This window comes from Odocoileus virginianus, chromosome 20 (assembly GCF_023699985.2).
Source record: "Odocoileus virginianus isolate 20LAN1187 ecotype Illinois chromosome 20, Ovbor_1.2, whole genome shotgun sequence".
NCBI lineage: Eukaryota > Metazoa > Chordata > Mammalia > Artiodactyla > Cervidae > Odocoileus > Odocoileus virginianus.
Genome location: NC_069693.1, coordinates 501,837 through 573,925, shown reverse-complemented (window position 1 = coordinate 573,925; position 72,089 = coordinate 501,837). Strand labels below are relative to the sequence as shown.

At 41.3% G+C, this 72,089-nt stretch overlaps 3 protein-coding genes across 5 annotated transcripts in view; all 3 read right to left on the bottom strand.

Moving 5' to 3' along the window:
- LOC110148514 (zinc finger protein 350-like) overlaps positions 1-18,043 on the bottom strand; it is a 20,243-nt gene extending 2,200 nt beyond the window's left edge. The window contains exons 1-8 of the mRNA XM_070451553.1: positions 17,773-18,043; positions 14,416-14,608; positions 13,896-14,022; positions 13,539-13,631; positions 9,062-10,399; positions 2,221-2,258; positions 1,733-1,859; positions 1,379-1,471 (exon numbers count right to left, since the gene is read on the bottom strand). Of these exons, the coding sequence (XP_070307654.1) occupies positions 1,379-1,471; positions 1,733-1,859; positions 2,221-2,258; positions 9,062-10,399; positions 13,539-13,631; positions 13,896-14,022; positions 14,416-14,430 (1,831 nt within the window). The 5' untranslated portion in view covers positions 14,431-14,608; positions 17,773-18,043. The remainder of the gene's footprint in view (positions 1-1,378; positions 1,472-1,732; positions 1,860-2,220; positions 2,259-9,061; positions 10,400-13,538; positions 13,632-13,895; positions 14,023-14,415; positions 14,609-17,772) is intronic.
- Positions 18,044-36,111: 18,068 nt separating this feature from the next.
- Positions 36,112-52,824, bottom strand: ZNF614 (zinc finger protein 614). Of its 3 annotated transcripts, none has more exons than XM_070451608.1 (5): positions 52,661-52,824; positions 43,855-44,070; positions 40,956-41,098; positions 40,371-40,466; positions 36,112-40,033 (listed from the first exon to the last, which is right to left on the bottom strand). In XM_070451608.1, the coding sequence occupies exons 3-5, from the start codon at positions 40,987-40,989 to the stop codon at positions 38,511-38,513; spliced, it is 1,653 nt and encodes a 550-aa protein (XP_070307709.1). In that variant the 5' UTR covers positions 40,990-41,098; positions 43,855-44,070; positions 52,661-52,824; the 3' UTR covers positions 36,112-38,510. The 3 variants fall into 3 exon arrangements, with proteins under 3 accessions (XP_070307709.1, XP_020766173.2, XP_070307708.1); XM_020910514.2 differs by having other exon boundaries at positions 40,956-41,082; positions 52,661-52,823; XM_070451607.1 differs by lacking the exon at positions 40,371-40,466 and having other exon boundaries at positions 40,956-41,082; positions 52,661-52,821.
- A 3,625-nt stretch (positions 52,825-56,449) lies between these two features.
- Positions 56,450-67,574, bottom strand: LOC139029984 (zinc finger protein 432-like). Its single transcript, XM_070451596.1, has 5 exons — positions 67,333-67,574; positions 64,573-64,761; positions 62,736-62,862; positions 60,739-60,834; positions 56,450-60,143 (listed from the first exon to the last, which is right to left on the bottom strand). The coding sequence occupies exons 2-5, from the start codon at positions 64,585-64,587 to the stop codon at positions 58,423-58,425; spliced, it is 1,959 nt and encodes a 652-aa protein (XP_070307697.1). The 5' UTR covers positions 64,588-64,761; positions 67,333-67,574; the 3' UTR covers positions 56,450-58,422.
- Between the last annotated feature and the right edge of the window lie 4,515 nt (positions 67,575-72,089).

Sequence of the window (72,089 nt, the reverse complement as noted above, 5' to 3'; positions counted from 1 at the left end):
GACCAGGAATGGTGCTAGTGTTGGGGAGTCACAAACGTACTCCTCAGGTGCACAGAGCCTATGCTGTAGTGGGGTCAAACCACTTCACAGGGCAGAGACAGAACACAAGGAAAGCAGCTATAAGCTGTGAGAACTGGTGGGAAGGAGCGATGAAGAGGGAGAGGGTGGAGGAAATCCAGGCTCAACTTGGAGGAAGAAAGGCCTCCCCGTGGATCCAGCATTGGGGTTGCCAAGAGGGGGAATGAAGAAAATGATACAGCGACTTCCCTGGTGGTTTAGCAGTTAAGACACTGTACCTCCAGTACAGGGGGCTCTGGTTCAATCCACAGTGTGTTAGTTGCTCAGTCGTGTCCATGACTCTTTGCGACCCCATGGACTGTAGCCCACCAGGCTTCTCTGTCCATAGAATTCTCCAGGCAAGAAAACAGGAGTGGGTAGCCATTTCCTTCTCCAGGGGATCATTCCTACCCAGGGATCGAACCTCGGTCTCCAGCATCACAAGCAGATTCCTTACCATCTGAGTAAGATCCCATGTGTCACATGACAGAAAAAAAAAATTTTTAAGGAAAAAAAGAAACAGAAAGAAAATGACACAGCAGAGAACTGCAACCACATCTAAGTTACATCTTACATTCCAGAGAGCTGCTCCCATTCCTAAGAGGAGCCCCAGCTCGCACTGGTCCATGACGCAATTTAACTCCATCACAGCCCTTTTCACCCCATGGTCATATTATTTATTTTAAATTTTGATTAAATTGATGTCTCATCCTCTTAGAACGAAAGCTCTCAGGCTATTTGTTTTCTCAGCTACTGTAACATTCCAGTTTACAATAGATTATCAAAAAAATTCAGAGGAAGGAATCAAGGCAGCAGTCCCACATATGAAACAGACTGGGAGGTTTAGGAATAAGACAGAAATCTCTGGGAATAAGATGATCTGTCATGACAATCAGAAAAAGGAGAATTTTTATGTCATAACAGGGAACATGGTTACCTGGGACTTAATGTTATCAGGATATGAGGGGAAAGAAATGAAAGCCTTCAGGAATACAATGTAAAGGTCTACAACAAATGAGAAGAAAGTTCAAAACTAGTACATACACAAAGGAATTAACTGGAAGTAGCCAACAGTTAGGGCTTCCCAGGTGGCTTTAGTGGTAAAGAATCTGCCTGCCAATTCAGAAGATACAAGTGACGCAGGTTCAATCCTTGGGTCAGGGAGAACGCTAGAGAAGTGAATGGCTAACTCCATCCAATATCTTGCCTGCGGGAACATAACATCAGGAGAGAGATGCACAGAGCCTCCAACCCCCTCGCAGCTGTGGCTCTTCTCTGACAGTGTCATCTCCATGGCCTGTTCCCCTGGTCTCTCACTCACCTAAACAGGTTCGACAGTGGACTTCATCATCCATCGTCCATGGTTCTCCTTGATCCAATTTGGAGAGTACCTCTGGTATGCTTGCTTGAAAACCTGTTCATGGGAAATGACAGACTATTTAGGCCCAGTGAGTTCGCCTTGGGGTCTGTGAACACGACAGAACGCTACATGTGAGGCCAAAACAATTTCACAACCTACAGAGTCAAGGCTTTTCTCACAGAAAGGAGAATACACCCACTTCTTTTGGGCCAGAGTGGACACCGAGCATCACAGACACTCCAGAGCTTTCAGAAGCTGAGAAAGGAAAGGCCACTGACTAGGAACCTGGTCAGTGACCCAGGCGGCCGTCCTCACCCGCAGACAGCAGGTTGCTGTGGTTCTCCAGCATCACGTCCCGGTACAGGGCCTTCTGAGCAGGAGCCAGGAGCTGCCACTCTTCCCACGTGAAGGCCACGGCCACGTCGTCAAATGTGAGGGTTTCCTGTAATAAGAGAGGTGTCTCATGACGATGTCACCTTGATGATATGGAAGAAAAGTTAAAGGTGTTCTGCTCATTTCCACTTTACAGGCTGCACTGAGATACCCAGTAAGGCTTTTATTTTAATGTATCATTAAAAAAGCAAATGCCGAATACAACATTCTCTAATTGTGCAGTCAGCCATCCATTCATTTATCCAATTGGAACTTTACATAGTATGTAGAACTAAATCTTCTTGTTAAGCTAGAAACACTACAACCTCATATACAAATTTATATTTATGGAATAATGGAAGTGATTTTTCACAGGCCTCTAAAAATCCATTAAGGAACAAAGGAAAGAATAAAACAAATCAAAAAGTCACCTGGGCCTGGATCATTTTCTTCTGTTCTCTGAAAACATCTGGCAACCGAAGGCTCTGTTGATGTGTCTCGTGGATCTGCTCTCAATTTCTGTTCTGAAACTTGTGTTCAATCAAGCATATCCCAAGAAAATGCTGCTACCAAATCCTGTAACTTCTTCCTCCTTCGACTGATTCTTTTGCTTCTGGGGACTCAGGACCTTGGGTGGAGGAGAAAATCCAAGCTGAGGGTACATTTCCTCTGGGCTTGGATGCTATCGCTGCTCCTGGGTGCTCATCTTAGCCCAAGACCCACAGCACTGCTGAGTGTCCCTTCACTTGCTGGCCCAGAAGAGTTAATACCTCTGGCCAAGAAGTCTAAGCTTCTCACTGTGCTGGTGATATATTCTTTTATTCTGTGAACTTAAAGTGGTATGACTGTCAAAGGAGAAGAGGGAATCGAGATCCATCCCAGGAGCAGGCCTCAGGGGAGCAAGAATCACAAGTGGCTCTGTTATACAAGAGACCACATGGGAGGAGAGGTGCTGGGCACTGTTTCCTTTAAATCATGGGCACTCAGAGACCTCGTCAAATGTTCTTATACGCCCTGTGAGTACACGCACTCATTTTGAAAACCAATGCACTGGTCAAACCAGAAACACTTTCTTATAAGTGATAATGCTAATATCTTAGGAGGTTTCAAATACATAAAAATTAAAATACAAAATAATCATACATAATTAAAGTTGAAGTGCTCTAAAACTACTATACTTTGGCCACCTGATGAGAAGAGCTGACTCATTTGAAAAGATCCTAATGCTGAGAAAGATTGAGGGCAGGAGGAGAAGGGGATGACAGAGGATAAGATGGTTGGATGGCATCATCGACTCAACGGACATGGGTTTGGGTGGACTCCCGGAGTTGGTGATGGACAGGGAGGCCTGGTGTGCTGCGGTTCATGGGGTCACAAAGAGGCAGACACGACTGAGCAACTGAACTGAACTGAACTGAACTGAAAACTACTATATTGTCAGAAGAAAGCACAAAAGTACAAATTAACATAAGAATTTGACAAACAAAAATTACATATGGTATGTACTCTTCAGTGTCATAATGCACACTAATAATTCTCTTTAAGCACATAGATCGTGGCACTATCAGAAGAGGGAAATGTAATAACAAGAAACTCATACACAACAAGGTGTGATTCTGATACCAATTTGATACATAGTTCTTTTCTAACACATCATGAAGCAATTCTATAACACCAGCTGGATGTCCTACACTTCAGCTCAATTCTGCCGCTATGAACCTGAAGATAATACAAACTGCATGAGTTACAGATTCAGTCCTATGAGACTGGCCTCTACCCTCTGCTTCATGTGCAAACACAAGTCCAGGTTGTCACCTGTGCTTCTGAGCAACTGGCCACCGATCCCAGGTTCCAATGACCCCCTCCTTGGGCAGATTAATTTGCTAGAGCAGGGAATTCTCTGGTGGTCCAGTGATTATGGCTCCATGCTTCTACTGCAGGGGGCACGGGTTTGATCCCTGGTCGGGGAACTAAGATCCCACATGCTGTGTGACACGGCCAAACACAAAACAAACAGAAATAAAACCGAGACCAAAAACAAAACAGACAAAAATATGCTAGAACACCTCACAAAACTCGGAGAAACATTTTAGGTTCTATATTTATTTATAAAAAGATGTAACTCAGGAACAGGCCGATGGAAGAGATGCCCAGGATAGGGTATGTGTGGAAGGGCAAGGAGTGTCCCCTACAGGAGGGTCACTCTCCCTGCATCTCCACATGTTCAAGCCAGAAGTAACTTCACTCTGAAGAATACATCTAAGAAATAACATCCCTCCAAAAATCTGGGTAGAACCAGAGGACACTGTCATGAATTTCCATAGTAACATTATTCATAATAAACCGAAATGTAAACAACACACATTTCATAAATTGTCAGAAAATCATATATTCAAACAATAGAATAATATTGGAAAAGTACAGTCTTTGCTCAGCTTGAAGCTAAAAATACCTTTTACATTTCTCAAGGACTATAAAAGAAAAAGAAGTATACATGAGAGAATGGTGGCATGAAAACCCCAAAATATTTACTATGTGGATATTTAATATTTGCCTGACCCTGTTACACAGGGGGAGTAAAAATACACCTATGTGCAAAAACATGATTCTCACAAATATTGAATCTGACATTCAAAAAAAACACATGATGTGAAGAAAACTCTAATTTGAAAAGATACAGGCATCCCAATGTTCACAGCAGAACAAACTTACAATAGCCAAGACACAGAGACAACCCAAGTCTCCTTCAACAGATAAGCGGATAAGGAAGATGTGCTGTATACACATATACAGTTGAAAATAGGCAAAACTAAATAAACTATAATGATGAGGAATGAATAACTATAACACCATGAAGAAAAACACGAAAGAATAAGTTAACATTAGAAAATCGGGCCAATATTTTTCAGCAATATCATTATCAACATGAAATGATACTTATTTGAAAGAAAAAATGCTCCCATAAAAACCCCAAAGCACATCTACATACATAGCTGGTTAGAAATGCTCAAGTCATTTCTTAGTAATAACTCAGTCATTAGCAATGGGAACTTGAAATACATGATTGATTAAGACCAGCCAGGAGTTCCCAATAAACTGGGATATGGGTGGCCTTGCCAGATGTCACCTTGCCAGATGATTAAACAAAAAAAGATTCTGTTAGCAAATAACAGTGTTCATGTATGTCAGGGAGGTAAGTAACGGTGCTGTTGCAATATACCAGTATTAGGAGGTGAGTGCAGGTGTTGACAAATATTTTCTGCAAAAAAGAACAGACATTTTCAAATTTGCAGGCCAAAATGTCTGTCACAACTATATTCTGCCTCTCCTATGTGAAAGCAACACAGACTATACAAAACAGATTGGCACTGCTGGCTCAGTCTCATTCTGTAGTCAACTCCTCGATTAAAAGCTAAACAAGGTCCTACAGTATAGCACAGGGAACTATATTCAACGTCCTGTCATAAATCGTAATGGAAATTAATATCAAGGAGAATGTATATATACATATTTATATATATGTAACTGAATCACCTTGCTGTACAGTAGAAATTAACATACCACTGTAAATCAACTATACTTCAGCAAATTTAAAAAGAAAAACACACACAAAAAAAGCTAAAATACAGATGGTTTGGAACTACTGCCCTGGGATGTACAGTCTTCTGTTGCACCAGCAGAAACTGGAACCTAAACGCAACTACCAACGCAACCACTCTTGGCATCCAAATCTTCAGCCATCACACACCTCTCTGGACCAGACAGACTACACTACACACTTCCTTATTAACCCAAAACCTGGGCCAGACACCCTCATGTGATGATCCAGGCCCCGCCACCACTGAGCCCCGAATTAAATGCCCAACCTGAATCTGACACTGAAATCGTTGTCAATGCCACTGAAGAGGAAAAGTTAAAATTTTACATAACCTCCCGCTTGTTCTGCCTCTGCTTGCTCCTTGCAAAGTCTGGATCACAGGTCATGTACTCTCAGAAAGTGGGGACTTACAATACTAGGAACTGGAGCTTATCTCACTCACCCTTGTCCTGCCCTTTGCAATTGCCTGGCCCCTGCAATCCTGCTTAATCATGCCTGTCCCTGCAAAGGTCAGGCATCCCCCTCCCCGTCTTGACCGCTGTTCCCTCGCACGCAAAACCCCTTAGTTTAAACCACCCTATTAGCAGCTAGTGTTGCCCACTGTCTGTCTATAAAAACTCCATAAACCCTTTGTTTATGGCTCAGAGCTTGGAATGTGAACTCCTCTGGGCCCACCTGCTTAATAAACCCGAATTCTCCAACTCTCAGAGTGCGATGCTTGGTTTCTCTATTACTGGTTTCTGCAACACATGTACACTCTGCAAGCCGAGTGACCTACAGAACCCCAAGGCCTGACAACTAGAAGAACAGTATTGATCTCTACAGAATCTAATTACACTGATTCACAGGACACGCCCCTAATCCAACCCACAAACTCCACGTATCAGTTCAGTTCAGTTCAGTCGCTCAGTCGTGTCCGACTCTTTGCGACCCCATGAATCGCAGCACGCCGGTTCTCCACAAGTCCGGTACCCACCTGGTTCCCCTTACACATAACCACCTCGGCATTTCTACCCTCCCCTTCCGCCCTCTGGCAATAATCTCAGGGGTCCAGACGGCACCAAGTCCACGTATCACCCTGGGCGAAACAATGCCACCGCTGTGACGACAACAACAACAAATTCCAGGGTCAAAACTTCGTACTAACTTGATTTTCCTCAGATTGACCAACCGCCTAAACAGCGTCATGCTTCCGTGAACTGCTTTGACCTCCAGAACTGTCTACGGAAGCCGAGGTGGATCTGGGATGCGCAGGAGCTGAGGACCCGACTTCCGGTACGTCCTAGAGAAGCAATATGTCTGCGCCCAGCTCACCGCGGCCCCTTGGGAGCAGCCATGTTGGCACACCTGACGTACAAAATACCCAGGGATGTGTCTTTGCCCCAGAAGCTGGCCATCTTGACCTGGTGAGAAGCCACTGAAATTCTCTCATTTCCTGGCACTTTGATTCTTGTAGAAAATGGGTACATTTTCAGTCTCAGGCTTCACGAGACAAAACTGATGTAGACTAAGGTGCTTTCAAGCCTGCTAGGCAGGTAAGTAAAAGGCAACGGTATATATTATCCACTTGGTATTAAAAAAAAAAAAAAAAGAATTCCAAACAGGTAGGAGTTCAGTCGTCCTATTGGCAGCAGAGATGCACTCCCAGAAAGGGAAAACAATACATCTGGTAAACAGACACCACGGGAAGCTTCTGGAGGGAAAATAGTTTGCAGGAAGCTGTTTTTTTTTAGAACAGAAATCGATTTCCAGGAGTTGTACAGTATGGGGCTAGCCATTAACAGGGAAAAGAGCAGCAGGGACTACCCAAGTTGTGACTGGGGGTTGGGGCTGGGAAAAAGGCCGCCAGAAGTGAGGCCATTGATGGTGTGGAATCGATGGGAAAAGCTCAACTTGAATCCATCCCACCATAATGTGAGGGTGGTGATGGGGACAGTAACTCAAAATTTAGGACAAAGAACGTCAAAACTAAGTGTGCATCAGGCCATTGTTAAAAATGCAGGGTCCTCAATTGTAGCCCCAGAGGTTCTGGTTTCAGAGCTGGGGGACATGGCTAGGATATTTGCATTAAGTTTCTCAGAGAATCTGAGACAGGAAGACTGTCATATACAATCACTAGAAACAGTCCTGGAATATTCTCTAGTTACCTATATTATGATGCAGGACTCCCATTAGTACTTAAGTCTTAGCTCAAATTATATCCAGAAAAGCTTGGGATGGGGAACCTCCCTCATTGTTACCAAAGCATCCATGCGTGTGTGCTATCTCGCTTCAGTTGTGTCTGAGTCTGTGCCACCCCGTCGACTATAATGTAGCCCACCAGGCTCCTCTATCCATGGGATACGCCAGGCAAGAATACTAGAGCGGGTTGCTGCTCTCCTCCAAGGGAAATTCCCAACTCAGGGATTGAACCTGGGCCTCCTGCAAAGCAGTAGATTTTTTACTGGTTGAGCCATCAGGGAATCATATATATGTATAACTGAATCCTTTGCTGTACACTTGAAACTAACACAGCATTGTAAATCAGCCATATTCCAATAAAATTAAAATATTAAAAACAAAATAGAATGGTATTAAGAAGTGGGGCATTTAAGAGGTGACTGGGTCCAAAGGGTGGAGCCCTCATGACTGGGAATAGTGCCTTTATAGAAGAGAACCCACCCCCGCTTTTCCCTTTCCCCAACATGAGGATACAGTGGGATGACTGTCTTCTATGAACCAGGAGTCCTCATTAGATACCAAGTCTGTCTATGGCTGTAATACCCTGAATGTGCTGATCTCATCTGAGCTGAAAAGCTCAGAGGGTCAGGCCTGCTTAGTACTTGGATGTGAGATACTAAATCTTCATGCACCTTAATCTGGGACTTTGTAGCTTACAGAACTGTGAGAAATAAATTTCTATTTCTATAATCTACAAACATGATGGTCTTCTCTCATAGTAACCGGAAGGGACTAAGAAAATATCTATTTCATTTAGTGTATGTATTTACATCCTCTTACTATTAACAGATTAGCTGATGTACTACTTAAAAATAATACAGTTACCCCAAAGCTCTCTCTGGGAGACCATGGGTTTTTTCAAGGGCTTAATCACCACTGTATCCTCAGCTCCTAAGACAGGATCCAGTAAAAAGGGAAGTATTCAACAAATACTCAGTAAATTAACAAAATGACTCAATCTAAGACTGAAGCAAACTGGCTCAATCTAAATCCCTCTGCATAATATAAAATTTCTTAGAGTTTAAGATAGACGTCCCAGTTTTCAGTCAGTCCTTCACCTTGCCCTGGAGAAACAGAATTGATATATATATATACACGTCCCGTAGCCCACCAAACCAGTATTAGCCCTGTTTGTTCACAAGAACCTTCCAAATACAAATTGTATGGTTAAAAACTTCACCTACATATTTCTTCCACTTAGTTGGACTCAGGCTTCCTTCATTCATTCATTCAACTGACACAACACAGCAGTTGATGTGTTTGTGCTTGGGTTAACATCAGATTATGCCTCAGTATCAATGCATATATTTAACTGGATGAGCATATCATGGGTTCCTGGTCTCAGCATTTATACAGTTGCTCTCAGTATAAACTTTTCAGCCACCATCTGACCTAGATATTTTTGCTCAACGATTTCTAACTTTTACACATAGTATGTCTCGAGTTTTCTTCCTAGGGGTTTTCTGTGACACAAAATAAAACATAATTGACCACCGCAGGCACAACCATGCTCACTGCGTTCTTAAGGGTTCTGTCCTCTGCAGACCCTCTGTCATCTCCTGCGGGTGCACACCTGCCCACAGGTGGTCCCGTTATGATGATGTTCCTATTTGCTAGTTCACTGATGTTGACTGACGGCTGAAGGGCCATGGAAGGCACCTGCACAGCCACCAAGTTAACGAGGTTCTGCTGCTGCATGGCATCACTTGTCTGTGAGGCAGCTTTCTCCCCCTTCATTGCATCTCCATGTTTCTCTCTTGTGTGTATTTTCCTATGTTTACCAAGGCAAGACATGTAGGCAAAAGCTTTCCCACACTCATTGCAGGTGTAAGGTCTCTCTCCTGTGTGAGTCCTTTGATGGACAATGAGCTTTTGCTTTGTAGTGAAGGCTTTCCCACAGTCACTGCATTCAAAGGGTTTCTCTCCTGTGTGAATTCTTTGATGTTTAATGAGACCTGACTTCTGGGAACAGGATTTTCCACACTCACTACACACAAAAGGAGTCTTTCCCGTGTGAAATCTCTGATGGGCGATGAGGCAGGTCTTCTGGATGAAGCCTTTTCCACATTCATTGCATGTGTAAGGTTTCTCACCTGTGTGAATTCGCTGATGTACAATGAGATTTCCCTTTTGGATGAAGCCCTTTCCACAGTCACTGCAGATATACCGTTTCTCTCCGGTGTGGGTTTTCTGATGTATGTTGAGCCGTGATTTCTTGAGGAAGGCTTTGCCACAATCAGTGCACTGGTAAGGTTTCTCTCCTGTGTGTGTTCTCTGATGTTCAGTGAGCATGAATTTTCTAGAGAATGCTTTGTCACAAAGATTACATCGATGAGGCTTCTCTCCTGTGTGAATTATCTGATGATCAGTGAGCCAAGACTTTTTGATGAAAGCTTTCCCACATTCACCACATACATGAGGCTTCTCTGTTTTTTTAGTTTTCTGATGCTCGTTGAATGGGGATTTGGAGCTGATGGGTTTTTGGCTTTGGGGGAATTTAATTTCAGGATGAAACTGTTCACTGTCAGCATGGCGACAGGATTTCTCATCTCCAGTAAGCTCATTGGAGCTCTTTATTTCATAGCTGAGGTTTTGAGAAAGTAAAGTTAAATTTGATTTCATACATTTTCCATGCAAGTCAAACACATCATGATGCTGCCTGTGCAGAAAATGAGTTATGCTCTGATGAACAGCATTTTCTAGTCGGTTCTGTTCATGCCATTGTTCTAGTCTCTTCTCCATACTCTCATTTTGTAAGTACTCCAGCAGGTGGCCATCAAATTTCCAGACTTCTAGTAAAGAGAAGAAAAATGAATTTCCTAAAAATACCCTGATGTGAGAAATCTTTCTAGGGATGTTTTTATAAGTATAAAATAAAATTCTATGTTTAATGTTCCCTGCACATTGGAAGAGTGCTGCAAACCAGTCAAAAGGAAAAAGTAGTGTAAAACAGGGTTGGATAATTCACAATGATTAAATACAGATTTGAATACCTTCTAACACTAGCCTTGCAGACATGCAGAGCCTGTAAAATACAAGCAGTGTTCTGTGAGAAGGAGCCCGGAGGTTGCAGGTCACCTTATCCACATTGTGATATGGACTCATCCAGTTCACAGATCCTGACTGCTGACCGTGGTGGACCAGGAACGGCGCTAGTGCTGCGGAGTCACAAACACTTCCCACAGGTGCAGAGAGCCTACGCTGTAGACGGGTAAAACCACTTCACGGAGCAGAGGCAGAACATGAGGAAAGCAGCTACACGCTGGGAAAACTGGTGGGAAGGAGCGATGGACAGGGAGAGGGGTGGAGGAAATCTGGCTCAATTTGGAGGAAGACAGGCCTCCCCATGGATCCAGTGTTGTTGTTGGTATGAGGAGAATGAAGAGGATAACACAGGGACTTCGCTGGCAGTTTAGCCATTAAGACTCTTCGCTTCCAGTACAGAGCACTTGGGTTCAATCCCCGGTGTGTTAGTCGCCCAGCCGTGTTCGACTCTTTTGCGACCCCATAGACTGGAGCCTGCCAGGTTCCTCTGACCATGGAATTCTCCAGGCCAGAATTCTGGTGTGGGTTGCCATTCCCCTCTCCAGGGGGTTTTCCCAACCCAGGGATTGAACCCAGGTCTCCCACATCGCAGGTGAATTCTCTACCATCTGAGTAAGATTTCACATGTCTTGCGGCAAAAAATTGTTTAAAAGAAGGGGAAAAAGAAGGAAAATGACACAGCAGAGAACTGCAAGCACATCTAAGTTATAATCTGCACCTTGGAGAGCTGCTCCTTTCCTAAAAGAGGAGCCCTGGCTCACACTGGTCCATTACGCAACTTAATTTCCTCATAGCACTTTTCACCACCTAGACATATTATTTATTATAAATTTTGATAAATTCATTTCTCATTCTCTTAGAACAAAAGCTCTCGGTCTGTTTTTTCAACTGCTGTGTTTGTGTGTGTGTTAGTTGCCCAGTCGTATCCAACTCTTGGCAACAGAAGCCCAGCAAGCTCCTCTGTCCATGGAATTTCCCAGTGATTTGGAGTGGGTTGCCATTTCCGTCTCCAGGGGTCTTTCCAACCCAGGGATTGAACCTGGATCTACTGCCTTGCAGGTGAATTCTTTCCTGTCTGAGTGGCTCAGACTGCTCTAACATTTCACTTGACACTTCATTATCAAAAAAATTCATAGAGGAAGGAATCAAGGAAGCTATTGCATGTATGGAGCAGACTGGGAGGTTTAGGAAGATGTAAATCTCTGCGTGAATAAGATGATCTGTCATGATGATCACAGAAAGGAGAATTTTTTTGTCCTGAAAGGGAATGTGGTTACCTGGTACTTAATGTTATCAGGACACCAGGGAAAAGAAATGAAAGCTTTTGGGAAGTAAATGTGATGATAAGGTCTACAAAAATGAGAAGAAGTTTCAAAACTACTAAATACGCAAAGGAATTAACTGGAAGTAGGCAAGAATTATGATCGAGTTGAGGCTGGAACTAAGAATGCAGGATGTTAAAATAATTTTCTAGTTAAAAATTGATCCTGAACAGCTGAGCCCTTTAGAGAAGAGAGCTCTGCAGGTGGGGACAGTGGAGGTAATGTCTGAACAGCCAGGGTGGAGGCTGCACAGGAGTAAGGGAGAAGCTAACTTGTAGGGTTTCCTAGGAGGGAAGATGATCCACAACCAGGTCGTTACTAGGAACTAAGGCGAGCTGCCCATCGAGATGAGGAAATCATACAGAACCAAGTCTCTGCTGGATCACACTGGGGAGGTTTCAACTTGGGAGTTTTCTCCAGTGAGCCAAAGGAATTTGTTAGCTTATTAGAAAGAAGGAAACTTGGAAAGTCAAGAGATCATTGAGTAAGAGGGAAAGCAACATTAGTAAAACCTCAGAGTGGAGAGAAGGCCCAGTGAAGACCAGTTTACTTTGGGGCTGGCATCCGATGGGATGGTTGTGAGAAAGGAAATCAATATGAGCAGTAGAGCAGGAAGGGGCAGTAGACGGCAGCAGACAGGGATTCAGTTTTCTCTGTGGAGGGCTTCATTGGTAGCTCAGTGGTAAAGAAACCCCCTGCCAATGCAGGAGACACAAGTTGGATCCCTGATCCAGGAAAATCTGACACGCTGGGGAGCACAAGCCCGTATGCCACAGCTGTCGAGCCTGTCCTCTAGCACCTGGGAGCTGCAACAACTGAAGCTCTTGAGCTCTAGAGCCCATGCTCCAAAACAAGAGAAGCCACTGCAATGAGAAGCCTGTGCACCCAAACTAGGGAGTAGCCCCCCTTCGCCACAACTAGAGAAAAGCCAGCATGCAGCAATGAAGACAAAGCACAGCCAAAAATAAAAATTTTTTAAAAAGTCTTCTTTGTGGTGAGAGTTCCTGGAAGGGGGAATTTCATAGAAAATGAGGTGGAAGAGGATGGAGAAGGAAAAGATATGAAAATGATAGGGAAAAGAACACTAGGCAAACAAAAATCAAGATGGCAGTAAAATAAAGAAACAGATCCTAGAAGACACAGAATATTTCCTCAAAAGGGATATATTCTTCTCTAAACTCCTACAATACTTTGGCCACCTGATGCAAAGAACTGACTCATTTTAAAAGACTCTGATGCTGGGAAAGATTGAAGGCGGGAGGAGAAGGGGACAAAAGAGGATAAGATGGTTGGATGGCATCACTGACTCGATGGACAGGAGTTGGAGTAAACGCTGGGAGTTGGTGATGGACAGGGAGGCCTGGCATGCTGCAGTCCCTGGGGTCGCAAAGTCGGACATGACTGAGCAACTGAACTGAACTGAAACTCCTAGAAAGAAAAGTTCTCTGATACCAGGAGAGAAATGCAGAGAGGCACTGTTCACCCATCCTTCAACCCCCTCACAGCTGTGGCTCTTCTCTGACAGTGTCATCTCCACGGCCTGTTCCCCTGGTCTCTCACTCACCTGAACGGGTTCGACAGTGGACTTCATCATCCATCGTCCATGGTTCTCCTTGATCCAATTTGGAGAGTACCTCTGGTGTGCTTGCTTGAAAACCTGTTCATGGGAAATGACAGACTATTTAGGCCCAGTGAGTTCGCCTTGGGGTCTGTGAACACGGCAGAACGCTACATGTGAGGCCAAAACAATTTCACAACCTACAGAGTCAAGGCTTTTCTCACAGGAGAAGGGAGAATACACCCACTTCTTTTGGGCCAGAGTGGACACCGAGCATCACAGACACTCCAGAGCTTTCAGAAGCTGAGAAAGGGAAGGCCACTGACTGGGAACCTGGTCAGTGACCCAGGCGGCCGTCCTCACCCGCAGACAGCAGGTTGCTGTGGTTCTCCAGCATCACGTCCCGGTACAGGGCCTTCTGAGCAGGAGCCAGGAGCTGCCACTCTTCCCACGTGAAGGCCACGGCCACGTCGTCAAATGTGAGGGTTTCCTGTAATAAGAGAGGTGTCTCATGACGATGTCACCTTGATGATATGGAAGAAAAGTTAAAGGTGTTCTGCTCATTTCCACTTTAAAGGCTGCACTGAGATACCCAGTAAGGCTTTTATTTTAATGTATCATTAAAAAAGCAATGCCTAATGCAACATTCTCTAATTGTGCAGTCAGCCATCCATTCATTTATCCAACTGGAACTTTCCACAGTATGTAGAACTAAATCTTATTAAGTGAGAAACACTACATTCTCACATATATATGTGTGTATATATAAAACAGGAAAAGATATACAAATTTATACTTTATAGAATAATTAAAGTGATTTTTTTACAGGTTTCTACAAGCCCACCTTGGAACAAAGGAAAGAATAAAACAAACCAGAAGTCACCTGGGCCTTGATCATTTTCTTCTGTTCTCTGAAAACACCTGGCAACCGGAAGGCTCTGTGATATGTCTCCTGGATCTGTTCCCAATTTCTGTTCTGAAATTTGTCTTCAAGCAAGCATATCCCAAGAAAATGCTGCTACCAAATCCTGTTTGTCCTCCTTCGACTGATTCTTTTGCTCCTGGGGACTCAGGACCTTGGGTGGAGGAGAAAATTCAAGCTGAGGGTGCATTTCCTCTGGTCCCAGAGGCTATCACTGCTCCTGGGTGCTCGTCTTAACCCAATGCCCACGGCATTGCCAAGTGTCCCTTTATTGGTAGCCCCAGAAAATTTTATACTTCTGGCCAAAAAAACCTACGCTTCTGAATGTGATGGAGGTAATGTTCCTTTGTTCCATGAACTCGAAGTGGGTGACTGTCAAATGAGATGAGGGACAAGAGATTCATCCAGCAGCAGGCCTCAGGAGCAGGAGAATCGCAGGCAGTTCAGTTATACAAAAGGGACCACATGGAAGGAGAGGCGCTGGACACCATTTCCTTTAAACCATGTGCGGTCAGGAACCTACTCAAAAATTTTTATACATCCTGTGACTACACATACTTCATTTTGAAAACCATCATACTACTCAAACCAGAGACACTTTGTTATAAAAAATACTGGTAATATCTTAGAAGGTTTTAAATACATAAGAAGTTAAAATACAAAATAATCATATATAAATGAAATTGAAGTGCTCTAAGACTACTATGTTGTCAGAAGAAAGTATAAAAGTACTAATTAACAAGAATTTGACAAACAAAAATTATATGTTGTATATACTCTCCAGTGTCATAATGAACACTAACAACTCTCTTAAAACACAGTTTGTGGCCCTATCAGAAGAGGGAAATGTAATAACAAGAAACTCATACACAAGAAGGTGCAATTCTGACACCAATTTGATACATAGTTCTTTATTAATACATCACGAAACAATTCTACAACACCGGCTGGATGTCCTACACTTCAACTCAATTCCGCCACTATGTACCTGCAGATAATATCATATTTCATGAGTTACAGATTCAGTCCTATGAGACTGGCCTCTACCCTCTGCTTCATGTGCAAACACAAGTCCAGATTGTCACCTGTGCTTCCAAGCAACTGGCCACAGATCGCAGGGTCCAATGACCCCCTCCTTGGGTTGATTCATTTGCTAGAGGAGGGAATTCTGTGGAGGTCCAGTGGCTAGGACTCTGTGCTTCTACTGCAGGGGGCATGGGTTCCATCCCTGGTCAGGGAACTAAGATCCCACATGCTGTGTGATATGGCCAAAAACAAAACCAAGACCAAAAACAAACCAAACAAAAATATGCTAGAATGGATCCCAGAACTCAGAGAAACATTTTAGGTATTATATTTACTTACAAAAATATGTAACTCAGGAACAGACACATGGAAGAGGTGCCCAGGACCGGATATGTGTGGAAGGGCGAGGAGAGCCCCCTACAGAAGGGTTGCTCTCCCTGCATCTCCACATGTTCAGCAAGCCAGAAGAATACATCTAAAAAATACATCCCTCCCAAAATCTGGGGCATCCCTCCAAAAGTATGGGTTGAACCAGAGGACACTGTCATGAATTTCCATAGTAACATTATTCATAATAAACCTAAATGCAAGCAACACAAATTTCATAAACAGTCGGAAAATCATATATTCAAACAACAGAATGCTATGGAAAAACAACAGTCTTTGCTCAGCTTTCAAGCTAAGAATGCCTTTTACATCTTTCAAGGACTATAAAACAAAAATAAAGACTTATACGTGAGGGAATGGTGGCATGCAAACCACAAAATATTTACTATGTGGATGTTTATATATTTGCACAGTCCTGTTACACAGAGGGGGGGAAAGTACATCCATGTGCAAGAACATAAATGAGTCTCAAAAATATTGAGCCTGACATAAAAAAAAAAGTGCATGATGTGGAGAAAACTCTAATTTGAAAAGATACAGGCATCCCAATGTTCATAGCAGAACTACCTACAATAGCCAAGACACAGATGCAACCCAAGTGCCCATCAATAGATGAACAGATAAGGAAGATGTGGTATATACATATATATAGTTGGAAACAGGCAAAACTAAATAAACTATAATGATGAGGAATGAATAATTACAACACCATAAAGAAACCCTGAAAGAGTAAGTTAACATTAGAAAATTGGGCCAAAAATTTTCAACAATATCATTATCGACATGAAAAAAAGAGATCCAAGGCCTTACTTCTTTAAAAGAAAAAAAATGCTCCTCTAGAAACTCCAAAGCACATTTCTACAAACATAGCTGGTTAGAACCGCCCCATATACATAAGCTCTTTTCTTAGTACAAACTCAATCACTAGCAATGGGAACTCAAACCACATGATTGACTAAGACCAGTCATGACTTCCCAATAAATTGGGATATGGGTGACCTTGCCAGAAGGCACCTTGCCAGATAATTAAACAAAATGAAGATTCTGTTAGCAAAGAACAAAGTTTTCACGTTTGTCAGGGAGGTAAGTAACGGTGTGTGTTAGTTGCTCAGTCGTGTCCTACTTTTTGCATCCCATGGACTGTATCCTGCCAGGCTCCTCTGTCCATGGAATTCTCCAGGCAAGAATACTGGAGCGTGTAGCCATTTCCTTCTCCAAAGTAACGGTGCTGTTGCAATATATCGTTATTAGGAGGTGAGTGCAAGTGTTGACAAATATTTTCTGCTAAAAGTACAGACGGATTTTCAAATTTGCAGGCCAAAATGTCTCTGTCACGATATACTCTGCCTTTGCTGTGCGAAAGCTGCACAGACAACATAAGACATATTGGCATTGCTAGTTCAGTCTCTCGTTCTATAGTCAACTTCTCAAATAAAAGCTAAACACCAGGATAACCAAGGTCCTACAGTATAGCACAGGGAGCTACATTCAGTGTCCTGTCATAAATCATAATGGAAAAGAATATTAAAGAGATGAAATTCACAATGTTGTAAACCAATTATAAAAGAGAAAATACAGATGGTTTGGAACTATTACCCTGGGATGTACGGTCTTCTGTCGCTTCCTTATTAACCCGAAACCTGGTACAGACACCCTCATGTGATGACCCAGGCACCCCCTCGCCATCACTGAGCGCCAAATTAAATCCCCAATCTAAATCCGACACTGCGATCGTCGTCAATGCCACCTGTACACCCTGCACGCGGAGTGATCCACAGAACCCCAAGTCCTGAAAACTGAAGAAAAGCATTGATCTCTACAAAATCTAATCATACTGACCCCCAGGACACCCCTAATGCAAACCACAGACAAACTCCGCGTCTGGTTCCCAAATCCAGTACCCACCTGGTTCCCCTTAAATATAACCACCTCGGCACTTCTGCCGTATGCCTCTGCCCTCTGGAGATAATCCCAGGGGTCCAGACGGCAGCAAGTCCACGTATCACCCTGGGCGAAACAATACCACTACTGTGACGACAAAAAAGAAGAAGAAGAAGAAGAAAGAAAATCCAGGGACAAAAATCACATACTAAACAGATTTTCCCCAGACCGACGGCAAACCTAAGCGCCCTCCTACTTCGGTGAACTGCTTGGACGTCTAGACCTGTCTACGGATGCCGAGGTGGATCTGGGCTGTCACTGGAGCTGACGAACCAACTTCCGTTACGTCCTAGACAGGCAATATGTCTGCGCCCAGTTCACAACATGGGGCGGCCATGTTGGCAAACCTGACGTACGGAAAGTCCAGGGATGGATTTGGAGGCCAGGAGCTGGGAATGGCCTGCAGGGTGAGGAGCCCCTGAAATTCTCTGATTTCCTCACATTTCGACTCTTGCAGAAAATAGGTACGTTTTCAGTCTCAAGCTTCGTGAGGCAAAAATAATGCTGGCTAAGGTGCATAAGGCCACCTCATGCGAAGAGTTGACTCATTGGAAAAGACCCTAATGCTGGGAAGGATTGGGGGCAGGAGAAGGGGACGACAGAGGATGAGATGGCTGGATGGCATCGCCGACTCGATGGACATGGGTTTGAGTAGACTCAGGGAGGCCTGGCGTGCTGCGATTCATGGTGTCGCAGAGTAGGACACGACTGAGCCACTGAACTGAACTGAACCGAAGGTGCTTTCAGAAGGCTAGTCATGGAAGTAAATACGGCCTCGGCATATATTATCTGTATTCTGTATAAAATTTTGTATAAATTATATACATTATATATATATATATGATATCTACAATTATATACAAATTTGTATAAGTTATATATGTAAATGGTATAAATTTTTTTATAAATCCGTATTTTTATACTTTATATTAAAAGAAAAAATTCCAGAGAGGTAGGCGTTCACTGGTCTACTTGGCAGTGAAGAACACACTCCCAGAAAGGGAAAAGATAATACATCTGGTAAACGGACTCCAAGGAGAGCTTCCGAAGGAAAAAGAGCTTGCAGAAAGCTGACTTTAAGAAGAGAAAAAGATTTCCGCAAACTGCTACAGTTTGGGGCTGGCCATTAACGAGGGAAAAGATCGGCAGGGGCTACCCATGTTGTGACTGGGCGTGGGGGCTCAGGGAAAGGCCACCATAAGTGAGGCCATTAATGGTGTGCAGTCAATGGGAAAAGCTCGACCTGACTCCATCCCGCCACAATATAAGGGTGGTGATGGGGACAGTAACCCAAGATTTAGGGCAAAGAACGTCAAAATTAGGTGTGCGTCAGGCTGTTGTGAAATTAGGCTGTGGTTAAAGAAACAGTCCAGGAATATTCTCTAGTTACCAGTGATGGGGGACTTCCTTTAGTACTTCGGTTCTGGCTCAAATTTTATCCAGAAAAGCTTGGGGTGGAGGGCCTTCCCCATTATTACTAAAGCATGTGTATGTGTGCTAAGTCACTTCCATGGAGTCCCACTCCTTGCGATCCTATGGACTGTAGCTCGCCAGGCTCCTGTGTCCATGGGATTCTCCAGGTAAGAATACTGGAGTGAGTTGCTTTCTCTCCTCCAGGAGATTTGCCCCACCCAGGGATTTAACCGGAGTCTCCTGTCTCCTGTATTGGCAGGTGGGTTCTTTACCACTAGCTCCACCTGGAGCTTCCCTGATAGCTCAGTTGGTTAAGCATCCGCCTGCAATGCAAGAGACCCTGGTTCCGTTCCTGGGTCAGGAAGATCTCCTGGAGAAGGGATAGGCTACCCACTCCAGTATTCTCTGCATTCCCTTGTGGCTCAGCTGGTAAAGAATCCACCTGAAATGCAGGAGACCTGGTTTCGTTCCCTGGGTCTGGAAAATCCCCTGGAGGAGGGCATGGCAACCAACTCCAGTATTCTTGCCTGGAGAATTCCATGCACAGAGGAGCCTGGCAGGCTATAGTCCATAGGATCACAAAGAGTCATACACAACTGAATTGACTTAGCATGCATGCACTCAGGATAGTGAGAGGCCAAGAGCCCCACTCTCAGAAGAGGGAGGAAGAAGAGAAAGCACATCTCAATTCAGTAGTTTAAAACTGAAGCTGGAATTTTTGAAATGGCAGTAGCTCTCAAGAGTTTTGAGAGCTTTGCCCTGAGAACAAAGTTTCTTCACTACATCCTTTAAGAACGTCACCTCCCATCTCCTATATTTTCCTCCATTCTTAGACATGAAACCAGTCAATTCTGAAGGAAATCAACCCTGAAAATTCATTGGAAGGACTGATGCTGACACTCCAATACTTTGACCACCCAATGCAGAAAGATGACTCATTGGAAAAGACCTTGATGCTGGGAAAGATTGAGGGTAAGAGAAGGGGGAGGCAGAGGATGAGATAGTTAGATAGCATCACCAATTTGAGATGAATTTGAGCAAACTCTGGGAGATACTGAAGGACAGGGAAGTCTGGCATGCTGCAATCCATGGGGTCACAAAGAGTTGGACATAACTCAATGACTGAACAGCTTGAAACTGCAATTCTTGTCCTTTCTGAGGACCCTCTTTCATTTTGCTTTGCCCAGTTTATATTGAGTATCTAATCACACACAATATAGAAGACAGCTATGTTCTTTAGAACTGTCTTCCAGTGGCTCCCTCCATTCAATGACAAAAAAATTGATTAGTACATTAGCTTGTTCATTCGTCCCAAATAATTGGTTTTTATTTTTCTGCACTGGGAAATACAACTTTCTCGGATGATGGAAATGATGACAGATTTCTCTCAGTATGTACTTTTCAGCCATATCACTCAGTCAGTTCTGTTGCCCCTTGAAACCCCATGGACTGCAGCACACCAGGCTTCCCTGTCCATCACCAACTCCTGGAGCTTGCTCAAAGTCACATCCATAAAGTCAGGGATGCCATCCAACCATCTCATACTCTGTTGTCCCCTTCTCCTCCTGCCTTCAATCTTTCTGAGCCTCAGGGTCTTTTCTAATGAATCAGCTCTTCGAATCAGAGGTGGCCAAAGTATTGGAGTTTCAGCTTCAGCATCAAAGGACAGTCAATCATGTCCTTCCAATGAATATTCAGGATTGATTTCCTTTAGGATTGACTGGTTTGATCTCCTTGAAGTCCAAGGGACTCTCTAGAGTCTTCTCCAGCACCACAACATCAATTCTTCAGCACTCAGCTTTCTTTATCATCCAGTTCTCACATCTGTACATGACTACTGGAAAAACCATAGTTTTGACTAGATGGACCTTTGTTGGCAAGATAACATCTCTGCTTTTTAATACACTGTCTATGTTTGTCATAGGTTTTCTTCCAAGGAGCAAGCATCTTTTAATTTCATGGCTGCAGTCACCATCTGCAATAATTCTGGAGCCCCAGAAAATAAAGTCTCTCACTGTTTCCATTGTTTCCCCATCTATTTGCCATGAAGTGATGGGACTGGATGCCGTGATCTTAGTTTTCTGAATGTTGAGTTTTAAGCCAGCTTTTTCACTCCTTTCACCCTCATCAAGAGGCTGTTTAGTTCCTCTTTGCTTTCTGCCATAAGGGTGGTGTCATCTGCATATCTGAAGTTATTGATATTTCTTCCAGCAATCTTGATTCCAGCTTGTGCTTCATGCAGCCCAGCATTTTGCATTATGTACTCTGCATATAAGTTAAATAAGCAGGGTGACAATATACAACCTTGACTGTGTGGATCACAACAAACTGTGGAAAATTCTTAAAGAGATGGGAATACCAAAGCACTTTACCTGCCTCCTGCAAAACCTATATGCTTGTCAAGAAGCAGCAGTTAGAACTGGACATGGAACAATGGACTGATTCAAAAATTGGGGAAGAAATATGTCAAGCCTCGGTATTGGGAAAGATTGAAGGCAGGAGAAGGGGAAGACAGAGGACAAGATGGTTGGATGGCATCGGTAACTCAATGGACATGAGTTTGAGCAAGCTCCGGAAGATGGTGAAGGACAGGTGAAGGACTGGAGGCATGCTGCAGTTCATGGGGTTGCAAAGAGTCGGACACAACTGAGTGACTGAAGAACAATATATTGGAACACCTGATGTACAGAAGGCCAAGGGGACGGGTTTGGGGACCAGGAACCAGGGATGAATGGGATGTGACAAGCCAGTGAAGTTATTTCATTTGCTGGCACTTAAGCTCTTCAGAAAATTAGATTTTCAGAGACTCAGGTTTGCAAAGCAAATAAGGAGCTACCTAAATTGGGTTCGACAGACTAGGCAGAAAAGTAATGGTGCCATGGCCTTTATTTTACACTTTGTAATTTAAAAGGAGATCCAAGTTCAATCCCTGAGTTGGGAAGGTCCCTGGAAAAGGGAATGGCTACCCACTCCAGTATTCTTGCCTGGAGTACTCCACGGACAGAGGAGCCTGGTGGGCTACAGTTCATATGGAGAAGACTTGTCAGAGTCCCTTGAACTGCAAGGAGATCAAACCAGTCAATCCTAAAGGAAATCAACCCTGAATATTCATTGGAAGTACTGATGTTGAAGCTGAAGCTCCAATACTTTGGCCACCTGAGGCAAACAGCTGTCTCATTGGAAAAGCCCCTGATGTTGGTGAAGACTGAAGGCAAAAGAAGAGGGCAACAGAGGATGAGATGCGTAGATAGTATCACTGATGAAAGGGACATGCATTTGAGCAAACTCTGGGAGACAGTAAAGGACAGGGAAGCCTGGCATGCTACCCTCTATGGGGTCACAAGAATCAGACATGACTTATTGACTGAACAACAACAATTAAAGAGAAGAGGGACGAGTTTCAACAGGGACTAAGACTTCCAGTGTTGGTACCCCAGCAGGGAACGAACTCCTGGAAACAGAAATGGCAATACATCCAGTAAAGAGACATCCCCAAAAAGCTTTGTAGGAAAATTTCTTTCAAGAAGTATCTTTTAGGTCAGAATAAGATTTCAAGGAACCGACACAGTGTACAATAAGTCATCACGTTCCAAAAGAAAAGAATAGCTGGGATGAAGCTTAAATTTTGATTGGGAAAGGCCACTAGTTAGGCCAGTGAAGGTCTGGAGACAATGAGAATGGCACAACCAGAATTGAGAGTCCAAAAGTATTAAGGTCAATAGCTATTTGGCCAAGACACTAAGATAATTCCATGGGTTTAGTCTTTTCAACAAAGGATGCTGGGATACTTGTATACTTATTTGCAGAAAAATCACTTCAGACCCTTAACCCTAATGATATACAAAATTTAACTAGAAATAGATCTCAGTCCTAAATATAAGAAGTAAAAGTATAAACTTAAAGAAGCAAACAGGAGACAAACTTCATGAACCTGAGGGAGCCAAAGGGATCTGCAGCAAGACAATAAAGGCTGATCTGTAAAATAAATGAGTAGAGTGAGAGATTGGGAGAAAATATCGACACATTTAACATCTGATAAAGGATATTCAGAATATATAAAGAGTACTCAAAATTCATCAAGTGTCGAGTTATTTTGGGGGGTTATGAAAATTTCTACATACTAGATCATGGTGATGGACCCACAATCCTACTGTTAAATGTTAAATATTAACACAAATGTTAATGTTGTGTTAAATGTTATTAACCTATTGTTAAATGTTAACACAAATGTTAATGTGTCAAATTGTAACACAACTTATTAAATGTCTTTGAATTATACTACTGGCAAATGTTACATATAAATTATGCCCATAAAACTGTTAAAATCAATTGCTGTTCTGTACTACAAAATTTATAAGAAATGAACATTTTAAAATATACCAGCTACAACCACAAAATTATAAGGCTATTTAGGATTTATAAAAATGGAGCTATCTGGGATATACAAGAAAAACTGTACAACAAATCTTGAAGTGATAATGTAAGAATATGGATAATGAGAGGGTCATAATATAAACTGAACATAACTGGATGCCTTATGTTTTTCAAGGATAACCCATTTAATGCACATCTTTTATATATAGCTCGAGTTATTACCCTACTACTTCACCAATGATATTATTACAGACACATATAGATACACAAGAACATTTTATAATATGGAAATGCATTTATAATAAGAAAATAAATGATGAAACTAGATCAAACCTATTTTTTACAGCTTTGGGATATAATTGATATAGATTATACCTATTTTAGATGTGAGAGTTGAACTGTGAAGAAAGCTGAGCACCAAGAAATTGATGCTTTTGAACTGTGGTGTTGGAGAAGACTCTTGAGAGTCCCTTGGACTGCAAGGATATCCAACCAGTTTATCCTAAAGGAAATCAGTCCTGGGTGTTCATTGGAAGGATTGATGCTGAAGCTGAAACTCCAGTACTTTGGCCACCTGATGTGAAAAGTTGACTCATTGGAAAAGACCCTGATGCTGGGAGGGATAGGGAGGAGGAGGAGAAGGGGATGACAGAAGATGAAATGGCTGGATGGCATCACCGACTCGATGGACATGAGTTTGAGTAAACTCTGGGAGTTGGTGTTGGACAGGGAGGCCTGGCATGCTGCGATTCATAGGTTCACAAAGAGTCGGACATGACTGAGTGACTGAACTGAAATGAACTGATACCTATTTTAGCTATGACAAACCTAGACATTGTTTTGAAAAGCAGTGACATTACTCTGCTGACAAAGGTCTGTATAGTCAAGGCTATGGTCTTCCCAGTGGTCACATTTGGGTGTGAGTGCTGGCCCATAGAGAAGGCAGATCACCAAAAATTTGATGGCTTCAAACTATGGTGCTAGAGAAGACTCCTGAATGTCCCTTGGACTGCAAGGAGAACAAACCAGTCAATCAAGGGAAATTCAACCTTGAATACACTTTGAAAGGACTGATGCTGAAGCTGAAGCTCCAGTATTTTGGTCATCTGATGTGAACAGCAGACTCACTGGAAAAGTCCCTGATGCTGGGAAATATTGAGGACAGAAGGAGAAGAGAGTGTCAGGGAATGAGATGGCTGGATGGCATCACCAATGCAATGGACGTGAACTGGGGCAAACTCTGGGAGATGGTGAGAGATAGGGAGGCCTGATGTGCTGCAGTCCATGGGGTTGCAAAGAGTCAGACATGGCTGGGCGACTGAACAACAACAAATACCTATTTTACATTTTTATTTGGAGAAAACGTTAGATTTACATAAAAGTCGCAAAATGCTACAAAGAATGCATATGTAACTTCATCTGACTTCCTCTCATGTGAATATTTTATATGACCATGGTGTGTGTGTACTCAGTTGCATCTGATTCTTCACAGCCCTATGAACTGTATCCTGCCAAGCTCCTCTGTCCATGGGATTCTCCGGGCAAGAGTACTGGGGTGGGTTGTCATGCCCTCCTCCAGGGGATCTTCCTGACCCAGGGACCAGACTCAAGCCTCCTGCATCTCTTGCATTGCAGACAGAGTCTTTGCCCAGTGAGCCACCTGGGTAACCCTTATGTAACCATGACACATTTGTCAAATTGAGATATTAACATTGCTATGACACTCAACTAAATTGCAGTTTCTATTTGGGTTTCACAAGTTTTTCCACTACTGTCCTCTTTCTGTCTCAGGATTCAACCCAGGGAAGAATACTGTCTTTAAACATCATGTTTCCCTGAATTCCCTTGTTCCATGACCATCCCTCACCCTTTTCTCTTTTTCCTGTCTTCAATCGTTTTGAAAAGTACCGATCAGGTATTTGGGATATTGACCTTCTTTTAGGTCGGTCTGTTTTCCTCATTAAACAAGAGTTATCCATATTGAAAAAGACACCTCTGAATCGAAGTCCCTTTCTAATAACATCATGTCTAGGGGTATAGGCTATCAAAGGGACAACAAAGGTAATATTTGCCAGATTTTTCCACTGAAAATAGCAAAAAAAAAAAAAAAACTGACCAAAAAGAACCAACATATAGAGCTCACATCAACAGATTTCAAGATTTATAAACCTTCAGTAGTATTGGTGAAAGGATAAAACACAGAACAAAGGAATACAACAGAGATCCCAAGAAGACCCACATAAGTCAGTTACACTCAAGTGTTTCACAGAGGTAAAAAGGTTATTCAAAATGGAGAAAGAGAGACTTTTCAGCAAATAATGCTGGAACAGTTAGAGGTCCATAGGCCAAAAAAAAAAAAAAGATGGCGGGGAGGTGGGGCGCGGTGCAGGGGCGGGGAATCTCAAAAGAATCTCAACACATTCATCCCATAAGCCCTATACTGGTAAAGAACTGATATCCAGAACAGAGTTCTTAAAAGTCAATAAGAGCCTGCTGAGCAGTGGACTAATTTCCTTTAGGATTCACTGGTTTGATCTCCATGCTGTCCAAGAACATGCACTGGATATTAAATTGCTAACCTGGGGGACAAGTCGTGCTCATTAGTTTCACACCTTCCATCCAGCTTTCAATTACTGAGTCTTGTACAGCTTAACACATGTACCCTGAACCCTGACCAACAAAACCACTGATCATTAAACACTTCAGCTTAAGCCTTAATCAAAGGCCCCATCACTAACACCCAGATTCCTCAGTGACTCAACCCAAAGGAAACCCCCGATATGGACACTGACATGCATTCCCTCTTCACTGACCCCCCACAGACCCCTCACTAGGGTTCCTCACCCAGAATCAGGCTCACCAGGTTGAGACTCCAGAGACTCCTCCAGTAGCTGCCAAAGCCTGAACCTGACCCAAAACCAGTTCTGCTTCTAATGTGTTCTCCCCATAGTGCATCTGTGGCTGTTGCTAGGGACTCAGAGGGCCCGGGAGATGTGTCTGCTGAAGGCTCTGTGTTAGTTTCCTGAGTTCTGGCCTCACACAGGCTCTATGACATCACATGGCTCCATGACCTCAGAGAGGTTCTGGCCTTTAGGATGTGACTGGCTTTAACAGCTGTTATCACTTTGCTGGGTGGGAAGACATGGAAATGTCATATGGGTACCCCACTGCCTTCGTCACTTTGCAAGAGATGGTCACAGGCACAGAGCTACCTTAAGTCTTCTGAGGCCGGCACTTTGCCAAGGCCAATGTGGTATGAGATGCATTCTAGTCATCAGTTTGGGCAAAACTGGCAAGTTGATGGTGCCCTTGAGCCCTTAGGCAGTAACACCTTGAGTATGGCCAGTTTGCCTGAAGTCTGATATTCTTGTGGAAGAAAAAGTGCAGAGAGCTTCTGGTTGGATCAAAGGTTGAATTTACTTGAGGTCTATGTTGGAAAAAATCTTTGCTTGTATTTCCTTTACTCACACTACTGCCACACTTGCAACACGTGTGACATGTCTGTCACCTCCTCTACACCAGCTGGGTCCTTAAGTCTGACTCACTTATAACCCTGTCTATGCAGAGATATTGCCAGACCCCAGAAGTAAAGGGGTCGGTCCTGTAAGAACTCTGCTGCCCCAGTACAGATGCCAGTTGTAAGTAGCAGGCCCCCAAGTTACCTACAACTTGTCTGACTTGGCTACAAATCTGAGATTTTTACAACCTCTGCTTTGGGTTCAGTTAGTTTGCTAAAAGGGCTTCTCAGGCGGTACTAGTGGTGAAGAACCCGCCTGCCAGGAGACGTAAGAGAGAAAGGTTCAATCCCTGGGTCAGGAAGATTTCCCTGGAGGAGGGCATGGCAACCCACTCCAGAGTCCTTGCCTGGAGAATCCCATAGACAACCTGTCAGTGGGGTCCACGAACTTTGCGACTGGGGTTGCAGGACATGACTGAAGCGACTTAGCACAGCACAGCTTGCTGAAAAGCTCACGGAACTCAGTTTATTAAAGGAAACAGTAAAGGACACAGATGAATGGCCAAATGAAGAGAAAAACAGGACTGGGAGGGTCTCAAGCGCAGGAGCTTCTGCTCCTATGCTGAGGTGTGTTACCTTCCCCATGCCTGTATGTGTTTATCCATCTAGAAGCTCGCCAAAGCACACACTATTGGGACTTTCCAGAGCCTTCCTTACTTCTAATCATGGCTTGATCTTTCTGGTGACCAGCCCACATCCAGGAGCCCACCCACAGCCACATCAATAGCATAAGAGACATTCCAGATGCTCTCATCATGTAGAATTTACAAGGGTTCAGGAGCTCTGTGCCAGAAGCTGGTAGCACAGACCAGCAGGTCAATTTTCTATTATTTCACAAGGTCAAACTCAAAAGGATATATGCTAAACAATTATATTTTTCTAATATCCTCTCAATGAAAAGACATAGCTGCAAAAAGATCTGTGATGCCAAGGGTTAGGATTGGGGAAAGGTAGTGACTGTGAGGGAGTTTGGGTTGACAAAGCATTCTGAATTTTTACTGTGTTGTTGGTTATATGAACCTACATATATGATCGTTTCTTGAAGTGATGTATAAAAATCAAACAAAACTGAGTGCATGGTAAAACTGGTGCAATCAACCCAATTGTAGTTAACAGCACTGTAACAATTTCAGTTTCCTCTGTTTATGGTAAACTGTGTGCTTATATAACATTTTAGCTTTGGGAAGAGTGGGCAGAAAAGGATTTAGAAAATCTCTGGAATATTTCAGTTTTTGTGATTCTAAACTTATTTCAAAATTCAAAATTATAAAAACATCACATTTATATTAATTTTATAAACCCTCAAGTACTACTTATAAATTTGGTTAAATACATCCAAATATATGGTGTAGTACTTATGAAATGAATACAGTGTTTCACTTTGAAGTACTTCAAATACTTTGAAATAACACAAACTTAGAACCAAAGAAATGCAAAAGTTAATTAAATAATAAAATGGCCATTGAACACTCCTGCACTGTCTACATTAAAACTCAATCTGTGACAACACTAACTACTACTACTTAAAATGTATAAGATCAAAGACAAGGCAACTAGAAATATGGTTGAAATTATCCTTTCTCTTGGGGCTTGTGAGGTGTATCATCTCTAAAGTTTAGACTTGTGACACAATGCTCTTCTTCATCCTTTCCCCAAGGCTACTTTCCTTCATTGTTATCAGATATTTTGTTAAGCCCACGATATTGAATGGGTTTCTGCCCAGATTTCCTAACAAATGATGAGGTAATATTACTCAAATCTTGCCATATTCATCACCATAGTAAAGCATTTCTCCAGAGTTAACTGACATCTGTTGAAATGTTATTTCTGGGCAAAGGCTTCCCCACAGTTGCATTTCTATTAATTTCTAATTATAGTAATATTCACTCACCTGTGATTAATGATGACCACATATGATATGGTCTATTCCCACTGAAGGCTTTCCTAGACTTGCACACTGCATAGGTTTTATCTCAGTATATTTTTTGGACATAAACTTTCCTAAAATATTTTCAACAAGGCAGGTTTTCAATTCAGTTCAGTTGCTCAGTCATGTCCAACTCTTTGCGACCCCATGAACTGCAGCACGCCAGGCCTCCCTGTCCATCACCAATGCCCGGAGTTCACCCAAACCCATGTCCATTGAGTCTGTGATGCCATCCAACCGTCTCATCCTCTGTCGTCACCTTCTTCTCCTGCCCTCAATCATTCCCGGCATCAGGGTCTTTTCCAACAAGTCAGCTCTTTGCATTATGTGGCCAAACTATTGGAGTTTCAGCTTCAACATCAGTCCTTCCAATGAACACCCAGGACTGATCTCCTTTAGGATGGACTGGTTGGATCTCCTTGCAGTCCAAGGGACTTTCAAGAGTCTTCTCCAACACCACAGTTCAAAAGCATCAATTCTTTGGTGCTCAGCTTTCTTGACTGTCCAACTCTCACATCCATACATGACTACTGGAAAAACCATAGCCTTGACTAGATAGACCTTTGTGGACAAAGTAAAGTCTCTGCTTTTTAATATGCTGTCTAGGTTGGTCATAACTTTCCTTCCAAGAAGTGTCTTTTAATTTCATGGCTGAAATCACCATCTGCAGTAATTTTGGAGCCCAGAAAAATAAATTCAGCCACTGTTTCCTCTGTTTCCCCATCTATTTTCCATGAAGTGATGGGACCGGATGCCATGATCTTAGATTTCTGAATGTTGAGCTTTAAGCCAACTTTTTCACTCTCTCCTTTCACTTTCATCAAGAAGCTCTTTAGTTCTCCTTCACTTTCTGCTATAAGGGTGGTGTCATCTGCATATCTGAGGTTATTGATATTTCTCCCAGCAATCTTGATTCCAGCTTGTGCTTCCTCCAGCCCTACGTTTCTCATGATGTACTCTGCATATAATTTAAATAAGCAGAGTGACAGTACACAGGCTTGACGTACTCCTTTTCCTATTTGGAACCAGTCTGTTGGTCCATGTCCAGTTCTAACTGTTGCTTCCTGACCTGCATACAGGTTTCTCAAGAGACAGGTTAGGTGGTCTGGTATTCCCATCTCTTCCAGAATTTTCCACAGTTTATTGTGATCCACACAGTCAAAGGCTTTGGTATAGTCAATAAAGCAGAAATAGATGTTTTTCTGGAAATTTCTTGCTTTTTTGATGATCCAGAAGATGTTGGCAATTTGATCTCTGGTTCCTCTGTCTTTTCTAAAACCAGCTTGAACATCTGGAAGTTCACAGTTCATGTATTGCTGAAGCCTGGCTTGGAGAATTTTGAGCATTACTTTACTAGCGTGTGAGATGAGTGCAATTGTGCAGTAGTTTGAGCATTCTTTGGCATTGCCTTTCTTTGGAATTGGAATGAAAACTGACCTTTTCCAGTCCTGTGGCCCCTGCTGAGTTTCCAAATTTGCTGGCATATTGAGTGCAGCACTTTCACAGCATCATCTTTCAGGATTTGAAGTAGCTCAACTGGAATTCCATCACCTCCACTAGCTTTGTTCCTAGTGATGCTTCCTAAGGCCCACTTCACTTCACATTCCAGATGTCTGGCTCTAGGTGAGTGATCACACCATCGTGATTATCCGGGTCATGAAGATCTTTTTTGTACAGTTCTTCTGTGTCTTCTTGCCACCTCTTCTTAATATCTTTTGCTTCTGTTAGGTCTCTACCTGTCCTTTATTGAGCCCATCTTTGCATGAAATGTTCCCTTTGTATCTCTTAATTTTCTTGAAGAGCTCTCTAGTCTTTCCCATTCTATCATTTTCCTCTATTTCTTTGCATTGATCGCTGAGTAAGGTTTTCTTATCTCTCCTTGCTATTCTTTGGAACTCTGCATTCAGCTGGATATATCTTTCCTTTTCTCCTATGCTTTTCACTTCCCTCTTTTCACAGCTATTTGTAAGGCCTCCTCAGACAGCCATTTTGATTTTTTGCATTTCTTTTTCTTGGGGATAGTCTTGATTCCTGTCTCCTGTACAATGTCATGAACCTCCATCCATAGTTCATTAGGCACTCTATCAGATCTAGTCCCTTAAATCTATTTCTCACTTCCACTGTATAGTTTATAAGGGATTTGATTTAGGTCATACCTGAATGGTCTAGTGGTTTTATCCACTTTCTTCAATTTTAGCCTGAATTTTTCAATAAGGAGTTCATGATCTGAGCCACAGTCAACTCCTGGTCTTATTTTTGCTGACTGTATAGAGCTTCTCCATCTTTGGCTGCAAAGAATATAATCAATTTGATTTCGTTGTCGACCATCTGGTGATATCCATGTGTAGAGTCTTCTCTTGTGTTGTTGGAAGAGGGTGTTTGCTATGACCAGTGCGTTCTCTTGGCAGAACTCTATTAGCCTTTGCCCTGCTTCATTCCATGCTCCAAGGCCAAATTTGCCTGTTACTCCAGGTGTTTCTTGACTTCCTACTTTTGCATTCCAGTCCCCTATAATGAAAAGGACATCTTTTTTGGGTGTTACTTCTAGAAAGGTCTTGTAGGTCTTCATAGAACTGTTCAACTTAAGTGTGGCCAAGAGGAGCTACCCCACGTCCAAGGTAAGGAGCAGCGGCTGTGCTTTGCTGGAAGCCGTGAAGAGATACCCCACATCCAAGGTAACAGAAACCCAAGTAAGACGGTAGGCACTGAGAGAGGGCATCAGAGGGCAGACAGACCGAAACCACAATCACAGACAACTAGCCAATCTGATCACATGGACCACAGCCTTCCCTAACTCAATGAAACTAAGCTGTGCCTTGTGGGGCCACCCAAGACGGATGGGTCATGGTGGAGAGGTCTGACAGAATGTGGTCCACTGGAGAAGGGAATGGCAAACCACTTCAGTATTCTTGCTTTGAGAACCCCATGAACAGTATGAAAAGGCAAAAAGATAGGACATTGAAAGATAAACTCCCTAGGTCAGTAGGTGCCCAATATGCTACTGGCGATCAGTGGGGAAATAACTCCAGAAAGAATGAAGAGATGGAGTCAAAGCAAAAACACCCAGCTGTGGATGGGACTGGTGACAGAAGCAAGGTTCGATGCTGTAAAGAGCAATATTGCATAGGAACCTGGAATGTTAGGTCCATGAATCAAGGCAAATTGGAAGAGGTCAAATAGGAGACGACAAGGGTGAACATCGACATTCTGGGAATCAGAGAACTAAGATGGACTGGAATGGGTGAATTTAACTCAGATGACCATTATATCTGCTACTGTGGGCAGGAATCCCTTAGAATAAATGGAGTAGCCACCATGGTCAACAAAAGAGTCCGAAATGCAGTACTTGGATGCAATGTCAAAAACGACAGAATGATCTCTGTTTCCAAGGCAAACCATTCAATATCACGGTAATCCAAGTCTATGCCCCAACCAGTAATGCTGAAACATTTGAATCATTAACATTTGAATCAGTTCTAGTGAGGTGGATGAAACTGGAGCCCATTATACAGAATGAAGTAAGCCAGAAAGAAAAACACCAATACAGTATACTAACGCAAATATATGGAATTAGAAAAATGGTAACGATAAACCTATATGCAAGACAGAAAAAGAGACACAGATGTATAGAACAGACTTTTGGACTCTATGGGAGAAGGCGAAGGTGGGATGATCTGAGAGAATAGCATCGAAACATGTATATTATCAAGTGTGAAACAGATCACCAGTCCAGGTTGGATGCATGAGACAAGTGCTTGGGGCTGGGGCACTGGGATGACCCAGAGGGATGGGATGGGGAGGGAGGTGGGAGGGGGGTTCAGGATGGGGAACACATGTAAATCCATGGCTGATTCATGTCAATGTATGGCAAATACCACTACAATATTGTAAAGTAATTAGCCTCCAACAAATAAAAATAATTGGGAAGAAAGAAAAAAGAAAAAAAGAAGGCTGGTTTTACATGAGTTGTTTTGTACATTTTTTCATCAATATAAAATATGTTCAAGATAATACCACATTCTTTGCATTGCAATTCTCTGCATACTATTTTCTTGAGGGTCTGCAGCTTGCAACACACTTCCCCAAAGAGACTACCTGTGATTTCATTTATGTTTAACATGGATTAACAAGTGGGCAAAAGCCTTCCCACATCGCTGCATCCACAGGGCCCCTCTCCTGTATGTTTTCATTGATGAACCTTGAGCCCTGATTTTGTGGTAAAGGCTTTCCCACATTCACAGCATTCATATGGCCTCTTTCCCACGTGAATTCTGTAACAGGTGATGAGATCATTTTTGTGTAAAGAGAATTTTCCACATTCAGTACATGCAAAGAAGCATTTCCTGAGTAAAATCTCTGATGTTCTATTAGGCATATCTTCTTCCAAAATGCTTTACCACACTGGTTGCATTTGTATAGTTCCTCTCCAGTGCAAATCTGCTGATATATACCTAGAGTACTCCTTACAGAAAGTGAAGTTGCTCCGTCATGTCCGACTCTTTGTGACCCCATGTACTGTAGCCTACCAGGCTCCTCCGTCCATGGGATTTTCCAGGCAAGAATACTGGAGTGGGTTGCCATTTCCTTCTCCAGATCTTCCCAACCCAGGGATTGAACCTGGGTTTCCCGCGTTGTAGGCAGACGCTTTACCATGTGAGCCACCAGGGAAGTCTAAGCCCTTGCTGTGTTCATTACATATATGTGGTTTCTCTCCAGTATGAGTTCACAGCTGTGCACTAAGCTTCCTTTTTGAGAACAAGCCTTTGCCACACATTTACTGCACACATACGGTTTCTCTACAGTGAGTTCATTCATATACAATGAGGCTGCCTTTCTGAACAAAGCCTTTTCCACAATCAATGCATATGTAGGGTTTCTCTCTAGTGTGAGTTCATTGATGTCTGATGAGGTGGGCCTTGGCTGGAGAAGCCTTTCCGCATTCACTGCATACGTAGGATTTCTCCCCTGTATGAGTTCACTCATGTACAATCAGTTGGCTTTTCACAGTAAAGCCTTTCCCACAATCACTGCATATAAAGTAGTATGAGTGCACTGATGTACAACGACAAGATCATCCTTCATAGTGAAGCCTTTTCTGCAGACACGACACACATAGGGTTTCTCTCCTGTATGAGTCTGCTGCCGTATGGTGAGGCAGTGCTGCACTGAAAAGCCTTTCCCACATTCACTGCACGTGCATAGCTTCTCTTCTCTGAGTTTGCTGATGTGTGCTGACTGTTCTTCAAGGTGAACCTTTCCCACATTCACTGCATATAAAGGGTTTCTCATCTGTATGAGTTCAATGGTGTGCAATAAGACATCTCTTCTCAATGAAGACTTTTCCACATTCACTGCATATGTAAGGTTTCTCTCCTGTGAGATCCAACCAGTTCATCCTAAAGGAAATCAGTCCTGGATCCTCATTGGAAGGACTGATATTGAAGCTGAAACTCCAGTACTTTGGCCACCTGATGTGAAGAGCTGACTCATTGCAAAGACCCTGACGCTGGGAAAGATTGAGGGCAGGAGGAGAAGGGGACGATAGAGGATGAGATGGTTGGATGGCGTCACCAACTCAATGGACATGAGTTTGAGTAAACTCTGGGAGTTTGTGATGGACAGGGAGGCCTGGCATGCTGCAGTCCATGGGGTCAGAGTCAAACACAACTGAGCGACTGAACAAACTGATCAGGCTTAGCCTCTCATTTTTCTCATTTGCATAGTAATTAACAGAGGTGTCCAACATCCACAGCCTTGAATGAATTGAGATGTTATTATCAAGTTTGTCATAGTTCTAGTTCAAAAAATGCTTACCAGGGACTTATATGATGGTCTAGTGTTTAAGACTCTGTTCTCCCAATGCAGGTACCCATGATTCAACCCCTGGGCAGGGAACTCAATATCACATGATGCAACTAAAAAGTTGGCATGCTACACCTAAAAGAGCCTCATGTGCCACACCTAATACCCCATGCTACAAAAAAAAAAAAAAAAACCCACTCCAATAAATTTTAGGTATCATGTTCAGTGTGCTTTTCAGGGGGGCAAGACTGAATCTAGAGTGTAAAAATTAACAAAATGTCTTTGCAGTACAACTTGCAATTGCTCAGTTTAAACTTTTCATTCTCCTAAAGCCAGCAATCAACTTTAAGAATTGAAATTCAGCAGAAATTATCGTTGTGAGAACAAACATGCACAAGGATATTTATGGCATCAATTTTGACAGTTTCAAGGAACTAAGAAATCTTGTGATCACTACATAAACTTACTCTTGCACCTCTGCATTCATACCTTTGGATAGTGCCCCAGCATGGTGACTCTGGTCAGTGTGTCCCATGGGAAAATAGCAAGCTTGATGCAGAGGGAAGAAAGACTTGCTCACTGAAGCATGTTCTACTCTCTTGGAGCTCTCCTAACACATTGTAGTGGAGCCCAGGCTAGGCATGGGATGAGATACTATGTGAAAAGTCACCCCATCCATTTCAGGGATGATATTTCCAGATATGTGGGAAAAAGCCATCTAGATCATGTAGCCACCAGTCAGGACAGCCCACACTAGACAATTTAACTCTCAATCCACATACTGGAGAATTAATAATTAATATTTGTTGTCTTCAGATATTATGTTTTTAGGGAGGTACGTTTGTAATACAGTCAAAGGTAACTAAAACCAATAGGAGTGTACATTAGTAGGTAATTGGTTAAATAAATCATGGGATGGATCTTCATGAACACTATATAGACATAAAAAGAAAGAAGAAGCCTGTAATTGGTACAGATACTAAGGAAAACAGTACACAGGTTCCTCAAAAAATGAAAAATAGGAGTACCATAAGATTCAGCAATTTGGGTATATATCTGGAAAAAAATTAAGAACTCTAATTTGAAAAGATATGATGTTACAATCAATGTTCAGAGCAGTGTTATTTACAATAGCCATGACATGGAAACAGTTTTAAGTGTTCATTGACACATGAATGGATAAAGAAATTCAACAATAAAAAGAAGGAAATCTTGCCATTTGCAACCTTGAGGGATACTAAGTGAAATAAATCAGGCCAAGAAAGCTGAATATTCTATGATCTCTTTTATTTGTAGAACCCCCCAAGAAAACCAAACTTATAAATAATAAAGAACAGATTGTGTGCCAGAGGCTGAAAGAGGGGTGGGAGGGCAGAAATGGTGAAAGTAGTCAAATGGTATGAACACTGTTGTCCAATAATAAATAATAACAGGATTGAACATCATTGGCCATGAGGGAAATGCAAGCTCAAGATCAGATATGACTACAAACCTAATAGAATGGGTAATGTAACATATCACAATACCAAGTGCTGGTCAGGATGAACAACTGAATCATGTGTTGCTAGCAGAATGACTAAAATATACTGAAAATACCAAGTGCCAGAGAGGATGTGGAACAAGTGGATATCATACACTGCTGGTGAGAATGTAAAATGGTATAGTCACTCTGGAAGAGAGTTTGGTAGTTTCTTTTAAAGCTAAACACAACTTTTTTTATGTCCCAATAATCATACACCCGAATATTTATTACAGAGGAATGAAAATTTATGTCCATCCAAAACCCTGGATGCAGATTTATAGCACCTTTCCTTATACAAGTTGAAACCAGGAAACAATACAAACTTATCTGAAGAGTGAATGGATAAACAAACTGGTACATCCAATAATATATACTACTCAGTAATAAAAATAAAGTAATTCAACTAAAAAAAGTCTTAAGAGCAATTTCCTGAGGAACAAAAAATAAAAAAATTACATGGTCCTTTTTAATAAAAAATTATAAATTTGTATAAATATAACATAGATAATGTTTAAGATTCAGTTATAAGGATTAATTTAATTTCATAAATGACAAAATTATATTGATGGAAAACTGACACGTGGTTGCCGGAGGTAGGTTTGGATAGAAGGAGTAACCATAAAAATGTGGCATGGGGTGTCTGTGTTGATGAAAGTTTTACATTCTGGAGATAGCAGTTACACAAAATCTACATATGTAATAAAGCAGCTTAGAATTCCAAAAAAACTATTTAAAGATTCATGTAAAAAATTTAGTGAAATCTAAATTCCAAAGGTTAAGAGTTAATGGTTACATAAAATGTTTTTACCGGGATAAGTTACATAAAGGGTACAAGGGAATTCTCTGGACTACTTTTGCATTTTCTTATAAGTTAAAAATGATTTCAAGTTACACATTCTATAAAAACTTTGAAGGTGGTTTTATAAAATATTTGGTTTTATTTATAAACTTAGTTAAGCAAGCTGCAAATCTGTGTTCCTATTCCATTTCCTTTTTTAAAAAGATCAGTATACTTATAATTAGTTTGGAGCCAAAGAAAAGTAAGAGCTAATCACATATGGGGGTAGGCACAGAACACGCTTGCCTACCTAAAAATCAGTGATAAGAAAAGCAAACAACTTTCATTTAAAACTATGGAATTAATGGAACTTCCCTGGTGGTTCAGTGGTTAAGACTTTGCCTTCTAATGCAGGGCATGTGGGTTTGATCCCTGATTGGGGAGCTAAGATCTCACATCCCTTGCAAAAAACCAAAAACATAAAACAGAAGCAATATTGTAGCAAATTCAATAAGAGTTGGGAGATGGTCCACATTAAAAAAAATCACAAAACTATGGAATTTTTCACGAGGCAATCAGAAACAAGACTCGGGTGCATCATCTGATGAGGTGACATTTGTAACAAAAAGCACTCAAACATTTATCATTTTCATAAAAATTCATTCCTTTGTAAGCCCACTGATATTTAACTAAAGGTACTTTACCTTTAGCATGTTCCTAAAAGTTTTAATTTCTATATGATTCCCTGACAAATGATGAGGCAGAATGCTTCACTGAAATCTTGCAATATATACTGTCTTCTTAAAAATATTTCTCCGGTGTGACCTCTGACACTCACTGAGGTCTTCTTTCTGGGGAAAGACATTCCCATGGTCATATTTCTTTTTTCTTTTCTAAATCATATTTCTACAATGAGTTCACTGATGATCAACGACAATCCCTGATAATAAAGTCTATCTTCCCACTGATGACTTTTCTAGTCTCTGCATTTACAGAATATGTCCAAGTGTGTATGGGATATATACTTTTCAGACATCTAATGAAGTCAAAAAGTTTTTCCCAAGGCATCTCCACACTGAATATATCAAGAGCTTTTCCAACATATTTGCACACTGAACTGAATATATCAAGAGCTTTTCCAACATATTTGCACCAACAGAAAATGTGAGGTAGGATCATTAAGGCACTACTGCATTCACGATATTCACTGGGTTTATCTCTTGGGCAAATCCTTTCATCTCCTCATGGTCCCCCATCTGGTAACAGGTCATCCCATGATTACATTCTGCTTAGCGAGAAACACTGATGTTTAAAATCTTAGCTGTCACAGAAGGCATTTCCCCAATCATTGCATTAATGGGGCTGTGGTTCACTCATAAGTAATGATCTGGGACTCTCTGTTAAAGGCATTTCCAACTTGACTGGATCTACCCACTTCTCTGATGTGCATTTTCTTATGTTTCACAAGGTTTGACAAGTGGGAGAAGGCTTTCTCACAATCACTGCACCCATACGGTCTCTCTCCTGTGTGAGTCCTTTGATGGACATTGAGTACTGACTTTGTGGTGAAGGCTTTTCCACATTCATCACACTCATAGGGTTTCTCTCCCATGTGAATTCTCTGATGGGTAATGAGACCGTACTTGTGGGAATAGGATTTTCCACACTCAGTACATACAAAGGGAGTCTTTCCTGTGTGACACCTCTCATGTTGTATGAGGCATATCTTCTGACTGAAGGCTTTACCACACTCATTGCACTCATAGGGTTTCTCTCCTGTGTGAGTTCGTTGGTGTATAACGAGAGTGAGTTTTGTGGTGAAGCCTTTTCCACATTCGTTACACCGGTAAGATTTCTCTCCCGTGTGAGTTCGCTGGTGTACCATAAGATTACTCTTCACGGTGAAGCCTTTCCCACATTCACCGCATATGTAAGATTTCTCCCCTGTGTGAGATCGCAGGTGTACAGTGAGATTACTCTTCACAGCGAAATCTTTCCCACATTCACTGCACAAATATGGTCTCTCTCCGGTATGAGTTCGCTGGTGTACAGCAAGATAGCGCTTCATGGTGAAGCCTTTCCCACACTCACTGCATACATAGGGTTTCTCCCCCGTGTGGGTGCGCTGATGCACAGTGAGATTACTCTTCCCGGAGAAGCCTTTTCCACATTCACCGCATACGTAAGGTTTCTCTCCACTGTGAGTTTGCTGATGTGCAATCAGATAGCGCTTCATAGTGAAGCCTTTTCCACACTCACTGCACACGTAGGCTTTCTCTCCTGTGCAGGTTTGGTGATGTACAGGGGAGCTGCTCTTCACAGTACAGTCTTTTCTGGGCTCACTTGTTAAGTGGAGTGTGTCTTGTGTTTGAGTTTTCTGATGTTTAGTTAATGTGACATTTCTGGAGAAGGATTTGTCACATGGATCACACCCACTGGTTTTCTCTCCAGTATGAACACTTTCACGAGAAATAAGCTGAGAATTCCTGCCGCATGGCTTCTCACTTTCAATAGAGGCTAGAGATTTCTCTATTTTGTGAGTCCTCTGACGCTTAAGGACTTGGAATTGAGTGCTGATGTGTTCTATACTTTCAGGAAATATAATTCCAGAATACAACTGTCCAGGATCACTATGTAGAAAGGATTTCTCATCCCCATTAAACTCTACAGGGTTCTTTATTCCATAGCTTCTCTTCTGGTTAACTAAACTTAAGCTTGATTCCAAAGCTTTTCTATGTAAGTCAAATATACGATCTTGAATTAGGGTGAAATGTGTTTTGCTCAGATGAACACCCTTTCTAAATGCATTCTGTTCACTGTACTGTTGCATGCTCTTCAGAAATCTTTGGTTTCTAGAGTGCTCTGGCAAATAACTGTCACCTTTCCCGATTCCTAAGAAAAAAGGAAATGACAAATTATTTCATGAGACTGGTATGGGATGAAAGCACTTAAAAAATGACATGGTGTGTGGGGTGCTCTTATTATCTACCATGTAATCCCAGTATAAAATTATAAAGATGTATGAAGAAGTAAATGAATATCATATCCAGAAAGAGACAAGGAATATATTTAAAGTTAAATGCCCAGAAACAGTTCTCATCTGGAGAGATAAATATGGGGAACAGCTGTTAAGGGGGCTCCTCAGTCACCCTCACAGCTGTGACTCCTCTAGAAGGACCTGAAATATGACTTTGATGGTCACTTCCCTTGCTGATTCTAACTCACTCACCTGGGCAAATTCTATTCTGCATTTCATTTTCTATTATGCATGGTTCTTTTCCATGTTCCAACTTGGAGAGTATATCTGGTTTGGTACCTTGATATCCTGATTGTGAGAAATGATAGAGGACTTAGATGCAAGAGCTGGGGTATTGTATGTCAAGACGGGAAAATACTGCATTTTAATTGTTTAAAATTTACTGAATTTTTAACTTTATTGGATTCCTATTAAGCATATTACATTTTATTGGATTCTACTTTTTTAACTGGAGTGTAATTGCTTTACAATGTTGTGTTAGTTTCTGCTGTACACCATGAATCACCTATGTGGGTACATATATACCCCCTTAAGCCTCCCTCCCACCCCCCATTACCTCCACCCCTGCCAAATACTGCATTTTAGAGACAAAATTTCTTGTACGCAAAGTAAATTGTTCTCTTGCAGGGTACAGGAGATTACACCTCTTTGGAGCCAGAAATGGGACAGAAAATCTAACTCTTTGGAAGACCACAGGAACTACAAAGCTTTCATTAGGTGAAAGAGAAAAGTCCAGTGACTCGGCACCTCATAAATGACACTGTGAGTCATCCTTACCCAGCGACACCAAGTTGTTATAGTTCTCCAACATCACATCCCAGTATAGGTCTTTCTGAGCAGAATCCAGGAGCTGCCACTCCTCCCAGTTGAACTCCACAGCCACATCTTCCAGTGTCAGCAATTCCTGTAACAATAAAGTCCTGTATGATGTGAATTCCTTTCATCAATATGGAAGAAACATGAGAGAAGTTATTCTAATTTTCACCATACCTCCTGCATCAATATACTTTTCTCAAATACATTTCAGTTACAAGCAAAATCCTATCTTTCTATATATGTATTTTAGCATCTACCCATTTGCATAATATGCAAATTACATCAGGACAAATAAAACAGTCCTACATTACCATGAAACATCATAGCCAATATAAGAATCAACTCTGAACAGACTCCACATCTGAAATTTACAAGATAATGTTTTTAATACATGTAAAAAATAGCAGAAACTATACAAGATACATCTGTAGCAAAGAAAAAAAAATTAGTTGATTAGGAAGATTTGAAAACAAAAACAAAGAAAAAACACAGTAATGAAGCAGTATCCCAAGATCTAAAAGTGAAAATTTTCAAAACTGATTAAACTCTTCAAACCCCAGGCTCAGGAATGCCAACAAATTCCAAGCAGGAAATCTCTAGGTAGGGACATCAGACTAAAACTATAATACACGAAATATGAAAGCATCCAGACACAAAAGATAGATGACCTACAACAGAACTCAAAAAGCACAGAATAATATCTTCAAAGTTCTGATTTTTGTGCCAAAAAAGTCAGACATGAAGGCCACTTGGTACTGAAACACAGGACTCTCATAGAGTCCTGGGCCCCATTCTCTCCTCCCAGCCACACCATGTGATAGTACTCAGGAGTACTGTCAACCAAGGAAGCTCACCTAAAGTCCAGTGTCCAGAATTTTTATTGAGGCTCCCTTATATATGCATGATTTACTGAATCACTGACCACATGGCTGAACCCAGATCCTTCCCCATTCCTGCCCAGACTGATAAACATGGCTGAAAGCCACAACCCTCGAATCACAGGGCTGGTCTTTGGGGCATGGACAGCCCTCACCTTGAATTGTCTAATTAACACAAATCATCTAGGGCCCACATGAGTCACCTCATAGCATAAAGTGTGGCTGCAATGGTCTGGGATGAAAAACAAGACACTCCTAACAAATGAGTAATTCCAAGGCTTTAGAGGTTACCTCCCAGAAATTAGGGACAAGAGTCAGCCAAATTCCTTACCACACACTAGGTACTCCAAGGGTACCTCCATGAGGTACCCTTCCCTTGAGCATGAGCTAAACTGCTTCTAAAAAACAAAATACAGCAAAAGCGCTGTGATACCAATTTTAATTTTTTTTTGGTTTGCATAGTATGTGGGATTTTAGTTCCCTGACCAGGGCTTGAACCCATGCTCCCCTGCAATGGAAGCATGGAGTCTTAACCTCTGAACCACCAGGAAAATCAAGACATGCATTCTTTTTTCATTTATTTTTATTAGTTGGAGGCTAATTACTTCACAACATTTCAGTGGGTTTTGTCATACATTGACATGAATCAGCCATGGAGTTACATGTATTCCCCATCCCAATTCCCCCTCCCACCTCCCTCTCCACCCGATTCCTCTGGGTCTTCCCAGTGCACCAGGCCCAAGCACTTGCAAGACATGCATTTTTAAATTAGGCTATATATATGATTTCCATCTTGCTAACAGAATCTGTCTGTTGATGACTTTGATGAAAGAAGATGGCACGTTGGAAGGCCCATGTGATAAGGAACTCATAGTGGTCTTACACGAGCAGATAGATAGAAACTAAGGATCTCATTTGAGTTCTGGAAATGAATTCTGCCAATAGCCATGTAAGTGAACTCAGAAGTGCATCCGAGTCCAGCTGAGCCTCTGGATCATGGTCAAGGAGTACTGAGCTATTATCAGTGAAGCTTGCATATTTCACGCTGAATCTATTTCTAAAACTCAGAGTGAATCTCCACCACTGTTCACCAAGACATAGGTTGGATTATGTTATTTTCTCATTTCAAAGGTTAAATATTTCACTTCTATCAAACTCCAATGGCTGTTTTATTGAGAAATAACTGACATATATCACTGTGTAAATTTAAGATGTAAAGCATGCTGATATGATTTACATATATTGTGAAATCATTATCACAACAGGTTCAGTCAACATCTATCTTCTCTTGTGTAGATATAACAAAAAGAAAAGGAAAAAGCTTTTCTCCCTGTGATGAGAACTTTTAGGATTTGTTCTTAACAACTTTCCTATATATCATCCAGCAGTGTTAGCTATAGCCATCATGTTGTTCATTACATCCCTAGTTCTTATCTTACAACTCGCTTTCTTGAGTATGATTATGAAACTCATGGAATTTTATATAGCTATATAAGTAATGCTCTTCAGTAAACTGCATTCATCTTTCTTTTAGATGCGTGATTGGTACCAGGACAGTGGGGAGCCCCTCAGAGTCACCAATGTTGTTAGGAGTATCACTCCATTCACTTAAGTGACATGAACCATTGAATTCCCCAAAGAACTGATCTGCTCTCTCCTCACAGTCAACACATATCATGGAGCTTTTCACGTTTTTCTGGTTGCGATGTCTGCTAAGATAACACAAAGTGACAGCTGATACAATCCACAGGCTCCACCACAGTCACACATTCTCTTCTAATACTAATCATCTGATGTGATCCCTATGAACAACATATTCCTGATTCACTTTGTCCTGATTCTGAATTCAGAGTCCAAATTAATTTCTACCCAGAACCCAATCATCCCCAATTTATACTTCGTATAGTTGAGCTGTTATTTTTTCTCAGCTTACCACAAATCCATTAGACAATAAAGGAAAGATATAACAAACCAAAAGTCACCTGGGCCTTGATCATCTTCTTCTGTGCTCAGGAAATAGTAAGTAACATGGATTCTGATTTCTGTCTCTTCTGCATTTACCATGTAATTCTTAAAGACAGAAATCTTGGCATTCACTTAAAGACGTCCCCTGGAATGATGATGTCCCAACTCCAAGAACCTCCTCTTTCTTCCCTCATTCCTTGACTTGATCACTCTTTTTCCTGGGGAGTCTGGACCTGTGGGTTGAAAAGCAAACTGACTTTGAGTGTACATTTCCTCTCAGCCCAAACACTGTCACTGTCAATATGCACTTATCCTTAAATAAGGGACCTCAGTATTTCTAGCTGTTCCTTTATTTGATAACCTAGAGGCTTTCATAATCTGAGGCAAAAAAACTGTGTGAAAGGTGTGGTTTTCTTTTGTAAAGAAGAAGTAGCATGACTATTAAAGGGGAAGAGGGAAAGCATAAGCGGAGCATGATGCCTCAGAGCCTGATGAAAGCTCAGGGCAGATCAAGTTTATGGAAGAGAACACACAGAAGGTTCCAAGAATCTGGACACTCCATCTTTAAAATGCATGTGCACCCTTGCACCACTCCAAAAATTATATGCTCATTGGGCGCACATACCTCAGTTTGAAGAGGATAGCACGAAGTTGATCTTTAAGGTTGTCTTACTTCTCTTTGTGTATTAAAAGGATTAACCTTGCCCAACAGAGGTTGAGCTTTGCCCTTAGTTTCTGGGAAGAAACCTCTAAGCCCTCAGAATGTCAGGCCTGATTAAGAATGGCTTTGCTTACCTGAGAGGCTAGGGCCATACAGTCTATGCTAATCATGTGTTGAATGCTTACGGTGTGAATTAGAATATGCTATGCTAATTATGGTGAATGTTTATACTAATTTAGTTCAACATTTACTTTAAAGCCATGGTGATAAATGCCAGGCTGGATGAACCACTAGCTGGAATCAAGATTGCTAGGAGAAATATCAACAACTTCAGATATGCAGATGATACCACTCTAATGGCAGAAAGGGAAGAGGAACTAAAGAGCCTCTAGATGAGGGTGAAAAAGAAGAGTGAAAAAAGCTGGCTTTTTCACTCAAAATTAAAAAAACTAACATCATGGCACCCGGTCCCACCACTTTAGGACAAATAGAAGGGGGAAAAGTGGAAGCAGCGACAGATTTTCTTTTCTTGGGCTCCAAAATCACTGCAGATGCTGAACTGCAGCCATGAAATTAAAAGACACTTGCCCTTGAAAGAAAAGCTATGACAAACTTAGCATATTAAAAATCAGAGACATCATTTTGCCAACAAAGGTCTGTATAGTCAAAGCTGTGGTCTTCCCAGTAGTCAAGCAAGGATGTGAGAGTTGGACTATATAAATTAAAGAACAACTGAGTGCCAAAGAATTGATACTTACGAATTGTGGTGCTGGAAAAGACTCTTGAGAGTCCCTTGGACAGAGAGGAGATCAAAGCAGTCAATCCTAAAGGAAATCAACCCTGAATATTCATTGGAAGGACTGTTGCTGAAGCTCCAATACTTTGGCTACCTGATGTGACAACTCATTGGAAAAGACCCTGATGCTGGGAAAGACTGAAGGCAAAAGGAGTGGGGGGGGGTGGAGAGGGAGGTGGGAGGGGGGACCGGGATGGGGAATACATGTAAATCCATGGCTAATTCATTTCAATGTATGACAAAAACTACCGTAATGATGTAAAGTAATTAGCCTCCAACTAATAAAAATAAATGGAAAAAAAAAAAGAAAATAAAAAAAAAAATAAAAAAAAAAAAAAAGAAGTAGGGGGTGACAGAGGATGAGATGGTTAGACAGCATCACCAACTCAATGGACATGAATGTGAGCAAACTCCGGGAGCTACTGGAGGACAGAGGAGTCTGGTGGGCTATAGCCCATGGGGTTGCAAAGAGTTGGACACTTCTTAGCCACTGAATGGTAACAAAAACACAGTCAGATGATTTTCAACAAAGGTGCAAGATTAAAGCAATGAGGAAAAAGATGGTCTTTCCAACAAATATACTGGAACAACTGAATATCCAACTCCAATTAAATAATAATAGATAATAAATTTAAATGTAATAGCTAAAAATACAAACTACTTCCAGAAATTGAGAAACAAGCCACAAGCTGGGAGAAAGTATTTGCAAAAGACATATCTGATAAAGGACTGCTATCCAAAATATATAAAGAACTCTTAAAAACTCAGCAATAAGAAAACACAAAGATAGGCAAAAGACCTGAATTGACACCTTACCAAAGGAGATACACAGATAGCAAATAAGCAAATGAAAACATGTGTAACTGGGAAATTACATCATATGTAATTAAGAACAACAAATTAAAGAACAATGAGATACCATTACCTACCTATTAGAATAACCAAAATTCAAAATAATGACTACATCAAATACAGGAAGCAACAGATTTATTGCTTATGGGAAGGCAAAATGTTACAGCCACTCTGGTAGACAGTTTGGCAGTTTCTTACAAAACTATATATATACTCTGAAAATTTATGTCTGGACAGAAACCGGATCATAGGTATATATAGCAGACTTATCCATCCTATGAATGAACATTATTTAGCACTAAGAAATCAGCTATCAAACCATGAAAAAACAAGGAAGGGCCTAAAATTAAAAATTAATTAAATTAAATTAATTAAAAATTAAAAAACAAGGAAGGGCCTAAAATCACCTATTATTAAGTGAAAGAAGCCAATCTAAAGAGGCTATTCACTATACAATTCCAATTACTGTAAATGACATTCTGGAAAAGGCAAAGCTAAGAAGACAGTAAAAAGATCAGTGTCTGCCAAGAGTTGGAGGGAAAGGTAGGATGAACAAGCAGAATCCAGAGGGCTTTTTAGAGCAGTACAATTATTCTGTAGAACACTAAAGGGTGGAAACATGTCATTTTACATTTGTCAAGACACAAACAACATATAACACCAAGAGTGAACCCTAATGCGAATTATTTATTTTGAGTGATGAGTCAGTATGTAAACTGACTGTAACAAATTCACCACTCTGGGGCAGGAAGCTGATAAGTGGAGAAGGTTGCATATGTTGGGGCACAGAGGTATGGTATTCATAGCTTATGGTGAATGGTGTCAGATTCATGATCTCTGAAGAATAATTTAGCTTCAGGACCAGGGACCAGGCTTGATCACTCAAGAGCTTTTGTGTAGCAGTTTTATTCAAGTCTGAAAAGGGAGAGAGAAAGCTTCTGACATAGACATCGGAAGGGGGATGGAGAGTAACCCCTAGCTAGTCTTATTAAGGCCTTATACTTTTACCAGACCCACTCCCACAACATGCATCTTAAGATAACAAGATTAGTCAGAAGGTTCTTTTAAGGAGAAACATATCCCTGAGATACATTGTTATATTGACTAAGACAAACCAATGTAGAAAAAAATGTTTGTCCTTTTCTCCTTGAGAGCCCCAGACCCCTTTCTCCTCCTCAGGGTCAGTGGGTGTCTGGTGGGGGAACCCTGGAATTCTTATCAACCTGCCTAGGAATTGACTCTCAGTATCCCTACTGCACTTCCCACTCAATGCTGCTGGGAATCTAAAACTGCTCTTAAAAAAAAGTCATATCCTTATCTATCTGTATCTATATACACACAGTCTTCAGAAAACACATGAGGAATTTCTCATGACCGTGGGTTAGGCAGAGAAGTCTTACACAACACCAAATCAGCAAACCATAAAAGAAGACAACTGGTAAACTGGATTTGTATTACCTTTTGCACATCAAAAGACACTATAAAGCTAAAGGAAAAGGTAAGCTACAAGTTGAGAAAGAAAATTTGCAAACCATGTATGTGATAAAGGACTTCTACGCACAAATATACAAACAACTCAAAAAACTCAGTTTGTTAAGCAGACAAACAACCCTTTTTTAGAAAAGGGGAAAGACTTGGATAGTTTCCTTGAAAGAAGGAAGCTACAAAACAAAGGAAACTATAAGCAAAGTGAAGAGACAGCCTTCAGAATGGGAGAAAAAAATAGCAAATGAAGCAACTGACAAAGACTTAATCCCAAAAATATACAAACAGCTCATGCAGCTCAATACCAGAAAAATAAACGACCCAATCAAAAAATGGGTCAAAGAACTAAATAGACATTTCTCCAAAGAAGACATACAGATGGCTAACAAACACATGAAAAGATGCTCAACATCATTCATTATCAGAGAAATGCAAATCAAAACCACAATGAAGTACCATCTCATGCTGGTCAGAATGGCTGCTATCAAAAAGTCTACAAACAATAAATGCTGGAGAGAGTGTGGAGAACGGTGTGAAGATTCCTAAAAAAACTGGAAACAGAACTGCCATATGACCCAGCAATCCCACTGCTCGGCATACACACTGAGGAAACCAGAATTGAAAGAGGCACGTGTACCTCAACATTCATCGCAGCACTGTTTACAACAGTCAGGACATGGAAGCAACCTAGATGTCCATCAGCAGATGAATGGATAAGAAACCTGTGGTACATACAAATACACAATGGAATATTACCCAGCCATTAAAAAGAACACATTTGAATCTGTTCTAATGAGGTGGATGAAACTGGAGCCTATTATACAGAGCAAAGTAAGTCAGAAAGAAAAACACCAACACAGTATATTAACACATATATATGGAATTTAGAAAGATAGTAATGACGACCCTATATGCGAGACAGCAAAAGAGACACAGATATGAAGAACAGATTTTTGGACTCTGTGGGGGAAGGCGAGGATGGGATATTTGAGAAACTAGCATTGAAACATGTATATTACCATATGTGAAACAGATCACCAGTCCAAGTTCAATGCATGAAACAGGGCACTCAGGGCTGGTGCACTGGGACAACTCAGAGATGGGATGCGGAGGCAGGTGGGTTCAGGACGGGGGACACATGTACACCCATGGCTGACTCTTATCAATGTATGGCAAAAACCACCACAACATTGTAAAGTAATTAGCCTCCAATTAAAATAAATAAATTAATTTTTAGAAAAACCATTTCAGATAAAAATGCTCAAAAGAATAGGAATAGGTAGATACTTACTTAAAATTAAATAATACTACATTTGAATCAGACATTCCCACTGAAGTCAAGAACAAGAACAGGTGCTCACTCTCAGTACTGTTACTGGGCATTATACTGGAGTTGCTAGACTATGCAGTTCATTTAATTCAGATATTTAGCGGGCATATACTCTGTGCCAAGCACTATTTCATGTCCTTCTTTGCAACAAAGCAGATAACAAAGTAGCAAAAGTCTTTGAATTTATGGGATTTATATTCTGGGACCCATAGACTACGTTAGATAAAAGAGAAATAATTGGGGTATAATAAACATTGCTATTGATAGATGATATAATTGTATATATGGAAAACCTAAGAAAATCAACTGAGGAACTACTATAAAGTGAGATAATTTGGTAAGGCATTGGCATAGAAAACTTAATATGCAGAAATAATTAGCAGATGTTGTTATGTATATGATCTGAACCATTAGAGTGTAAAGTAGATAATGATGCCATTTTAAAATATCTAACACTAACCACAAATCTCTTCAAGAAAATTAGAGATACCAAGGGAACATTTCATGCAAAGATGGGCTCAATAAAGGACAGAAATGGTATGGACCTAACAGGAGCAGAAGATATTAAGAAGAGGTGGCAAGAATACACAGAAGAACTGTACAAAAAAGATCTTCATGACCCAGATAATCACAATGGTGTGATCACTAACGTAGAGCCAGACATCCTGGAATGTGAAGTGAAGTGGGCCTTGGGAAGCATCACTAGGAACAAAGCTAGTGGAGGTGATGGAATTCCAGTTGAGCTACTTCAAATCCTGAAAGATGATGCTGTGAAAGTGCTGCACTCAATATGCCAGCAAATTTGGAAAACTCAGCAGGGGCCACAGGACTGGTCAGTTTTCATTCCAATCCCAAAGAAAGGCAATGCCAAAGAATGCTCGAACTACAGCACAATTGCACTCATCTCACATGCTAATAAAGTAATGCTCAAAATTCTCCAAGCTAGGCTTCAACAGTACATGTCAAGCTGGTTTTAGAAAAGGCAGAGGAACCAGAGCTCAAATTCCCAACATCCGATGGAACATTGAAAAAGCAAGAGAGTTCCAGAAAAAGATCCATTTCTGCTTTATTGACTATGCCAAAGCCTTTGACTGTGTGGATCACAATAAATTGGAAAATTCTGAAAGAAATGGGAATACCAGACCACCTGACTTGCCTCTTGAGAAATCTGTATGCAGGCCAGGAAGCAACAGTTAGAACTGGACCTAGAACAACAGACTGGTTCCAAATAGGAAAAGGAGTATGTCAAGCCTGTATACTGTCACCCTGCTTATTTAACTTATATGCAGACTACATCATGAGAAACGCTAGGTTGGAGGAAGCACAAGCTGGAATCAAGACTGCCAGGAGAAATATCAATAACCTCAGATATGCAGATGACACCACCCTTATGGCAGAAAGTGAAGATCTAAAGAGTTTCTTGCTGAAAGTGAAGGAGGAGAGTGAAAAGGTTGGCTTAAAGCTCAACATTCAGAAAACAAAGATCATGGCATCCAGTACCATCACTTCACAGCAAATAGATGGGGAAACAGTGGCTGACTTTATTTTTTGGGCTCCAAAATCACTGCAGATGGTGACTGCAGCCATGAAATTAAAAGACACTTACTCCTTGGAAGGAAAGTTATGACCAACCTAGACAGCATATTAAAAAGCAGAGACATTACTTTGCCAACAAAGGTCTGTCTAGTCAAGGCTATGGTTTTTCCAGTAGTTATGTATGGATGTGAATTGGACTATAAAGAAAGCTGAGCACGGAAGAATTCATGGTTTTGAACTGTGCTGCTGGAGAAGACTCTTCAGAGTCCCTTGGATCCAACCCGTTTATCCGAGAGGAAATCAGTCCTGAATATTCATTGGAAGGACTGATGCTAAAGCTGAAACTCCAATGCTTTGGCCACCTGATGCAAAGAACTGACTCATTTGAAAAGACCCTGATGCCGGGAAAGATTGAAGGCAGGAGGAGAAGGGGACAACAGAGGATGAGATGGTTGGATGGCATCACCGACTCAATGGACACAAGTTTGAGTAAACTCTGGGAGTTGGTGATGGACAGGAAGGCCTGGCGTGCTGCAGTCCATGGGGTCACAAAGAGTTGGACACGACTGTGCAACTGAACTGAACTGAATGCTGATGAAACAAGTTAGAATGAAAATGAATGTACATGATTCAATTTACATAAATGTTTTTTAAAAATATAAAGTAACCTATTGTAATGTAGAATAGATTGGTGGTTGCCTGGGGAGGTGTGTGGAATATGACAGGCAGAGACTAAAAAGGAACACAATGAAACTTCTCAGTGTGACAGGTATGTTCACTGACTTCATGGTGTTGATATGTTCATGAGTATATAGGAGTGGAAACTTGAGTGCACAGAGATCAAGGAAAATTTCTGGGGTGATAGAAATGTTTTAAAATTGAACTGTGCAACTCTAGAAATTCAAAGTACTGAAATGTATACTTATACTTGGTGAATTTTACAGCAAATAAAACTACAATAAAAAAAGACTTCCTTTACTACAGTAAAAAAAAAAACAAAAAACCAAACCAACCAAACAAAAAAGAACCCATCAACTGAAATTTCCAAAAAAGGTCAAGGAAAAGAGTTCACCAAAAAATAAAAGTAGCTAGAAAAAAAAAAAAAGGCGCCATAAATTTTTAAGTGGTGTGGTAGAATCAGAAAGTAATCAGAAAGTCAAAATGGGTTAATGAAATTATAATCGAACATTTTTGAATACTGTACGTCAACACTACCTCCATTAATGAATACATTTGATTCCAGACACCATGCCAGTGGTTCACCAACCTGAGTTGACACTACTGAAACTATTTTTAAAAAGTATAAATATCTCAGATGCAAATGTGTTGAGAACAGAGAAATTAAGTGATACAGTCACCTATCATGCTTACACAGATAATCTCAAATATTTAAAAAAAATCTTTGATGTAAAACCGCCTATTAAAAAAATTCGCACTGCAGAACAGAATACAGGGTAAGGGAGAAGCTTTTACTTGAGTAAGAATGACTCTAAGCGGAAATATCCAAAAGAAGTATAGCAAACTTCAGGACAAGAGGAACGGAAACTATATTAAACTACATTAAAAACAGTAAATTTATAACTAGATCAACCACACTGAATTTTGTGAGGACGGTGAGAACAGTGGTGATGCGGGGAGCCAAAGTTTTTAGTAGGGACCTTGAGGACTTACTACAAGGAGAGGATTGTACTCGAATTAACTGGGGAAATGCAGCCTTCAAGTCTGTTTCCGGCATTCAACTCTGAGCCTACGGATTCTCAAGGACCCCAGACCTGCTCAAATACTGAGAGCCCCCACCAGGCCGTCTACATGCCAGATTAAACTCCAAACATGACCAAGAAACCAGAAGAGGCAGCCCCTAAGCCGGGTGTCTCTAAGAGTCGCAGGTTAACCAGGACGAGACACCGCGTTCACTGACGCAAACTTTCATCAGAGTTCGCAACCACGGAGCCCCACAAGCAGAGCGATCCAAACCCTGACAGAGTCGGACCTTCGGTCAATGATTTCTTCAGACTCTTAATCACAGATTGCCAAAGGCCTCATCATTAACTCCCAGAAGTCTCTAAGGCCGAATCTAAATAAAATCCCAATTACGGTCCTTCACGCACGCTCCTGTTTCACAGACCCCACAGGCAGTGAATACAAGCCCAGAACCCGACTCACCTGATCCCAAACCCTTCCAGACACCACTGGCAGCAACAGAATGCTGCAGCCCACTTTCTCTACCGACGCCTTTCACAGTCCCTCGGGAGGCAGACCTGCAGGTTCAGGTGATCCGCCGACGACCTTGGAGCGCTGCCGGATTTCCGGATTCCGTCAGCAGACTCCGCTTTATGACGTAACATGGCCCCACCCACCTCGGCGTTTCTGAGGAGACAGGCCGTAACTGCTGTGGGAAGAAGTTAAAATCATTCCTGGCACCCTAAATACTTTTACCTCCTGGTTGCAAGGAATGCCCAACCATTCTGTACTAACTGCGTTAAGATTTCAGAGGTCAATGCCCTTCCAAGATCAAGTGGCGAATTCAGCCGGCTGAGGAAAAAAGAAAGATGGTGGCGCCCTTTGTGAACTTTAGAGCTGGACCCCGATAGGCGCGGCCATCTTATAAGGCAGGTGTCCGTACGACGGAAAGGGCTCAGGCGCCCGGTGACTTGGGAAGATTAAGGTCTAATAGAAGCCGTGGAGAGGCAGCGGCCACTGAGTTGACAAAAGTAGTGGTCACTTATAATCTTAGGTTTGTGGAGAGATCAGTTAAATGTGGAGTGGGTAAAGGCTTATGTAGTTTAGAAGAGTTAACAGCTTTTGTAGAGGTATGCATTAGAAGTCACTTAAGTAGTGTCCGACTCTTTGCGATCCCATGGGCTGTAGCCCGCCAGGTTCTTTTATACATGGGATTCTCCAAGCAAGAATACTGGAGTGGCTTGCCATGCCCTTCTGCGGGGGAATCTTTCGGACCTAGGGATCGAACCTTGGACATCTGCATTGCAAGCAGATTGCTTACCTCTAGTTCAGTTCAGTCCCTCAGCCATGTCCGCCTCTTTGCCACCGGCTAAACCAGGGGGAATAGCTAGAGGTATATCTCTATTTAAAAAAAAAGAAAAAAAAGCTAAGATCCGCGTGGGATGGACACATAGCGACATCTAGTGGGTAAGAAGATGAGGTGAAAATGTGTGAACTACATGTTTTCAAAAATAGTGACAGTGGGGCATTTGAGAATGTAAAATTATGAGATAATGCAATTATCACACTTGGCATAGTTCACACATAAAAAAATAATGCTTTAAAATGTTATTTTTATGTAGGCATGGGAAGTTTAATTCTAGAGGGTTTAAAGATGGTTTTTAGAAGGCAACCTAAATCCAATTTAAATTTTTCATTCTTTGACCCAGCAATTCTAATTTCAACAATATATTTGGTAAAAAGTTTTATTAACCACAGAGGCTTTTATAATAAACAAAGGAAAAGCCTAAGTATACAGTAATAGATGCTTTGGTAAAGTATGGGCTATCCACTCAGTATAACAGTATATAACATTTAAGGATTGTTAGTATAAATAAGGAAAATGGTTTTTCCAGTAGTCATGTATGGATGTGAGAGTTGGACTATAAAGAAAGCTGAGCACGGAAGAACTGATGCTTTTGAACTGCGGTGTTGAAGACTCTTGAGAGTCCCTTGGATTGCAAGGAGATCCAACCAGACCATCCTAAAGGAAATCAGTCCTGAATATTCATTGGAATGACTAATACTGAAGCTGAAACTCGAATACTTTGGCCACCTGATGCAAAGAACTGACTCATTTGAAAAGACCCCGATGCTGGGAAAGATTGAAGGCAGGAGGAGAAGGGGACAACAGAGGATGAGATGGTTGGATGCCACCACCGACTCAATGGACATGAGTTTGAGTAAACTCTGGGAGTTGGTGATGGATAGGGAGGCCTGGCTTGCTGCAGTCCATGGGGTTGCAAAGAGTTGGACACAACTGAGCAACTGAACTGAAGTAGTCTTCAGAAGATAAAAAGCATCTGCAGCATAGTATATATATTTTGATCCTTTTATGAGAACAAACCATAAATGTTTTTCTTTTTGAAAATTCTGGTTGGTTAACTATTTAGCTTGGATTACTTTGTGCTTATGAGTAAAGAATATAAGTTTTCACATTCCCAGTTTTTGCAATTCTTCATTGTTAATATCTTTGTATAGTAATTGTTTTACTTTATTATAAAGACATGCCCATTTTAGAAAAGTTTTAGAATACTGAATGATGTAGATGTTCATAACATAGTAAGTATAGACTTGTCTCATTTTTCTTTTGTAAAAAATATACTTACCTGTATTTGAAATCTGGAGAGGAATATATCGTTAACAGTATTTTGCTCTTAGGTACGATATGGGTGACAAATTTTGTTTGTGTATGCTTTTTAATTTTTATACATTAAGAATTTGTTTTCATAATTTCTTAATAGTATTACACTCCTTTCAGAGATTAAATTTCAGCCCTATTCACCTGAGATGTCAAACTCTGAAAGGTGAGTTGAACATGTTGTCCAGAGAACTCAGGGCAGCCCATTCTGTGACCCTGACTCATCAGTTTCAGGAATGAGCTGCTGTGACGCTGCCATGGCAGCATGTGTAGGTTCACAGGACAAGGAGAAAGCATCTGAGGACCTGGTAGGTGGGGTCCTCATGTCTGATTCTTTGTTGTAGAATATCTGCCCAGAATCCATCCTGTGACAATGTGGGGTGGGAGTGGCTGCACTAATCTGGGATTTAGGGCAGAGCTGTTCAAATTTAAATATAGATCAGAAAGGTCATTTTATAAACCCAGAGTCTGGGGTCGCCAGTCTCACAGGTTCTGGTTTGGGTCTGCAGTGTGACTCGAGCTTGCATCTTTTACAAGCCTCTCAGAGAATCCTGAGGTAGGAAGCCCAGAGAAAACACTTAGAAACACATCTAGTGTGCTCTTGGCTCACAACAGATCTTGTTGGCTCCCCCTGGTACATTTAGATGTTGATTCAAATTACATTTGCCCACAAGAGCCTTCCTTGGAAACCCTTTCTAAAATAGCTTCCCCATGACAGCGTATTACTAGGTTTAATATTTCTCCAAAACATTTAGCAGAACTGATATTCTGATGTGTATTTACTCAGTCACCTTCACTAGACTGTATGCTCCATGAAGGCCAGGGCTTTGCCTGTTTTGTTCACTAATGAGTCTCCAGTGACTAAAACAGTGTCTGGCCAAATGTAGATGCTTAACAAATATTTTTAAAGGAATGAATTACTTACCATGCAGTTGGATACTGAATACTGCCACAATACTCTATGGCAAATGTCTTTTTCTTTTTCCCCTAAAAGCAACACTCATCATTTGTAAACTGGGTTAAATATCATTATATCAAAGAAATTAACTCTGGATAGAGACAAGAGAAGAGATCTATTGCTTGGAAAACTAAGAATTTGTTACAAGCAGTCCTGCCCAAAAAGAATTGATAAAGGAGACTGACAAAAAGAAAATAACAGAAGGAAACATGTGACATCAGGAATGAAGAAAAAGGAATGGAAAGGGTAAACAGATCATCAAATAGAATAGGTTAGTCTCCTTTTGAGTTTTTTAAAATTACATTGGGTGGTTGAAAGCAGACATGAAAACTTTACCTGATATGGTTCTCAATGTAGGTAGAAGTGTTGAGATATTCACTGTTAGGGAATTGTAAATTAAGGCCATCATTATCTACTACCACATACTTGACAGGATGTCTGGAATCAAGTATGATAGTGCCAACTGCTAGAAAAGACATGGAACATCCAGGGTGTTCATACACTACTGGTGAGCATGTAAATTAGTACGGCCACTCTAGAAAAATTTGGCAGTCTCTTATAAGTTAAACACAAATGTAACATATGACTGCTGGGTATTTACCCCAAAGGAACAAATACTTCTTTTCCCATAAAGTTGGGTCCACAAATGTTCATAGGGTTTTATTCAAAACAATGAAAAACAATCCAGACATCAGTCAACAGTAAACAGATAAGTCATTGTACAGCCATACAAAGAATGCTATTAACAACAAGTAAAACTATTTATACACCAAAAAAATTGGATGGATCTTAACAGCAATTTGCTGAGTGAAACAAAGCCTATCGCAAAGGCTACATACTGTATGATTCCATTTTAACAGCATTGTTGAAATAACCAAGTTGGAGTGATGGAGTTTGACCAGGGGTCACCATGGTCAGGGGTGGGGAAGAGTGTGACCACAGAGGGGTAGCAGGAGGATGTTTCTTTGTGTTGGCACAATTCTGCATCCCAATTGTGGTAGGCTTTACAGAAATCTTATGTATAAGGTAAAATTTCTTAAAAATATATACTAAAAACAAAAAACTTCATACAAATTAGTGCATGCAAAAACCTACTAAAATCCAAATAAGATCCAGTTTACTTAACAGCACTGCACCAATGCCATTTTATTGGGTTTGATGATGTATTATGGTTATGTAACATAACATCACTGACTGAGTAAGGGTATGTGGGAACTTGGTATATTTTGTAATTACTTGGGAGTCTAAAACTATTTCAAAACGAATTTTAGAAAAATCATTTTTAAAGTGTTTGTAAACTACCTAATGCTACTTTTAAACTTAGATAAATACATCCAGTTATGCTGGATTACATTTATGAATATATTCCTTTTTATTTTGAAGTACACTGTAGACAGTTGAATTTAGAACCTAAGAAATGCAAGAGTGAAACATATAATAATACAAGGTGGGCACAGAACACTCCTGTATTGTATATAACATTACAAATTAGTGTCGAGACTAGCCCACTTTAAAATTATGGAATCACTGATATGGTTCAAGGTATTCTGCCCCAAAATGGACATCAGGTGTATAATAAATTTAGACTTCTGATAGAAAGTTCAAGTATATGTCATTTTCATGAGGTTTCTTTCCTTCAGAAATCAGATATTTTGCTAAAGTTACTCCATATTTAGTGGGTCCATAACCATTTTATTTCTGTGTGAATTCATGAAAAGCAATGAGGCAGAATGTATCACTGAAATCCTGCCATTCTCATTGCCATCTGAAAATTTTTCTCCAGCATGCATATCAGGCAACTTACTGAGGTTTTATTTCCAGGCAAAGGCTTTCCCACGATCATCATATTGTTACGATGTATGAGCTCACTGGTGATCTATTATGATCACTGATGAGACAGGGTTTTTATTTCCATAGAAGGCTTTCCTAGTCTCTCCATTCATAGGATTTATCTTAGCATATACTTTTCAGACATATAATTAGTACCTAAAAATGCTTTCTCGAGCTTTTTCTGCATCGAATGTATCAGAGCTTTTCCTACATGTTAATTTAGACAATAAAATGTGAGGTAACTGATCACTGAAGGCACTAGCACATTCTCTTCATTCAATAAACTTCAACCCTCCGCAAATTTCATATTTCCTAAGGGTGAAGTCTAGCAGCAGGCTAATCTACACTGATGATAGTCAAGTGTGCTAGGAGCACACGATGTTTAATGAGTTCACTGAACTATCATCTTTTTTATCCTAAACAAATTCACTTGTATATAATGAGTTTAGAGTTTCTACAAAGAATTATGTACTTTGACCTATATGTTTCTCATGTGTATTAACAAGGGTTGACAAAAGATTACCCCAATCACTGGATTCATAGTCTCTCTCTCTTATGAGTTCTTTGAGGTACAGTGAGTGTTGAATTTGTGTTGAAGGCTTTCTCACTTTAATTGCATACATACAGTTTGTCTCCTGTGTAAACTTTCTGGTGGGTAATGAGACCAATACCAATGCTGAATAGGATTTTCCACAGTCAGTATATATAAAGGTTAGAAATCTCTGATGTTGGACAAAGCATATTTTCTTCCTGTAGGTGTGATCATAGTCATTGATTTTATGGTTTGTTTCCATTATGAGTTCTTTGATGTACAAGGAGATTCCTTTTTGAGGAGAAGCCTTTTCCACAAACACTGCATACAAAAGGTTTCTCTCCTGTATGAGTCCGCTGATGAACCACTAGACGGCTTTTCACAGTGAAGCCTCTGCCACAATCACTGCAGGCATAAGGTTTCTCTCCAGTATGAATCTGCTGATGTAAAATGAGCTCTGTTTCCATGACAAAACCTATTCCACATTCACTGCATATATAGGACTTCTCTCCCATATGAATTTGTTGATGTACGATGAGATAGCGTTTCATGGTGAAACCTTTTCCACACTCACTGCATGTAAAGGGTTTCTCTCCAGTATGAGTTCGCTGATGTACCACAAGATTGCTCTTAAAGGCAAACTCTTTTCCACATTTATTGCATTTATAGGGTTTCTCTCCAGTGTGAGTTCGCTGATGTAACATCAGTCCACTGTTCACAACGAAGCCTTTCCCACATTCACTGCATCGGTAAGGTTTTTCACCAGTATGTGTTCGCTGATGCACGACCAGCCGACTCTTTAATGGGAAGCCTTTCCCACACTCACTGCAGATGTAGGGTTTCTCTCCAGTGTGAGTTCGTTGATGTATGGTAAGCATGCTCTTCACGGTGAAGCCTTTTCCACATTCACTACATACATAGGATTTCTCTACTGTATGAGTCTTCTGATGTACAATCAGATTACCCTTTCTGGGAAAGCCTTTTCCACATTCATTGCACACATACGGCTTCTCTCCTGTATGAATTCGCTGATGTTCAGTCAGACGGCTCTTCATGATGAAACCTTTCCCACATTCACTGCATATGTAGGGTTTCTCTCCTGTATGATTCCGTTGGTGGATGATGACATAGTGCTTTGTGGTAAAGCCTTTCCCACACTCATTGCAGATGTAGGGTTTCTCTCCAGTGTGAGTTCGCTGGTGTATAGTGAGCATGCTCTTTCCAGTGAAGCCTTTTCCACATTCACTACATACATAGCATTTCTCTCCAGTATGATTTCGCTGATGTAAGATGAGATTACGTTTCCCTGGGAAGCCTTTTCCACAGTCACTGCATACATAAGGTTTCTCTCCTGTGTGAGTTCGCTGGTGTTCAATCAGACGGCTCTTCGTGGTGAAGACTTTTCCACAATCACTGCATATAAAAGATTTCTCTCTCTCATGAATTCTCTGATGTTCATTGAGCCTGGACTTCCGGGAGAATACTTTTGCACACAGACTGCATCCATAAGGTTTCTCTCCTGTATGAACTCTCTGATGATCAGTGAGCTGAGACTTCTTAACAAAGGCTTTCCCACATTCACTGCATATATGGGCTTTCTCTATGTTGTAAATTATTTGGTGCTTAATGACTTGGGACTTAGTGCTGATGGGTTTTGCACTTACAGGGCATTTAACTGGAGAATGACATTTTTCATGTTTACCAAACAGAAATGATTTCCCATCTCCATTACATTTAGTAGAGTTTTTAATTTCATAGCTTTGGCTCTCGATGACTAAACTTAAATTTGACTTCAAAGTTTTTGTATAGAACTCAAACATATCATGATTTTGCCTGAAAGAGAAATAACTTTGGCTTTGAGGAACAGGATTTCCAAATGTATTATGTTCCTGGTATTGTTCAATACCTTTCAGCATTTTTTTATTTTCCCAGTCAACCTGCAGATGATTACCAACGTTGCCAGTTTCTAGGAAAGAAGAAAATAATGAATCCTTTTTATTCCTGTTTGGAATAAAATTGGTTAAAAACTTCCTTAGTGTTTTTTAAAAATCATACTTTAACAGTATGAAACAAACACCCCCTGTATAAATGTTCCTTATTTCTTACACATTGGTAAAACCAAAGTAATACAGGGACTTCCCTGGTGGGCCAGTGGTCAAGACTCTGGACTTCTACTGTAGGGCACATAGGTTTGATCCCACATGCAGTATGGCCAAAAATTTTTTAAAAAATCACACACACAAAAGATTTCTTCTTGAGCTGAGGCCTGGAAGGTGGGATTCCACAGCCAGGGAAGTGAAAGGGATTTGTGACAGGGTTCAAAGGAGTGAGTTATAAAATCCAAGGAAGGAGAAAACAAGGCAAACAAAAATCAAGATGTGAAATAAAATCAAGGATCAGATCTCAGGAGCGAAAACAGGTATATTTCCCTCTCAAGGCCTAAAAATTCTTTTATGGGAGAGAGCTATGCAGAGGCAAGTTTCTGCATTTTCAGACACTCCCCAGCCTCTTCTACCTGTCTAGCTCAGGACATCTGCAGTTACCAACCAGTTCTCACTCACCTGGCCAGGTGTGACTGTGGAGTTCATCTTCTGTCATCCATCGTTCTTCCCCTTGTTCCAACTTGGACAGCACATCTGATTTGCTGACTCTATACCCTGATCATGGAAAATGACAGAAGACTTAGTCCCACTGAATTGGGCTGGGGCTGGTCAAGACAGGAGAATTTTACATTTGAGGGATTGGTTTTCACATCTGCCAAGCACAGGCTTTGCACTCAAGAGAGACTCATGGGATGTTATGATATGATGATATCTTTGGTCTCCACCCCTGGTTTCTGGCAGAGAGCTTCTGTAGCCCTTGTGGTTCAGTGGCTTAGACTCCAAGCTCCCAATGCAAAGGGCCTGGGTTTGATCCATGGTCATGGAACTAGATCCCATATGCTGCAACTAAAGACCCCACACAGCACAATAGAGCTTGAAGATCCTTTTTGCCACAACTAAGACCTGGTGTGCATACTAAGTCACTTCAGTCATGTCCGACTCTTTGTGACCCTATGGACTCTAGCCCGCCAGGTTCTCTGTCCATGGGATTTTTCAGCATGAATACTTGAGTGGGTTGCCATGACCTTCTCCAGGGGATCTTCTGACCCAGGGATCAAACCTTAGTCTCTTGTATCTCCTACATTGGCAGGCAGGTTCTTCATCACTAGTGCCACCTGGGAAGACCTGGCACAGCTGAATAAATACTTTTAAAATTAAAATAAAAATGAAGACCTTGTAATTTCCTATGTGAGAGGCATGGCAGAAACCTCTTTTGTTACAGTATTTGGTTTAAATTCCAGTTCTTGGCACAAGTGTCTTCTGTGTGCTGATAAGATGACTGGTGGCTAGGGGCCCTAGGGAGTTTAAGAGTGGAGACTGGCTGCCAGAAAAACCAAGGCATGAACAGAAGGTTAGAAATTTCAGCTCCTCCTACCCCTGCCATAAGCTTCCCTGATAGCTCAGTTGGTAAAGAATCCACCTGCAATGCAGGAGACACCAGTTCGATTCCTGGGTCAGGAAGATCTGCTAGAAAAGCGATCAGCTAACCATTCCAGTATTCTGGCCTGGAAAATTCTGTGGACTGTATAGCCCATGAGGTTGCAAACAGTTGGACATAACTAAGCAACTTTCACTTTCTTTCACTTTTCATCCCCGCCACACAGAGAGAGGGGACTGGAGACTGAGTTAACCACCCACAGCCAGTGATTTTAGAAAACATGCCTACACAATGAAATCGGCATAAAAAACCCTATACAACCAGGTTGGGGGAGCTTCTGGGTTGTGACACACTTGGAGCACTCATGGAAGGACCATGATCCCTCCTCCTTAACTCTGCCCTTGGCATCTCTTCCATCTGGCTATTCCTGAGTTTTATCCTTTACAATAAACTGGTAATGGTAAGTAAAGTGCTTTCCTGAGTTCTGTGAGCCATTCTAACAAATTGTCAAGTGCTGAGGGGTGGGGCATGGGGATGCTTTTTTTTTTTTAAATGTAATTTAAAAAAATGTTTGGCCATGCCCTGTGGCATGTGGGACCTCAGTTTCCCAACCAGGGATCAAATTTGTGCTCCTTGCATTGCAAGTGTGAAGTCTTAACCACTGGACCACCAGGGAAGTCCCAAAGGCTCAGTTTATAGTCAAGTCAGACACAAGTGTGGGTACCCTGGACACCTAATATGTTCAACTTACATCTGAGGTTAGCCTGTAAGCCTCTGGGGTATAATGCTGAATTTGGGTGGTTAGTGTCAAAAAAGGGTTGAATTGCGGGACACCCAGGCTGTACCTGGAAAGTAGGAGAATTGGTTACTAGTATAGAAAAAACCCAGACACTTGGTGTCAGTCGTGTTGGGCATAAAAACAGTTCATGGCACATTGTATATACCCTTTTATCAGGAGCAAGAAGAGGCAATGAGAATCTGCCATAGGGCACTGCAGTGATTTCAAAGTTTAATCAGCTGAGAAAATAAAGGCAACTGACTGGGGACCCTTTGAAGGACCCAAGGGAGCTGTCCTCACCCACGGACACCAGGTTGCTATAGTTCTCCAGCATCACATCCCGGTACAGGGTCTTTTGAGCAGGGGCCAGGAGCTGCCACTCTTCCCACGTGAAGTCCACGGCCACATCGTTGAATGACAGGGTTTCCTGGAGTAACAGATTCCTGGTTTAATACAAGTGTTTCTCTTCAATTCATTCATAAAGAATATAAAGGAAGCTATCCTGCTCATATTAAGTACAATGTTTATACCAATCCTCATGTGTATGTTTTTTTAAACACACCACCAAGCAATTGTCTGACACCAGCTGTGTGTCCAACTATTCAATTCTGACATGATCAACCTGAAGAGAGGATCATGTGGCAATGGGTAAGGGCTCAGTCCCATGTCTAAAATATGACACAAAGGAACCTAGCTACAAAATAGAGACAGACTCACACAGAGAATAGACATGGTTGCCAAAGTGGGGGTTAGAGGAGAAATGGGTTGGGAGGTTTGGATTAGCAGATGCAAACTATTATATATAGAGAATGGATAAATAAAGTTCTAATGTTCAGCACAGAGAACTATATTCAATATACTGTGACAAGCCATAATGGAAAATAGTATGAAAAAAGAATGTATATATATGGATAAACAGAATCACTTTGGTATACAGCAAAAATTAACACAATATTGTAAATCAACTATACTTCAATTTTAAAAAGATTTTAAATAAGATATCATGGGCAAAGCTGAAAGAAAAGTGATAAGCCGGGAAAATATTTTTTAGAAACAAAAGAAAGAGGACTTCCCCAGGAGTCCAGAGCTTAAGAATCCATGTTTCCACTGCAGGTTCAATCCCTGGTCAGGGAAAGAAGGTCCCACATGCCACATTAAAAGAGAGAGAAAGAAATCAATATATAGTGGATAGGAATGACTCATTAATCAGAAGAAAAAGATAATCTTGTTAATGTAAAAATGAAAAGGACAGATATTTCTCAAGAGAAAAAAATGCAGCTGACCAATTAATATACAAGACAGATTTCAACCTTGTCTGTGATGAGGTAAATGCAAAATATGGCAAAAAAAAAAAAAAGATTGATGAAAATTATACAATTTGATAATATCCCAGTATTTAAGTGCTATCGAAGACTAAAGGTACGGATGACCTCACACAGCCCTTACCATGTGGCAGGCACTCCTCTAAATGCTTTACATAGTTTAACACAGTTTTTTGAGTATGACTATAGACAAATGGCTCAGTCGGTAAAGAATCTATCTGCAATGCAGGAGACACAGGAGACGTCGGTTCAACCCCTGGGTTGGGAAGATCCCCTGGAGGAGGAAATGGCAACCCACTCCAGTATTCTTCCCTGGAGAATTCCATGGACAGAGGAATCTGTCAGGTTAAAGCCCATGGAGTCACAAAGAGTCGGACACGACTGAGTGACTAAGCACAGCACAGCAAATAGACAAATGGAATTTTATACAGCTAATATTCACTGAACAATTGCAGTCATTATTCGTTTGGATGTTTATATCATCTTAGGGCAACAGGATTTTCTTTAAGAGTGTAATTTTTTGTTGCACAAAACATCCTAACAGATGTGTTTATGTACACAGATATGTGCACGAAGCCACATACATTTGTAAATGGACACACATCTACAGGTGTGCACACAGGGTCAGTGACAGATACACATGATGTTCTAACACTAGTTTCACAGGAATCACATAAACACTACATTCTTAATCCCACTTTGCCATGGTGGGTAGATTCAGTTTATTTCTCTCTACTGAACTGGATTTTTGTTTTTAACAGGCTCTACAAATCCATTAAGGAATAAAGGAGAGAATAAAATAAGACATGAGTCACCTGTGCCTGGATCATATTCTTTGTTCTCTGAAAACAGTTGGCAACACAGAGGTTCTGTCTCTGTCTCTTCTGGATATTCCTGTTAATTTCTACTTAGATATCACAGCTTCCAGAGTGTCCCCAGAAATAATAATATCTAGGTCCTGGAACCTCCTCTTTCTTCATTCATATGTTGTCTGTTGTTTAAACCTATGGGTTGAAAAGCAAAATTACTTTTAGGATTATATTCCTACTTTCTGCACACTCTCACCTTAATACTACAGTCCCCAGTATTTCTGTCTCTCCATTTAGTTTCCCAGAGAATTTCACACCTTGGGCCAGTGAAACCTAATTCCCTGAATATGTGGGAGTAGCATGAATTTGATGGGGGACGTGGCCAAGGAGAATTAGCACAGCACTACATTTCAGTGGCAGGTAATTTTCAGAACAGTTATATATACGAAGCCATCCAGGCATTGAGAAACTGTAAAATTCTTCCTTTAAATTTTGTTGCCCTGACACCTCTTTAAAAGTCTTCATATCCCTTGTTTAAATACATGTTCAACACGAGGGCCAATGAGCAAATCAGAAAAAGAATATAAGCTATACAATCTTGAGAAAGAAGAATGGAACTGGAGGAATCAACCTGCCTGACTTCAGGCTATACTACAAAGCTACAGTCATCAAGACAGTATGGTACTGGCACAAGACAGAAACATAGATCAATGGAACAAAATAGAAAGCCCACAGATAAATCCACGCACCTATGGACACCTTATCTTTGACAAAGGAGGCAAGAATATACAATGGAGAAAAGACAATCTCTTTAACAAGTGGGGCTGGGAAAACTTGTCAACCACTTGTAAAAGAATAAAACTAGAATGCTTCCTAACATCATACACAAAAACAAACTCAAAATGGATTAAAGATTTAAATGTAAGATCAGAAACTATAAAACTCCTAGAGGAAAACATAGGCAAAACACTCTCTAACATAAATCACAGCAGGATCCTCTATGACCCACCTCCCAGAGTAATGGAAATAGAAACAAAAATAAACAAATGGGACCTAATTAAACTTAAAAGCTTTTGCACAATGAAGGAAACGATAAGCAAGGTGAAAAAAGAGCCTTCAGAATGGAAGAAAATAAAAGTAAATGAAGCAACAAAGAATTAATCTCAAAAATATACAAGCAGCTCCTGCAGCTCAATTCCAGAAAAATAAACAACCCAATCATAAAATGGGCCAAAGAACTAAATAGACATTTCTCCAAAGAAGACATACAGATGGCTAACAAACACATGAAAAGATGCTCAACATCACTCATTATCAGAGAAATGCAAACCAAAACCACAATGAAGTACCATCTCACAGCGGTCAGAATGGCTGCTATCAAAAAGTCTACAAACAATAAATGCTGGAGAGGGTGTGGAGAAAAAGAAACCCTCTTAACACTGTTGGTGGGAATGCAAACTAGTACAGCCATATGGAGAACAGTGTGGAGATTCCTTAAAAAACTGGAAATAGAACTGCCATATGACCCAGCAATCCCACTGCTGGGCATACACACCGAGGAAACCAGAAGTGAAAGAGACACATGTACCCCAATGTTCATTGCAGCACTGTTTACAATAGGCAGGACATGGAAGCAACCTAGATGTCCATCAGCAGATGAATGGATAAGAAAGCTGTGGTACATATATACCCAATGGAATATTACTCAGCTATTAAAAAGAAATTTAGAAAGATGGTAACGATGACCCTATATGAGAGACAGCAAAAGAGACACCGATGTAAAGAACAGACTCTTGGACTCTGTGGGAGAAGGCGAGCGAGGAATGATTTGAGAGAATAGCATTGAAACATGTACATTATCATATGTGAAATAGATGGCCAGTCCAGGTTGATGCATCAGACAGACTGCTTAGGGCTGGTGCACTGGGACGACCCTGAGGGATGGTATGGGGAGGGAGATGGGAGGGAGGGTCAGGATGGGGAACACATGTACACCCATGGCTGATTCATGTGAATGTATGGCAAAATGTATCGTAATTATCCTCCAATTAAAATTTTTAAAAACCCACAAAACTAAAAAAAAAAAAAAAAAATACGAGCTATAAATACAAAAAAACAATTCAAAAATATAAATACTGGGGAAATGAATAAGGCAGTCAACTTGCAGGAAGAATAATAAAGACAAAATTTAAAGGGACTAGAAAACTGGTGGGTCAGGGACTTGGAGCTGAAGTTTTCGGGGAATGTTAAGTTCATTAGCCAAAGTCTGAGCTAAACACACGAACCTACCAGTGCTCCTGAGCCTCCAAGCCTTCTGCGTCACGCATTTCTGCACGAAAGACAGTGACCGTTACCCTCCCCCCGCCCAACTGACTAATACCAAACCGGGTCAGATACACACGTATACTGACCTCCCTTAACGGTTCCTCGACTTTGAGCTTCGAATTATTCGAAAACCCGAACAAGACGCCGCATTCACTGACAATCCCCACCGTACTAGTTGTCATCCGCCAAGACACGAAACCCTGACCTCAGGACTCTCAGTAGTTGATCTGTTCAGACTTTTAATCGGTAACCACCAGAGCCCATGACTGACCCCAAAGACACCCCGATCACGGACATTCAGTACACGCTTCCCTCAAAACAAAATCAAACCGCCACCCGCCCTCGTGCTAACTTCAAGGGCTGGAAGGAGCCACAACCCACCTAGAGGCCGACAGACCGCCCCCATCCCCGCCCTTCTTACAGCCAGACCCACAAACCCACCTGGTTCTCTCCTGAACCTGCAGCCACCTCTTCATGGCCTAACTTTCTTCCCTAAGCTTCTTTCACTTCTGGTCCCCTCGCCCAGCCCCCTCTACCGACACCAACCGTCAAGGAACAGCGGCGTTTCTACAGCGTTTCTATGGTGAACGATAGGGCGTTTCCGGCATTTCCTTATGAGCTAATATATGAGCGCCACCACTGCCGCCTCGGCCCCTTGGGGGCCGCCATCTTTGCGCATCTGACGTACAGATGGCGTACGGGTCTGCTGAGAAACCACGGCTGATATTCTAATTCCTGGCCCAAGGAAAATGGGGCGATTTTAAGAGGTTCGAGCTCATGCAAAGCAATCATGACGTGAGGGTAAATTCTTATGAATGGACAGGGCCCGCTTTCTAAGGTCGGAGCCTATCAAGACCAGAAGGGCGCAGGCATACATTCTAAGCGGCTGTTAATGGCTGTGGTGTCTCAGCTCCGTGGGAAATTAAAATCACTTCTGGACATCTCGATCACTGGTTTAACCCCGAAAAGATCTAGAGACCGTATGAAAACTTAAGCGTACTTGGAAAAAACAAAAACTGGAGACGCTCTGTAGCCATTGGGCAGGAGCACCATGGAAGCAGCCATCTTAAAAGAGGTTCGGTGTCCGTACGCAGAGCAAGTGCTATGTGCGGGGCGGGGCTAGGCGTGGAATTGCCCGGTTAAGTGTTTGAGGAAAACCGAGGTTTGGAAAACTGATTAGTATAGCGATCACGATGTGAGCAGAAAACAGTGGACGTTGTGAGCCACGTCTCAAGTGAGCTAATTACACGGACGAAATACAAAACTTGGCATATCCTAGGCAGCACAGGACAGCCTTCTGTCACTGTACATTAGTCTGCGTTCTTTTCATAAAATTAGTACGGTATGCTCTGGCTTCTTTCACATAGCATAATTGTTTTGAAATTCATCTTTACTAAAGTATCAATAGTTAGTTCCTTTTTGTTGCTTTAGTATTCATTGTTGGATATTCCAAAATTTAATCATTCACCAATGGGTGGACCTTTGAATTGGTTCCAGTTTTTTGGATACTGCAAATAGAACTATGAACATCCGTGTACAAAAATGACCTCAAAGAACTGGTTTCCCCACAGTCCTGTGCATCTTCGTCACCTCCCCAAGAAGTCTTTGCCAGTCATTTACAGGGATACTACCCATTTTATGCCCTGCTCCAGCTCATATTCCTCCCTTCACCCCCAGCCCTAAGCTCGAAGACTCACTCACCTTAGGAAACAGATCTTGAGAACACAGGCTGTGGCACAGACCTCAGGTTCATCCGTTGGCGTCAATGTTTAACCCTATACACCAATGCCATAAACAATTCTCAGAAAGTGACTGACAGTCATGGAACCAAAGGTCATAGCAGGAAGTTAGTTCCATTTTCCAATATTCCCTAATATGACAATAATGTGCAAGAGGGGCTCAGGAGTCACTGAAAGCTGTTCTACTCAGAGTGAGGGTTCATAACAGCTAAAGGATACAGATTAACATCAGGCAAGGGAAGAGACTGGAAGGGCAGAGTCTGGGAAAGTTCCAAATGGAGCTTCCAGGTCCCTTTCCAACAATGGAATCATGGGCAGTGTGACTTTTTTCCCCCTTATTTTTTAATTGAAGTATAATTGATTTACAATGTTGTGTTAGTTTCAGATGCACAGCAAAGTGATTCAGTTTTACATGGTGTTAGTTGCTGAGTAGTGTCTGACTCTTTGCAACACTGTGGACTGCAGCCAGTTAGGTTCCTGTGTCCATGGGATTCTCCAGGCAAGAGTACTGGAATGGGTTGCCATTCCCTTCTCCAGATCTTCTCAACCCAGGGATCGAACCCAGGTCTCCAGAATTGCAGGCAGATTCTGTACCATCTGAGCCACCAAGGAAGCCAGAGTTTGACATATACATAATAAATCCCTTTAATTTAAAAAATGTTAAATTTAAAAAATTGAAGTATAGTTGATTTATGTTGTGTTAGTTTCAGATATATAGCAAAATAATTCAAGTATTCATATATATTGGGCTTCCCAGGTGCTAGTGATAGAGAACCCACCTGCCAACGCAGGAGACATAAGAGACCCAGGTTTGATCCCCAGGTTGGGAAGATCTGGAGGAGGGCACAGCAACCTACTCAAGTATTCTTGCCTGGAGAATCCCATGGATAGAAGAGCCTGACAGCCTATAATCCATAGAGTCAGAAAGAGTCAGACATGACTGAAGTGACTTAGCATGCACACATGTGAATATATATTCTTTTTCAGATTCTTTTCCTTAATAGGTTACTATAAAATATTTAGTATAGTTCTCTGTCCTATACTATAGGCTCTTGTTGGTTATATTTTTTATTTGGCCACACCTTGAGGCTTGCAGAATAGTAGTTCCCCAACCAAGGATGGAATCCGTGTCACCTGCAGTAGAAGGGCAGAGTCCTAGCCACGGGACTGCCAGAGAATTCCCATGGTTATCTATTTTATATATAATAGTGAGGGTTACTTTCCTGACATAAATGTGTGACAGCAGGCAGGCAGGGGGTATCACCAACCAGCGAAGCTCCCCTGAACCCCAATGTCCAGTCTTTATCTGGGGCTGGATCCCAGCAGCCTGGAAGGAAACCCACAGGCCTGATTTTAGTTTCCAGTCCCTGCAGAGGTCCACTGATGCCATGGGATCTAGAGCTTCCACCCTGTATCAGTGTGGGTGCGGTTTTTCCTTTTCCCCTTGCTGATTTTAGTGTCTGTTCTTTCTATTATACATGTAACCTTGAGGAGAACAAGTTTTCTGAGTTCTATCAGTCTTTCTAGCAGATTATCAGACCTGAGGGTGGTCTTGGGGACCCCCCAACACAATAGTGAAAGTGAGAGTTACTCAGTTGTGTCCAACTCTTTGTGACCCCATGGACTGTAGCCTGCCAGGCTCCTCTGTCCATGGAATTCTTCAGGCAAGAATACTGAAATGGGTAGCCATTCCCTTTTCCAGGGGATCTTCCCAACCCAAGGATTGAACCCAGGTCTCCCACATTGCAGGTGGGTTCTTTACCAGCTGAGCTACCAGGGAAGCCCCCCAACACAACATGGAAGGTCCTTTTTTGACAAACATGTATATATCATTACATGTATTATTAAATATATACATATATATGTTGCCTTTCCTTTAAAAAAATGATATACCTGACTCATGGCTACATTTTAAAGATAGGAAATTCAAATGATGTCATATATATATTTAAATAAATAATTATTAACTCAATTTCTAGCCCCTCTCCCATCCCCATAGTATATGAGGATAAAGTAGAAAGTTCCAAGCTTCTAATCATGGTTTGGTCTTTCTGGTGACCAGCCTCACTTAGGAGATAGGCAGAAGCCCACCCAGAGTCACCTTATAAGAGCAGACATTCCTATCACCCAGGAAATTCCAAGGGGTTTAACAGCTCTGTGTAAGATGTTCCTATCACTCCCATCACTCAGGAAGTTACAAGGGTTTCATGACCTTTGTGTCAGGAACCAAGAGCAGTGACCAAATACATTCATCATTATGTCACACTAAGACATTAGGATTAAATACCTCACTATTCCTTCTCTGATCTGCACATCTTATATTCTGACAGAAGGCTCGATTCAAAAAGGTTCCTTGCAATAATTCTGATCCTGAGAACTGCTTTCCAGTAGGTCCTTTCCTTCAGTGACAAAATAACTTTGATTGGTTAGTTCCTGAGGTCATTAATTTTTCAAATCTACATATAATTCATTTCCTATTTTGCTATGAAATGGGGACTATACCATTATGTATAAACTAACAAAGAATTTATAATCTAGGTGGAACAATGTGAACATTTTTTTTTAAAGTATCCATACCCTTTTCTATGTAAACTTAAATGAATTATTTGCCCTTTCTCTTCTAATATGTCCCTTTGAGAGGGTAACAGGCATGAAGGCCATGGATCTCCAAAGGGAGGAAACAGGCTGCAAGCGTCAGAATTTTTTTATCTCCCGCTTAAGCAGCAGGGAAAAAAAAACTACAAGTGTCAGATTTTTTTCCTTCTCTATACAAAATTAAAAGGAGGTTTCTCTTAAAATTCTGTGTTGCCATGACAAAACCTGGGTCCACCTGAACTGAACTTTTCTCAAATTTTGAGCTAACCAATGCATTTTCCTTATGGAAATGTTTTACTTAAGCTATGTTAATGAAACTATGTATTTGCTTGGAATTTGCCTTTTTTCAAAATGGTTCTACCTAAGACTAACTTTTTTTCTTTTCTCAAACCTTGGGCTGATAATAGCTCAACAAATCAGTATTCATATTAATTGTTTTATGGCTGGGAGATGACACACCTCATTCCATCCTATCTCAAAAATGTATACTGTGGAAGAGTGGCCTGGTGAAACTCCCTCAGTCTTGAGGTGTCTCTCTTATCTGATTAACAGCTTTCTAACAGACATAAAACAGCTTGCGAAAAACTAGCAAGGGGACACTCTTTCTGCTCCCTTTTGATATCAGTGTCAAAAGCTTTGTCTATCATTTTTATACTTTGATAAAACTTTGTCACACAAAAGCTCTGCGTGATCAAGCCTCGTCACTGGCCCTGGATTGAATTCCTCTCCTCCAGAGGCCAAGAATCCCGGCGCCTTTCACGCAAAAACCTTTCACCTTGAATAGAAAATTATCAGAAATACTTCATTCCTTATATGTCCTTTTCAACTCATGTAGGTGTACACATACTTTGATTATCTTTGACT

What these genes read in the sequence shown, in the direction of transcription:
- ZNF614 (XM_020910514.2), bottom strand. An exon ending in TAACAACTTGGTGTCGCTGG is followed by an intron (nt 40,467 to 40,955) that starts GTAAGGATGACT and finishes TCTCACAATCAG; the next exon opens with GATATCAAGGTACCAAACCA. An exon ending in GCAGAATAGAATTTGCCCAG is followed by an intron (nt 40,034 to 40,370) that starts GTGAGTGAGTTA and finishes CTTTTTTCTTAG; the next exon opens with GAATCGGGAAAGGTGACAGT.
- LOC139029984 (XM_070451596.1), bottom strand. An exon ending in TAGCAACCTGGTGTCCGTGG is followed by an intron (nt 60,835 to 62,735) that starts GTGAGGACAGCT and finishes TTCCATGATCAG; the next exon opens with GGTATAGAGTCAGCAAATCA. An exon ending in CCACAGTCACACCTGGCCAG is followed by an intron (nt 60,144 to 60,738) that starts GTGAGTGAGAAC and finishes CTTCTTTCCTAG; the next exon opens with AAACTGGCAACGTTGGTAAT.